Here is a 72,089-nt window from a genome sequence, read left to right as displayed (position 1 = left end):
TTAATCTCGTCGGTCATTTCTCCATCAATTTCTTCGGACTGTCCTGGAAGTCAGTTGTAGATGCCGATCTTCATTTCCGTTCCATCTGTTCCTAGAATTTTGACCCATATAGACTAACTTATTTTTCATGTTCTCTCCGGTAGACTCAATTCCCTCTTTGACGTATAGGGCAATGCTCACACCTTTATGGACCACTCTGTCTCTGCGCTATAGTTTATATTCCATTAGCACAGTGTCCCAGACGTTTTCCTCATTCCACCATGTTTCCGTGATGCCGATGATGTCAAGGTTATCTTTTTGTGCCATAGCTTCTAATTCACCCATCTTATTCTTTAGGCTTCTTGCGTTCATGTACATACACTTGAGTTTGCAGCCTTCCCTCTTGTGTCCCTTTCCATCCAGTGAGTCTTCCCTGCTATCTTTCTGCATGGTATCCTCTGGATATACCAGTTTCCAAACCATCGACTCTCTGTCAACTGTCAGCGTTCCCCTTCTTCTTAGTTTAAAAACTTCTCAATTTCTCTCTTGATGTTACTTGCAAGTAGCCTCGTTCTGTCTCTGCTGAGGTGGAGTCCATCCTTCCTGAATAGCTTGCTCTTCCCCCAGAATGTCGTATAGTTGCGCACGAAGTGAAATCTTTCTTCCTCACACCAGCACTGCATCCACGTGTTGATGGCTTGCAGCTCTGTCTGCCTCTTCTCGTCAGCCCTGGGTGCCAGCAGGATCTCCGAGAATGCTACCCTCTGCGTTCTGGTCTTCAGCTTCCTTCCTAGCATCCGGAACTGGTCCTTCAGTACTTCCTTGTTGTTGTTCCTGTTGCTCACATTGTTTGTCCCCACATGGATCACCACCGCCGTATCTTCCTCTTCCATGCTGTCGAACCTGTCGATGCGGCTCACTATGTCTTCTACCTTGGCTCCCAGTAGATAGGTCACCAGTCGATCCTGTCTTCCTCCCGCTATGTGGCTGTCAACTTGTCTGATGATATAGTCCCCTATGATGATTGCTGTCCTCTCCATCTTCTCTTGCTTCTCTAGCCGCAGGTCCGTGTCCCTGGTGTATGTCCATCTCTCCGGCCGAAGGTCCGTGTCCTCTGTGCACTTCCATCTTCCCTCATCCTGGCGTTGGCTTGCACCAGACTGATTTTCTTGTGGGTTCCTTCCTCTGTTTCCAGATCTCACTACTGTATTTCCCATTTCTTCCTTGTGGTCATTCTCCAGATGGTCCTCACTCTCTGTAGGTGTATCTCGGCAGTCCACTGTTGCTGGTGATTTTCCACGGCCTCCCTGTAATCCTCCTCGATGAACTTCTCTAACTCCCGGACTTCTTCCTCAGTGGTTTCCTCTGCCTTGATGTTCTCTGCATCCCTGTCCTCCTCCTCCACTGTTCGAAGTGCTTCCAGTTCCAGTATTCTGCCCTCCAGGATTCTGACTTGTTTCTTCAGGCTCTCCAGTTCCCCGCATCGAGTGTATACATGAGACAGCCTCCCAGAGGTAGTCGTACATATGGCAGATGGTGCAGAAAACTGGGTAGCTCAACTTCCTGCTTCTGTCTGCTGCTTCCATTGCTGCCCGCTTGCCGGTCTGCTGTGGCTGGCATCTGTGACTGCCCTTTGTTCTCCTCAAGGCCTTTCGCAAAGGCGCTCTTGCTAAGACTCTCGCTATCACTCACCTTTGACGCGCGCCGAACGGCTAAGCACTGTTGGCCCCTCCCCGTTTAAGGGGAGCTCTGGTGGATGACGGGGTGGGCAGAGCTAACTCTCGCCGCTTGCCCCTTGCTATTTCCTGCCTTCTCTCCCCTGCTGTTTCTCTCCTTCCTTCTCTGTCCTACTGTTTCTCTCCTCTGTCTCTCCCCTGCTGTTTCTCTCCTCTGTCTCCTCTCCTGGCTTGTCTTAACTACACATGCTGCTTTACAGGGGAAAAAACCTGCAGAAAGTGTAGGTGTTCATCATTGTTTTAAGCACTAGAGAAATTTTCCTAAATAGATGAAAAAGCAGGTTTTATTCTATAAAATATAGTTACAGCATGCACTATTCAAACATTAAGTACTTTAGATTCATACAATATATTGAGAGAAAGTAAATTAAATAACGGAGAAATAACAGAAGCACTTTGATGCAATTAACAGGTCAACAATATTGTTGAAAATAGTGGTGTACAAATACAATAGCCTCAATAGCATAGCACTCATGGTTAATTAAGTTATAAATAATAACTTTCATTTGCAATAAACATTTTCCAAACATTTTGATCATTTTTCTCTAACCATACTGTAATTTACTATTAAATGCTATTTAAATGTTCCTGTTTCTTGGCAATTTTGTATTTTTAGGGATTTTAAGTGGTTACTACAGCAAAATTTACCACATGCTAGTTGTAAAGTTTAATGCACAATAATTGCAAAGTCTGTGTGATAACTGCTGTGGGTATTGCCAGCATCTGCCTTTGCAGTTATCGAATAGTAATTTTGTTTCGTGCTTTGTAAGTACATTGCCAGCAATGTGGAGGCAGCTGCTCTAGTGGCAATGCAATTACTACAGGTAGTTCAGATTTCCAAATTCTCCTCAGACTGCACAAACCCTCCCATTCCCCCTCTTTCCCCCTCCCCCCCCCCCCTCCCCACAACTACTGGGACAGCTGAAACAACTCCCTTACACACAAACCCCAGCACTCCCATGATATCTAAAAGAAAACCTTCTAACTCCCTGCAGCCCTCAGACATCTGAAGGAGCTCTTCATGGTTCCCAATAGCTAAGGGGAGATATGCCAACTAACTGCTCACTAACTGCAAGGCATTGTACATGGCTTTAACATGCCCCTTACATAGCAAGCAGTTACTATGTGAATTAGTATATGATATGTGAAACAGTCACATATGTCTGTGTGCCAGCAGTTATTGCATGCTATGTCATGCTCTACATAGTAAACAGACTTGAATTCAAGGATATACCGTAACAATAAAATTATAACAATAAAAAAACATGGGAGTGGCATAATTTTAAAAAAAAACCAAAAACGTCTAAGTACCCTTTTGGCCTAAGGCCCTAAACCCTGAAAGTAGCAGCAGGGAAAATGTTCATTCTCAAAAAAAATATGTCAAAAATGAGGGGTTTTTTTGAGAATGGCCTACCTCTACGTTCAGCAGTTCAATCGCCCAGACCACCACTACATCTAACCTTAGAACACATTATCAACCAAAAAATTGCCCAAGTCCCTAAACGCCCGACACAAGACCTTTTAGGCAAAGGAGGGACCAGTCCTTTGCCTAAAAGCTGGATTCTGTAACCGGCGTCTGTCAAAAACAACACCAGTTTGCGGCAGTTCAGGGGGGATCGCGATCATGGCAGGAGAGATTAGGCATCTCTCCTGCCGCGATCATTGTGGTGGGGGGTGGGCAGGTTGCCAGGGTTGCTGAGCTGATCGCGGCTGTTGCGATAAATTCAGCAGCCCCTATTCGGAACTTATACCTCTTTTGACTTGGTCTAAGTTCCAACTGGGCAGCCTTGTAAAGTTTTGATTATACTTGCTGTACGACTAAGTCTAGGTCGGCCTACCTCCCGCCCACCTCCTGCCCTTTGCCTCCTTTAAAAATGCCTCTTTTCACTCTAGGCGTTTAGAGGCAGGGTAAAGGCCTAAGCTGGGTTTAGATATATCTAAAACCTGCTTTGATTATCGGTACTTGGCGATTTGACTTTTTAGGCACTTTTTGAACATTTGGGGTTTTTTAATTATTATTATGAGCCCCATATTGTATCAATAAAATATAAGATAGGGTGCCAAGCAGTGGTGCTGGTCAAGAGTACTGAGGACTACTGGGATACAGAAAAGTCCATGGTTTGACTAGGTCCAGGCTTGGAAAGTCTGTTCATGCATGCATTCTTACTCAAGCCTGGCAGTACTCCCTGACTCTTCTTGACTTAAGGGTGAATTTTTGCACACACACATACACAAATTAAACTAGGCTGATGTGCTTAAGTGTTTAACTGGGATATAGGGGCAGAGTGGGAGGTTTGGTAAGTGTAACAGTGCAAGTGGGGTTTAGGTTTAGGCCTGTGCCCACACAGCCAGACCCAGATGCAAGCAATAATGAAAAACTTTTTATTGATTAAAGCCTTCTTTACGAAGCCGCATTAGCGGTTTAACGTGCGTAATAACGCGAACTAAGCTGCCTGCCTTACTAGCCGCTACCACCTCCTCTTGAGCAGGTGGTAGTTTTTCGGCTAGCGCGGGAGTTAGCGCATGATAAAAAGTCGCATGCGATAAAGCCGCTAAAAGGAGCCCTAAATGAAAGAAAATCCTACACCCTGCTACTTCATAAGACGGGTATATACATAGCAGTATCTTTGTCCAAGAAGTAAACGTCCTGGTATTTCTTAGGATTTGTGACTGCCACACCCCAAACACAGTCTGTAATGGTCCTTCTTGAGACAGGTAAGATGTGCTGGACACAGCCAGATCTGAGAATGAGGTTCATAGGCAGCTTGGCGAAGGAAAAGGTTAGCTTACTTCAGCCAAGCACAGCATCTAGGGTTTATAGTGAAGGTGCATATAAGAATCATCCCATCCTTCTTCCTCGGGTCTCTCTAACCTAGTTCTGGCCCTGCCTCTTAAACTTCCTGGTAGCTGCTTTCCTAACTCCTCCTTCCCATGTCACTTCCCCCTAAGAAGGAGCTACCTATGTTAACGTGGCTCTGACATTGTGAGGGAGCATCCAGCAGGGGGAGTGGTACTGTCTTTTAGACTCCCTTAGTAAGGTATGTGATGGAACCCAGTGGAAAACTAATCCTGGAGAGGGAGTACAGCACTTGAGAACAAAGCATGCACAAGCAAGTGATGGTATATATGTGGGGTTATAATAAAGAAGATCTGTTACGCAAACTCATTAAAATAGAGAGTGCATGGTAAAGGGTGACTTTGGGGTCCTGAAAAGGTATAGGTGTGATGCATGGTGTGCCTGTTTCGAGACATCTTTCTGTATGCAGCAGTGCAGGAATGGAGCTGTTGTTGCATGCAAAAGCACTGATGGGAAAGGCATGAGCACTGTAGAACTGTTTGTTGGGCAGCTGCAGTAAGGCAGGGAGGAGAGAATGATTGAAGAAGATAGTATGGTAGAAATGAACTCTGCTCAGGAAAGGGGGGCTTTTAATTGAAAGGTCCATGTTGGATATTGTACAGGTGTGTTTAACATGAAATGTGAGTCTTATGAATGTGAAAGAGTAAAGTAGTAAAAATAATAAAGGAAAACAGAAAATTATAATTGAGTCTAATGGTACAGGATTTGGACATTATTAGGCATATAGGTGGCTAAAAGAAAACCCACTTTAAAGGAAAAAAATGGAAGAATTTTATGTTGCTAAACATTTTGAGGAAAGCAGAGTGAATTGTCGGAGAGAGTGTTTAATGTATGTGTTTCTGTGTAAGTTTTATTTTAACAAACATCAGACTACATTTTTGTGGGAAAGAAAGATATATCTTGTAGCCGGCACGCTCCAGGCAGAGGGCCTGGGAATACTGGCCACAATCAAACTCTTGTGAGTTGCTGCATGTCTCACAAGGATAACTTGTTTCCACGTTCAGTAAAAGGGACACCATCCAAACAATAGTTCAATGTTGAATAACGAATTGTATTTAATTGTTCAAAACCAAAAAAAAACACAATAACTTGCTTGTCAGGATTACAAAAAACTTTCATACCAGTCAAGCACAAAGTTCAAAACAGTCTCTGGTTGAGAAACCCAAAAAGAGTCCAACTTAAACCAAACTCTCATTTAAATCATAGTCCAGGTGGAGTTCATAACCAAAAGGAAAGGAAAAACTTTTCCACCAAAATCAAAGTTACAAGACAGTATAAAAGTACTGGCTTCTTCAGCACCTCAAGGCTGGAAGGACAGTGTGCTCCGTGTGGTCTTATTTTGCCCGAAATTAGGCCCACTATCCCACCACGTAACACGGGGCTAACCCCACTGTCTTAGCACATCAAGCATGCTTCATTTCAAAAAGAAAAACACCATTTAGCTTTCAAGAATGGAAAAAACCAAAATTTCAAAATAAAAGTCCTTGCTTAATTTAGCATATTACAAATCCACTCTTTAACTTGAGTTAAATTAATTCAGTCTACAAAACCAAAATAAACTCGCAATAAACTCCAGCAATATTCAGATAATACTTGCTTTTGTGATGCAAACTTCCATAGGAGCATAATTACATTACATTACATTACATTACATTAGGGATTTCTATTCCGCCATTACCTTGCGGTTCAAGGCGGATTACAAAAGGTTAATTTAGAAATAAAGTTACAATGATTAGCTCGAGAGGTAAGTTGTAGATCATTTAAACATTTAGCGGGTTGTTGAGGGTGAGGTGGTTTGTAAAAGAGTTAATAGGTGGTCATAGTGGGGTTCATTTGTTATTATTAGTGCAGTAATGGGTAGATCAAATGTCAGTTTTAGAGTTACTTAGAGGTCATGATGTTATTGCTGCTTCAGGAATTTCTTGAAAAGCGTGGTTTTTATTTCTTTTCTGAACGTCCTATAGTCTGGGGTGGTCATCAGAAGGTTGGAGATCTGGTTGTCCAGCCTTGCGGCTTGAGTGGCTAGGAGGCCGTTGTGTAGTTTTGTTCTTTTTACTTCCTTGATTGGGGGGGTATGAATGGGGAGTGTGTTTTTCTGTGTCTGGTAGTGGGTGTTTGGATGAGGCGATTGTTCAAGTATGATGGGCTGTTTCCGTGTAGGGTTTTAAATAATATGCAGTAGAATTTGAATTGGATTCTTTCTTGGATTGGGAGCCAATGTGAGTTGATGAAGGCTTCAGTGATGTGGTCATGTTTTTTCAATGAGTAGATGAGTCTCAAAGCTGTATTTTGGATTGTTTGGAGTTGTTTAATCATGGTTGCAGGGCAAGGAAGGAAGAGGATGTTGCAGTAGTCCAATATACCTAGTATTAGGGATTGTACTATAAGTTGGAATTGTGTTCTTTCAAAGAATTTTCGAACTTGCCTCAGATTTCTCATGATTGCGAATGATTTCTGAATTGTTTTATTTATTTGCGGTTGCATAGTGCAGCATCTGTCTATGGTCATGCCAAGTAGTTTTATGGTGGTTTGGATGGGATATTTGATTGCGTTTATATCTAAGTTGGTTGTGGTTTGGACCTTGTCATTTTCGAGAAGGATGAATTTGGTTTTGTCTTGGTTGAGTTTAAGTTTGTGATTTTTCATCCAGGTTGTGACTGTTTCAAGTGTTTGGTGAAGTTTGTCTGTCATGGTAGGTTTAGACTGATCGTATGGGATGAGGATGGTGATGTCATCCGCATAACTATAGGTGGTTATGCCCAGATTGTCCAGATGCGTTCCTAGAGAAGCAGTGTAGAGATTGAAGAGGGTAGGGGATAGTGGAGATCCTTGTGGTACGCCGCAGGGGTTTGACCAAGATTCTGACTTTTCTTTGTTTGATTTTACACTGTAGGTTCTGAGTTTTAGGAATCCTTCAAACCAGGAGTATACTTTGTCTGAGATGCCTATTGCGTCTAAGATCTGTAGTAGGATGTTGTGATCCACTAAGTCGAATGCCGCAGTTAGGTCCAGTTGTATGAGGAGCATTTTTCTTCCTGTACTTAGGTGTTGTCTGATGGTATCCATAAGGGAGCTTAGTAGTGTCTCTGTACTGAAGTTTGTTCTGAAGCCTGATTGCATGGGGTGGAGTAGGTTGTGGTCATCTATGTAATTGGAGAGGAGTTTGGCTACTAGGCCTTCTATAATTTTGACATATAGCGGAATTGAGGCTATAGGTCTAAAGTTAGATGGGTGGTTTTGTGGTGCTTTTGGGTCTTTTTGGATTGGGGTGATGACGATTTCGCTGAGGTCAGCAGGGAATGTGCCTTCTGTGAGCGTGAATTGAATCCATTGTAGAATTATGGTGCGGAATTTTACACTAGAGGTGGTAAGGAGATATGAGGGGCAATGGTTGAGTTCACAGGAGGCATGGCTGTATTTTTTGTAGAATTTGTTGAATTCTGACCATTGTATGTTGGGGAATTGAGTCCAAATTCTGTCTGCTGCAGTTGCCTCTTTTCCTGAAGGGTGGATTGTGATTGGGTTTTTATGGGATGGGTTAAGGATGAGAGAAGCTCTGGTGTTGGTAATTTTGTTCTTGAAGTGTTCTGCTAGGAGGGTGGGTGATGGTGGAGGGGTGTTCGTGGTGGTTGTGTATGGTTTGGTGTCTGTTAATTCTTTCAGGATTTGGAATATTTTTTTGGAATCTTGGGTTTCCGTGCCTATGAGATTAGTATAGTAGCTTTTCCTCTTAACCCTTAGTAGATTTTTGTATTGTTTGTTGGTTTTTTTCCAGTCGGTTTTTGTTTGATCTTGGTTCTTTTTTCTCCATTTTCTTTCTAATCTTCTACACTGTCTTTTGAGTTGGAGTAATTCATTATCAAACCATTGGTCTGATTTCCTGCTGGTTCTGGTTTTGGTTTGTAGGAGTCAGCTCAATACTGGCTTCAGGGCTTGTTTCTAACTCCATGGCCAACGGTTCCTCAGTCAGACTGGCAGGTGATTCTCCTCCAGCCTCAGTAAACTCCATGTCCTCTGGAGCTGGACTGCCATCAGGAGCTCTCAGCCCTGAGCCTTGCGACCTTCCCTGCTGCTGTTCCTCTCTGTTCTGTTTCTCTAGGAGCCTAGCCTTCAGAGAAAACAGCTTGCAGCCCCGCCCCCAACCCTCAGGTGAAAAGGATTTCTTGTGATTCACCTTGTGATCCAGAGGGGGATGGGAACCCAGCCCAGCTGCTTTCTTGCTCCCTCTACAGGCCCTAGAAGGAAATTCAGACTGAGTGGCAGAAAATGGGGAAAAAGGCAGATTATGGACCGTCTCAGGATTTAACCTAGAATCTGAGCTAGGGACACTCCTAGCAGGCATAGTTCGCTTATCACAATCTATCATACTTAAAATACAGGTGGCAGAGAATACCACCACTAAATATGTGGCATTTGCACATGGAAGTGCTATTCAGCTAGCGTGCTGACATTAATCACACACTAATCCCCTCTTTTACAAAGGTGTGCTAAGCTTTTTAGCATGCTAAATATTAGCACGCACTAAATGTTAACGCATGTATGTTATCCTATAGACGCATTAGCGGTTAGTGCATGCGTTGATTTAACGTGTGCTAAATCCGCGCTAAAACGCATGAGTGCGCTTTTGTAAAAGAGGGCTTAAATGGTTAGCGCACTGATAACACGGGAGCCCTTAGTGCCTCCTAAAAAGGAGGCAGGAAGTGCTCCAATATTAGGCCTCCTTTTATCAAGTCATTTTAGGGTTGTTTTTTTTATCGCCGTAAAAAAAACTCCGATGTTCATAGAATCTATATGAGCGTTGGAGCTTTTACCACAATGGCTGGCAATAAAAAAAATCCTAATGCAGCTTGATAAAAAGGGGCCTTAATTATTTAAAATGGCTGCACACTTATGCAAACATTAGTGTATAGCCAGAAATTCAACAAATAGTAAAATAACTATTTTATGGCTATATAAGAAATAGGGTTAGGAGTCCTTTTATTAAGATGTGTTAACCGATTTAGCGCACGTTAAATGCTTATGCGCCCATAGAATATAATAGATACGTTAGCATTTAGACCACCTTAATAAAAGGACCCTTTAATGCACAGGAAAGTCATTTAGGGTATGCTATGCCCATTTACTAGTGTAGTTTAGTTAAAGTAAAAGGGTCCCTAACTTACCCTCCCCCCTTTTACAAAACTGCAGAAGTGATTTTTAGCTCAGGCTGGCATGCTGAATGCTCTGCGCTGTTCATAGAGCTCCTATGAGCATTGGGAGCAGCACCGTGCATTTAGCGTGCCGGCCTGCGCTGTAAAACGCTTCTACGGTTTTGGAAAAGGGGAAGTCATTTACCCAGGGCAACCTACTTGTCAGAGGATTACCGTATTTTCACGCATATAACACGCGCGTTATACACGATTTTACAAACCATGCATAACCTTGCGCGTTATACGCGTGAGCGCGCTATATAAATTTTTTTTTACATAGTTCCCACCCCACCCGACGCGCGATTCATCATCCGGAAGGACTGCTCGCACCCCCACCGCTCGCACTCCCACCCCGATGGACCGCTCGCACTCCCACCCGAAGAACCGCTCGCACCCCCACAGCCTCCCCCCCTCCCCCATGGAGAAGCTGTCTACCTTGTTTCCAGATGCCAGTGAGCCCAGCTGCTTCCTCTGCCGGCGGTCCTGTCCCTTCTCTGAGCTCTGCTGCGCTGCTTCCTCTTCTGGCAGTCCCGCCCTTTCTCTGACATCAGAGAAAGGGCGGGACCGGCGGAAGAGGAAGCAGCGTAGCGCAGGGCTCAGAGAACATAAGAACATAAGAAGTTGCCTGGGGATGTACAGGGGCGGGACCGCCGGCAGAGGAAGCAGCTGGGCTCACTGGCATCCGGAAACAAGGTAGACAGCTTCTCCATGGGGGAGGGGGGAGGCTGTGGGGGTGCGAGTGGTTCTTCGGGTGGGAGTGCGAGCGGTCCATCGGGGTGGGAGTGCGAGTGGTGGTGGTGCGAGCGGTCCTTTCGGATGATGAATCAGGCGTCGGGGGGGGCATCAGGCTTTCAGGATGGGGACAGGACTTCAAGGGGGGACAGGCAGACCTTCAAGGGGGGACAGGACTTCAAGGGGGTGCAGCCAGAGGAGAGTCGGGGCAGCGAACGGAGAGTCGGGGCAGCGAACGGAAAGTCGGGGCGGGTGAAAGGAGAGTCAGGGCAGCCAGAGGAGAGTCGGGGCGGCATGCGCGGTATACCCGTAAGCGCGGTATATAAAAATTTATTTACATAAATTTGTGTTTCCCGCGCGCTATACCCGTGTGTGCGTTTTACATGGGTGCGCGTTATCTACGTGAAAATACGGTATTTAGTAATTGGTAGTGCAGTTTTGTAAAAGGAGTTCTGGTGGGCGAACTTATGTTCCAGTTACAATTATGAAAGAATAAACGCTGAATTTTTGGGATATAGTAATGCATTTAAAATGGTGTGGAGCCCATTGACATCATTTATTGCGTCACATTAGCTGTCATGTATCTTGTCTTTTTAGTTGATTTCCTTACGCTTCCGGGGTGGGAGGGAGGGAGGGGGGGAAAGCATTATTATTTATTGAAATTATATAGGTGTTTCTATTTTTATTGGTGAAAGGGAGGGGGGAGAAAATGATTGTTTTCAAAATGTTTGCATATTTAAAGTGCTTTTCCTGATTTGTTTTATGTTTAAATTCTTTGTAATGCACTGTTAATATTTGAAAAATAATAAAGATTTTTTTTTAAAAAAAGGAGTTCTTTTTCCAGACATTCAGTGGCATTTATTCAGAGCAGCCTGCTCTGGAGAGCATTTGAGTCCATCCTTCATTAGGCCATTTTTCCTGCAACGTGTGCATTAATGCTTAATGCAGCTTAGTAAAAGGGCCTCTTAATTAAAAATATTGATCATATCACAGTAATTTGAGAAAAGAACAAAGACCCTCCCTTCTAAATTCTTAAAATTCCAGTCTTGAAAAGTTAAGATTAGAAAAGAAAGGGGAGCAGCATATTTTTATTTCAGGCTGATGTGATGTGTTGTATTCCAGAGACTTGCAAGAAGTGTAGAACTGTAGGCTTGTTTAGAGAATTATTCAATGCTATTTAATTATGAAACTTTCAGAGAATTTCAGCTAAAGTTTACAGTAGGCTTAGCAATAACAATTGTATTGTTTTTTTTATTTTTAGTGTGTCTGTGTGAGAAGGGGAAAGTTTGCTGACTAAGATTTAAAGACTGAAGATAAACGTATCTTTTAGTGAGCCACCTTTAATTAAAGTAATGAGTATAAAATAAGGTTGTCAGGAAAGGAACAAAAGATAGGGCAAATCAATTATCTTTTCGTTTGAATTAGCTAGACACAGTATAAAAAAAGATATCCTGATCATCCAGAACACAGCCGTTAGACTAATCTACAAATTAAAGAAATTTGATTCAATCACAACCTTCATCAGCCAACTACATTGGCTCCAAATAACATCTTAAATAATTTTCAAATCGTCATGTATCCTACACCAGATTCTATATGGAAACTCAGCAGCCCGTTTCATCTAACTATTCTCTACTGTTTGGTCAACATCAAAAAGAATCCTTAACAGAATCCAACTGAACCTGCCATCCACAGAATACCTTCACTACAAGCGAATTTTCCACTCTATGCTAACTTATCTGGGTGTAAAAACCTGGAATGACCTACCTGAAGCTATCAGGAAAGAGACAAACTACATCACATTCAGAAAAAACCTGAAGACTCACCTCTTTGACAATTAACTGTCTTAGTTTTTGCATAGCACCCCAAGTCTAGGACAAATGTCCGGAAGTTCTGCTTCACGCAGTGAGTGGTAGACGCCTGGAATGCTCTTCCAAAGGAGGTTATTAAGGAATCCACTGTGCTAGGATTCAAAGGCAAATTAGATGCACATCTCCTTACGAGAGGCATAGAGGGATATGGGTGACTAAAACTACATCAGGTGTATACCTGACTGGGCCTCCGCGTGTGCGGATCGCCGGACTCGATGGACCATGGGTCTGATCTGGAGATGGCAATTCTTATGTTCTTATGTTCTTATACTTCTAAGTCCCTCCTCTTGCTTCTCCATGCCCCTTTCCTCTACTACTTTCCCCTTCCTCTTTGATGTCGCCTTGGGCCTGTATAGGTATGTGCGACTCACAAATGGAAGATTAGATTATAATAGGCGCACAACAAGAGTCAGGATGTACACAAGAAATTTGAGTCAGAGTAGTAGGCTCCTCAAGAAGAAAAAAAAGGAGGGGGAATTCTGGCAGGGGTGGGGAGAAAAGGAACAGGGGAAAACATTTCTGGACTACAGACAATAGAGCTACTAAGGTGTACAATGTAAAAGAGGTACTTGAATTAAATATAACACTCCCTCCTTTTACAAAAAAGTATGGCATGGTTTTTAGTGCCAGCCGCATCAGTAACAGCTCCTACGCTCATAGGAATTCTATGAACGTCAGAGCTGTTACCACCATGGCCGGCGCTAAATACTCTATGCTTTTGTAGAAGGGAGGATGTTGCACTTAGATAATGAGACAATTAAACTTGTCAACATATACAGTATACTAAAGAAAGAAAGAGAAATAAAATGAATCGTACTTATCTGAATTTCTTGGGAAGGAAACTTGTAAAAATTAAGGAAAGAATCAATTCTTGTGGATAAAAATAATTGTTAAATACAGTATTTAAAATCCAATTTATAGAGTAAAAAGAAAAATAATGTTTACCTGATATTGTTCTGTGATTTGGAAGTTGAAATCCTAAAAAGGGAAACATTTATCATAGGGTAATAACCTGAATTGAACTGAATTGTCTGTAACAACAAATATTTAACTACTAGTGTTTAAGCCCATTAGATTAACGGGTGCTAGAATAGATGTGTAGACTTAACAGATCACAAAATTTAAAGAAAACTTACCATGTGAGCTGTCTGTCTTTTTTTCTTTCTCTCTCTCTCCTTGGCCGCTGTCTGTCTGTTTTGGGGTTTTTTTCTTTTCTCTCTCTCTCTCCTTGGCCGCTGTCTATCTGTCTTTTTTTTCTTTGTCTCTCTCTCCTTGGCCGGTAGCTGTCTGCCTATCTTTTTTTCTTTCTCTCTCCTTGACCACTGGCTGTCTGTCTGTCTCTCTTGCCCCCTATCTGTCTGTCATTCTTTCTGTTTGTCTCTCTCCCTGGCCCCCTGTCTGTCTGTCTTGCTTTCTGTCTCTCTCCGTGGCCCTTGCCTGCCTGCCTGCCTGTCCCTCTCTCTGGTGCCATGCCTCTCTCTGTGACGCCATGCCTCTCTCTGTGGCACCATGCCTTCCTGCCTTTCTTTCTGTCTCTCTCCATGGCCCCCTTCTGTCCCCCCCCAGAACAAACCAAGATTGCTGCCTGCCCCCAGCACACCCTACCCCCAAAAGCATAGCAAGTTTGCTCCCTTGCCCCCTTTCCCTCTCCCCTCCCCCACTTCCTTGTGCAACAGCAGCATTTCCCTCCCATCCTTCCCTGTGCAGCAGCACTCCTTGCCTGCTCCCCCTGTCCTGCAGTAGCCCTTCTCCCTTCCTTTTACCTCCCCCCCTGTCCAGCAGCACCCCTTCCCTGCTCCTCCTGTCCAGTAGTAGACTAGCCATCAGTAGCGTTTCTAATCCCCCCTCCCCTCTCCTCCCGGGTCTCACACAGCCGTCAGCAGTACAGCATTCACAATTCGCTGCTCCTGCTTGCTTCGGTCCTTCATTGCTGCCGGTTCCCACCTACTTTCTTTTTGCGCGAAGGCAGTAGCAGGACCCGGCAGCAAGGAAGGCCCGAAGCAATCAGGAGCAGCGAGTTGAAGCCTCCCTCCCTGCCCTAGGCTGGAAGCGACATCGGCAATGGCAATGCTCCTCTTACCGCCGCAAATGAAACCGCCAAAGGCTCCACCGCCACGCATGCACTGCAAATGGAACACGGCATGGAAGCACAAATCACGGCAGCAGGGATCACGCCATTTCAACTACACATGTGCGCATAAGGGTTTTATTATATTAGATTTATTCACTAGTTACTTTCAGATTTAGGCAACATGCTCCTTTTACAAAGCCATGATAGCGATTCCCAGTGTAGCAAATGCAACAAAGTCCATAGGAATTGAATGGGCTTCATTGCATTTGCTGCGTGGGAATCAGTACTGCATCTTGGAGCTCTAAATATCTTATGTTTGAAGGCATAAGATCATCTTGAGGGCAATTTTCAAAACTCCAAAGGGGTAAATTCTGTAAAGAACGTCTACATTTAGGCATCATTTAGACGTCCAGCTGAACGCGATTCTATAATGCATAGACACACTATAGAGAATTGCGCTGCTCAGTGAGTCTAGTTGTGTCTAAATAGGCGTCCTTTATAGAATTGGATCTAGATAATTAGATGTCCTTTACAGAATCTGGCCCAAAATGTCTAAAAAAACTCAAATAAATTGACACTTGGATGTTTTTCTCACTAAAAAGTCCCAAGTACCAATAATCAAAACGTAAGCCACTCTAATCACTACATTCATGGCAGAAGGTGAGAGGTTACCAAAACCTACCAAAACTATATAATAATGCCATATAGGTACCACCTGCAGCCATAAGGGCTATTGGGGTGGTAGACAGATAGATATAGCAGCTTTTGGGGGAGTTCTGGAAGACTCACCATAAATTATAAGGAGTTTATGATGAGATGTACATGTGGCACTCTTTATGTGAAGTTCAAAGCAGTGCCCTCTAAGGTGCCCCACTGCTCCATTTACATGTCTATAAGGCTAGTTCATCAGAATGCTGGTCCTTCCCATGTCTAAATGGTTTGCAATTGGATGTTTCTAAGTTGGACGTTTCTGTGATTGAAAATGGGGTATAAGGTTTGACGTTCTGGTGGCCTAAATATCCCGGTAGGGGGGGGGAATGTCTAATGGTGCTGCATTTGAAAATGTGATTTTCTCTGCCCCTGATTTTGAACATTTTGCGGGAAACGTCTAAATTGGGCTTTGACTTTTTCCATATGTCTTTTTAGACCTTTCTACGAGTTATATTGATAAATAAAATCATCTCTCTCTTACTTCTTTTTTTTAATAAAAAAAGAATATAACCCTCTTTTAAAAAACCGCGCAAGAGGTTTTTAGTGCCAGCTGGCGCACTGAATGCTTCGTGCTGCTCTGACGGTCATAGAGTTCCTATGAGCGTCGGAGAAGCACAGAGCATTCAGCATGCCGGACGGTGCTAAAAACCTCTTGAGCGGTTTTGTAAAAGGGGGGGAAGGGTTATATTTGATTTTTTTTTTATTCTTTATTTATATTTTAAAACAAATTATCAAGAATAAACTTCTTGTACAGAATATGATTAAGTCAACATAATAGCTAACAAAAGAAATAACATTTAATATAACTAGATTACTATTTACTCAATCAAATTAAAGTCCCAAAATTGAGGATCCAAGGTGCTTCCTGAGTGAGTAAACTATTTAAAAGAAAAAAGAGAAATTCAAATTACAAATTAGGCGGTTAGTTGAGAGTGGAACAAGAGTAAATTTATACATTTAGTTTTTCTTTCTCCCCTTCAAGGCGCTTCCTAGAGAGAAATCCTGTCAACTGAGAGGGTTCAAACAAAATATAGTTGCAAGACTTATACTTTACAATACATTTGCAAGGATATTGTAAAAGAAACGATGCCCCCATTGCAGTGACCTCAGGCTTAAGAAGCAAGAATTCTTTCCTTCGTTTCTGAGATTCCCTTGTCACATCCGGAAATATTTGAACTTTATGTCCAAGATATTTGATTTTTTAAAATAAGTATAATAGATATGATAGTTTTTTTTCATACAAATGACTTCTTAGGGATACTTTTACAAAGCTACGCTAAGGACCCCTTTTAGAAAGCCGTGGTAGTGATTCTGCTGCGACAAATGCACTGAAACCCTTAGGAACTGAATGGACTTTGGTGCATTTGTCAAAGAGGCCCTAAGAAATGGGCTTAGTACATACTTATGTGGGCCTTTCCATTTCTAGTGTAGCTATCAAAAAGCACTTTTTTTCTATTTGTTTCATTAAAGGCCATGTGCTGTTAGCATTAGCAGATGGCCATTTAAAAACAAAATACTAACTCTGCTTTACATTACATTACATTACATGACATTAGTGACTTATATTCCGCCTTTACCTTGCAGTTCTAAGCGGATTACAGTGTAAGACAGCTGGACATATCTAGGAAGTTACAATTCAGGGGATGTATACAGATCAGGCGTAGAATAGAGGGGGATAGCTGGGGTTTTCAAGAAGTTATAATTGGATGAAGCTTACATAATCCTTTACTGTTGGAAAGGATTAAAAGCACAGAGAGACCGAATAATAATCTATCTGCAACGGTAGCAGGTGGAGAAAAAAGCCTAGGAATAAAGTGACAGTGGGACTTGTGCTCAGGGTTGGTAGATTTCCCTTGAAACAGTTGGCTTGACCGGTGAAGCACGATTTCTTGTTGGATTTTCATTGGAACTGATTCTTGGGCAGCGTTTGAAAGCTATAATAGCTGTGAGAAGAAGCCCAGATTCATAGGCCCGTACTAGATAAGTGACCTCTATTGCACCTTTAACCCAGCTGTGAGTGTTTCAACTGTTCTGCAAGGTTTGGTTATACAGGTTGGAGGGATTTCTTTTATGTCAATGACTGATTTCATGACAGCACTATGACTGCTTATGACTGTCACTTTATTCTGAGGCTTTTTTCTCCACTTGCTACCGTTGCAGATAGATTGTTATTCACTCTCTCTGTGGTGTTAATCCTTTTCAACGGTAAAATAGAGGTAGCGTTGTTATTCTGTTGAAATCTTTATTATTTGCAGCTTTGCATTAAAAAAAACCCAAACTTGAGCCCATACTGCCTCCTATTTAAATGGTGTTAAGGGATCCTGCTTCCCTGCTCCAGACTCACTCCTCCCTAAAAAAAATGCTGCATGATTACGACAAAAGTAATATGGAATGCTTTAGCATGTCTTGTGTCAGGTTATTTTTTGCGTGTATTAGCACTTAATGTCGCCTAGTCAAAGAACTCCTTAATTACTAGGATATAGTGTATTTGTTAATCTCTGCCTGTGAAGAATAATTTCATCTGAAGAAATTCCTGGCAATATGACTACAATTACTAAGGGTAAAAGTAAATTATAATTCTTCTCCGAAGCTGCAGAGATTACATTTTTAAAGAGTACACAACTGATTTGCATTTACCCAGTCCACTCCACACATAACACTGGGACTCATATATCAGCCATAACCTTAATCCCCAATTCATACTAAATAACTCCAGAATACTTTATGATTATTGGCCTAAATATTGGCCACTGCTTTATTTAACCACATTAAAATCATAACCAGTAAAATAATGTGTGGTCTTCATGATAAGGCGTATGGGGACAAACTTAAAGATCTCAATCTGTCTACTTTGGAGGAAAGGTGGGAGAGGGGAAATATGATACAGATGTGTAAATACCTTCGTAATATAAATATGCATGAGTCGAGTCTCTTTCATTTGAAAGGAAATTCTGCAATGAGAAGGCATAGGATGAAGTTAAGAGGTGATAGGCTCCGGAGTAATCTGAGGAAATACTTTTTACCGAAAGAGTGGTAGATGCGTGGAACAATCTCCCAGAAGAGGTTGTGGAGACAGAAACTGTGTCTGAATAGGTGGGCCATTTGGCCTTTTCCTGCTGTCATGTTTCTATGTTTCTACTTTTAATAATTGAGGACAAACTTTTAATTATGCATCAAAATACAAACTTGCAAAAATATTGGATACATACTGGAACTATTCGGTAACAAAAATAGCTCCAGTATCCACCATACTACTTTTATAACATTTGGTGACTTATGGTGTCGTCAAGCCACCTTAACTCATGGCGGTGCTACCAATGTCCATATTTAAATGTCTCACATATCAAGTCTCCACTTCACCCCTTCCAATATAAATGTTCTTACCTATGCCCCATAAAACCTAATAAGTAGCGACCGACCTCTTACAGCCCCCCTCATCTCCCATCCCCCCAACCCTAAAACAGTAGCAGCAGGAAGGGCGGGAGGGAAACTCTGCTCCTTGCTCTCCCAAACCTCCCTCTTCCCTTGCTCTCATGAAACTCCTATTTCTGCCTGCCAAATTCTCTTCAGCCTTAACCCTCCCACCCCCCTCCCCTTCCTAACATCCATAACTCCACCTCATTTCTTCCATCCTTCCAATCAATTATTCCCTTTACCTCTAAACTACAGAGATGAGTTTAGAGATGAAAGATGATATCTTCAGTCTTACAGGGCCCTCGATAACCAGAGGACACTCGCTGAAAATCAGGGGAGGGAAATTTCAGGGTGATGCTAGAAAATACTTCTTCACCGAAAGGGTGGTCGATCATTGGAACGAGCTGCCTCAGCAGGTGATTGAGGCCAACAGCATGTCAGATTTTAAGAGAAAATGGGATATTCACATGGGATCAATAGGGGAGTAAAAGTCAGGGAGTGGGTCATTGGTACGGGCAGACTCGATGGGCTATAGCCCTTTTCTGCCGTCAATTTCTATGTTTCTATGTTTCTACTCCCCACCCTATCCCTCCTCAAATCCTATCTCTCTCTACCTCAGCCCTCACTTTATTCTTTCCCTTCTGGCTGGTTGCTTCGCCCATTGTTATCTGCCACTCATTTAAACTTGTGTGGCTCCCAGATTTTATAGACCTCTATCATACCTCTCTCCCCCCAACCATCTTGTCTCCAAGCTAAAGATCCCTACCCTCTTTATCATTTCCTCATATGAGAAGCATTCTAATCCTTTAAATCATTTTGGTTGCCCTTCTTTGTATATTTTCTAAGAGCCCCTTTTACAAAGCTGTGGTAGCAATTCTTGCTTGGCAACTGCAATGCAGCCCTTTCAATTATTGAGTTGTGTTGCATTTTCTGCACTGGGACTTGCTACCATGGCTTTGTAAAAGGGGCCCTAATTCTACTATATTTTTTTGAGCTGTGACATCAAGAACTACACAAAATGTTCAAGGTGAGGTCATGCCATATAGCAATACAGAGACATTATTCTTTCACCAGATTATGTGGAACTTTATTACTACATTTTCCACAAATTAGAGGAATACGTTATAAATGACAGCTCAGTTCCTCTTTTGCTTACGCTGCCATTACAATTTGAAATAATCTGTTTACATTAGGAATTATATCAATTACTTAAGGTTTTATAAAAATTTGAAATAGAATCATGTGCCTGGTCTTTATTTGTTCTTATTGTGAAAATCTTTCTTGGCAACAAGAAGACAGACAACTACACACAATTAGTAGAGGATTAGTAGAGGCTTGGCTGTAATATGAGTGTTTAAAGCCCATTATCTGCAGTTACTTAGATCACTTTCCAGAGAACCTTGGTGACTTAAGCGAAAAGCAAGATGAAAGGTTTCACCAAGGCATAAAAACAATGGAAGCCAGATACCAAGGAAGATGGGATGCACACATAATGGTAGACTATTATTGGAATCTTATGTGGTATTGTCCTGGCAGATCCCATTCTCAGAAGTCTTACAAAAGGACTTGTATGTCAAATGACTAGAAAGTTTGTATCATAAACTTGTGTTTTTGGAATGAAATAAGTAGATTTTCATGTATACTTTTCTTTTAATTTTTAATATGTTTCCTTCGTGCTTCCTGATTTTTTATTGGGCGAGCAGAGTGAAGAGTGGTATATGGCACATTTTCTGTATCTCAAAAACTAGAGCTGATAGGAGAAAACTGGAGCCATTTTTTTTTTAATTAGCAGGTCAAATGCACCCAGAAACAGGTCTAACATTTGAGGCACCAAAATGAGTGTTGGCCAGTTGGAATGACTGGATTGTTTTTCAATCAAACTTACCCTCTTTGCTAGTCAAATCTTTTATCTGAGCTTTATCTGAGCCTTTCAGCAATAAATATAGTGATTGCCATTTACCCCCGGGACTCCGTTTTGCCTTTTTGGAGGTCGTTTATTTCATTACAATTATGTCTGTTCTTATGAATCACTAATATATCCTAAACAGGAGCTCAATGCAATTTACAGCAACTAGAGAAAGCTGGTCATGATCAGCGCATGAACCCCTCCTGCCTCCTATTTTACAGGTGGTAAGGGTCCCTGTTCTAACCCCACATTAATCAATTAGCACACAGCAATGCTCCAGTCACTAACAAATTCACACAGTCATGCCTACTTCCTGCCTTCAGACATGCCTCCTTTCACAAAAATAAGATTTAACTTTTTTTTTTTTTTGCATGTGCAAAGTGTACATTTTACCATGAGAAGCCAGAGTATATCCCACTAGTGCTTACTACAGCTTGGTAAATGTGTGTAAGTACAGGCAAATACATCAGGCACACAATCAGCCATTTTGCAGAGCTAGTGTAAATTTGTGTGAGAGAATTTGTATATGTACTACTAGGGCTTTTTTTAGATGCCTATTTTATCAATATACACTGGGCCTATGTTGTTTTTAATTGGTTTAACGTACAAGATATCCAAAAATAGATTCCATGAGGACAAAAATCACAAATATAAACAAAAAAACTTTTGAAAACACTACAGGAATGAACAAACCAATATGTCACCCTGTAACATTAATAAAAGTGGAGGAAAAAAAAGCCTCAGAAATAATAGCAGCAATACAACAATTTGAAAGCCAGTTCATCAAAAGCTGCTTAAATGAAGTCATAGTGAGGTAGAAAGCAAGAACGAGGAATTTTAAATTTGTTGTATGCTATGCAATTTTATAACAATAATAATAATAATAATAACAGTCTATATACCGCAGGACCGTGAAGTTCTATGCTGTTTACAATGGTTAAAAGATGTTACAAATTAATTAGAATTAGCAAGGTTAGCAGTTAGTTATTAATAGCGCTAGAGATCAGTTATTGTGAAGTAGGATTGTACAGATTAGTTGCCTAAATACTTCAGGAACAGATATGTTTTTAGGTGTTTCCTAAATTCCCCATAAGTAGTAGGCGTGAGCACGACCAATCCCAATCCAACATCCAACACTCTCTGTACCCTTAATACTCTCTAATACTCTTCTATTTACCAAACGTTCTCTAAAACCCCTTAATTCACCCTATTCCTATCTCTTAAAAACTTCTACTTCCCGTTGATAACTTTTTTTTACCCGACATTTTTATTACCTTAAAAATTTTATGTCATCGCTTATTCTATTCCTTCAAATTTTGAATGTAATTCTTGTTTTAGTTTGGATGTAATCCGCCTTGAACCGCAAGGTAATGGCGAAATAGAAATCACTAATGTAATGTAATGTTCCAGATCTTTGCCCCATAATGCCGCTTGATGTGAGAGAAGATGTTGCTGGTGTTTTTTAAATTTACATCCTTTAACCGGTGGGGAAACAAAATTCGAGTGTGAGCTTCTCTTATGTCTGTTGTTTGAGAAAGAGAAGACAAAGGGGTATAAGATGAGTACAAGAAAATGAAACATGGAAAATGAAGAAACTGGAAGCTGACAGAGCATTTCAAATGGAGACTCAATTTTTTAAAAAAATTCTAATGTACGCGCTTCAAGAAAGCCTCTCAATCAACAAATATTTCACTTATGTGGTCACTAGGCACTTGTATGTTTATGTATAGAATTTAACCAGAAGAGAATCCAAAGTGCAGTTTAAAATGTTTAGTATTGATTACAAATATGAGCAAATTGATTTCTTTGAAAGAGAAATAATTAAACTATCTAAATAAGGGCAAACACTGTGGGGAGTTTTTACTCAAAGATCTATACCAATAATAATAGCAACATGATGCTTGCAATTTTCTTTTGATTGGTAATGCACAAAGCAGCGGCAGAGATGTGTGCCTGCTTTTTCTGTGTGTACTTCCTCCTCTTTTACAGATTAGGGCAGGGGTGTCAAACTCAATCGCATAAGAAGCCAAAATCTAAAACATAGGCCAAGTTGAGGGCCAAATTTTTAATTAAGATACTTAGGGGTCCTTTAATTAGGGTACGCTAACCAATTTTGCATGCGTTAAATGTGCCCCTTAATTGTCTTACTAAGACTTCTACTAAGAGAAGTATAGGGTTACCCCAATCCAAAATTAAAAACATGGACAAAATTGTGGGCCAATATTTATATTTATTTAAAAAATTACCATAAATATATGTGAAATCCAGACAGCAGCAGTAGAGCGATGTGTATGCATTTCAGTGCTACAGAAATTATAAATAATAATAGGATTTAAAAAAAAACTTATTTGCAAGTCCCTACCCCACCATACAGTATTAACGCCCCCCCAAAAAAGTGTAACCCAATCAAACAACCCCCCTCAAAAAAAAAAGAACATAATCAAACAAAAACCTCATTTCAAAGTCCTTTCTCAAACATACAGCATTGCAATGGGGATAAAAAAAATGAAACCATTGAAACAAACGCCTGCTGGGAGGACGGAAGCCAGGTAAGTGCAGGTAGGCGGGAGGACTGGGCAGCCGCGAACATCAACGTGAAGAAAACAGTTTTAAAGACAACCCCCTCCCCCCCACCAGGAATGCCACAGCAAGAATGGAGACCATTATCATGGTATTCCCATGGTAATGTGGAGACGTTTCAGACCACCTCTTTTCTTGTTGACAATGCTGTAATCCTCTATAGCCAATGTCCCTGAGTAGCGAGGCAAGCATGCCCTGCTTGTGGGTTGGCTCTAAGACTTCTAAGCCAATGGTAGGCAAACTCAGTCAAAAGAGCCAAAGATCAGCAGTATAATGATTAAGATTTATTTTGAGAGCCAAATTTCTTTTCAAGAACCATGTTTTTAGGAGTCGGTTTAAACTAGCAACAAACATTAAATAAAACCAGAAATCATAATAATAATAATTTTATTTATTGACAATATTGAAAATATTTTTCTACCTTTTATCGTTTCTGCTTTAATCATCTTGTCTTCACTCACTTCTTTCTAGCCAGCATCTGTCCTCTCTCTGTCTTCCATGCAGCATCAGCTGCTTCCATGTCTTCCCTCTCTCTCTGCCCCTGCCATCCACTCTCTGCCCTCTCCCCGTTCCATATGACATCTTTTTTCTTTCTATGATCCTTCCATAAACTGTCTATCTTGTGCCCCTTCTCTCCTTTGTACATGATTCATTTCAGCTCTGCCACCTCTCAATTTTTCCCTTGGTCTGGCATACCTTCCTCCTTCCCTCCATGTCTTAACATATCTCCCTCCCTCTCTTCCCCCATACACTGGCACCTCTTCCTCCCTCTCTTTCTTCCCTCCATGCCCTGGCATCTCTTCCCTCCAAGCCCTGGCATCTCCTTTCATTCCTTCCTTTCCCTCCAGTTGGGTGCAGCAATTTCTCCCCCTCTGCTCCCTTTCCTTCTTTTGTCACCCCGTCTCCAGTCAGCAATGCAGCTCCTAAGCGAGTGCTCCAAGACCTGGCGTCATGAACTTCTTCAGGCAGCAGCAGCATTCACAATTTGCTGCTGTTGCCGGCTTTGAGCCTTCTTCTTTGCTGAGTCCTGCCTTCATGGAAACAGGAAGTACGTAGGACTCAGCAGAGAGGAAGGCCTGAAGCCGGCAACAGCAGCTAATTGTAAATGCTGCAGCTGCTTGAAGAAGTTAAAGATGCCAGGCCTTGGAACACCCAAGGCAGACCACTTCTCTCCCTGTAGCCAGGGCCCCTCTGAAAAGGAACATTTAGCGCTCCCTCCAATGTGAACCCCGCTGACCCACCCCGAGACGACCGACAAACCTCCTTCCAGCACTCGTTGGCAGCCGCAGCACTGTAAATAGGCTGCTTTGCAGTTTGTGGCCTTCTGCAAGTGATTCACTCTGCCGCGTCACTGATGATGTCATCAGTGACGCTGCAGAGGGAATCACCAGCAGTGAGAGGGTGGGAGGGTCGACGGGGAAGGCCCAGGACGATGATGCTGGGACGGAGGGCCAGGGATGATGATGCTAGGGGGGGGAAGGAGGGCAGGGAAATGACTCTGCTGCGAATCCAGCGAAGGTGAGGAAGATGCCCAATGGCCCTAAAGCATTGCACCAGCGGGTCCCCCTGACCATTTTCGGCCCTATCCTTTAATCTGGCTCTGATGGAGCCATTCTCACAAACTGCTGGCAGCTGCCCCAATGCTTTCCCTCTGCGGCGATCTGCCCTGTCAGAAACGGGAAGTTGTGGCAGAGGGAAAACTTCGGGGCAGCCATCAGCAGCTTGTGAGAACAGCTGCTGTGTTAGGGCCCTTCTGTGCAGGACAATTTTGGCTACTGGTAGAGCCACACTCAAGTGGCTAAAGAGCCGCATGTGGCTCGTGAGCCACAGTTTGCCGACCACTGTTCTAAGCCACTAGGAAGGACTCCTGAAAGGCAGCTGTACTCTATGTACCCATGATCTGGAGGCAGAGCAGTGGGAGGCAGCCAATGAGAAGGCAGTGCATAGGGTGATTGAGACTGTGATTGGCTGCGAGGATTAAATGCAGGGAGAGCAGCATCACACAGTATGGCTGTGGTGGCCACAGCCGTGAGATGCGTAAATCTTTATCTGATGACTTCTGGCGGGCCAGTTTTATCGTAAGTTGGTAATTGTCTCGCGGGCCAAATTATATGACCACGCGGGCCAGAGTTTGAAACATCTGGTTTAGGGGGTGAAGAACTTATGTGGACGACAGAAGAGCGGGACTTGGGTGTGGTTGTATGTGATGACCTTAAGGTGGCCAAACAGGTTGAAAAGGTGATGGTGAAAGAGGTATTGATGACTCTGTATAAGACTCTGGTGAGACCTCATTTAGAATATTGTGTACAATTCTGGAGGCCGCACTTTCAAAAAGGTATAAAAAGGATAGAATTGGTCCACAGGGAGGATACTAAAATGGTATGTAGTCTTCATCATAAGGCATATGGGGACAGACTTAAAGATCTCAATCTTTATACTTTGGAGGAAAGGCGGGAGAGGGGAGATATGATAAAGATGTTTAAATACCTATGTAATATAAATGTGCATGAAGTGACAGGTTCCGGAATACTCTGAGGAAATACTTTTTTACAGAAAGGGTGGTAGATGCGTGAAACAGTCTCCCGGAAGAGGTGGTGGAAACAGAGACTGTCTGAATTCAAGAGGGCCTGGGATAGGCAGATGGGATCTCTCAGAGAGAGAAAGAGATAATGGTTACTATGGATGGGCAGACTAGATGGGCCATTTGGCCTTTATCTGCCGTCATGTTTCTATGTTTACGAACGCATAGCATGGGTTTTAGCACCGGCAGTGGCGGTCACTGCTCCAACACTCACAGAATTCCTATGAGCATCGGAGCAGTTACTGCCGCTGCCGGCGCTAAAACCCACACTACTTGTATTGATGCGTCAACCAATTAACTGTGACTTTGGTTATGCTTCTGCAGTATGCATGGAGAGTGGTTAATTATAAAAAAAAGCTAATTTCTGTGAGTAAAACCATGTGGCACATATTCAGCACATGGGGATAATTCTATAAGGCACCAAACAAAAACTTGAAAAGGAGGAAATGGGGGTATAGTCAATCTAATTCAAAATCTCCCCAAAAGAGAATTGAACACCCATCAACAAGCATTGAACTCTAATACCATATGAAAGCCAACGAAAGAAAAAGTCTCAGTTATACAGGAGGTGGGGAAAAAAAAAACACCCAACCATCCATCCATCCTAGGCAGAAAAAATTTTTGTGGCTACTATATATATCTAGAGAAGTGCAAAAAAGAAAAAATGTGAGAACCAATCATGTTTCTAATTCCACTGTGCAAAAAACATGCTAGCAGCAACTACAAACTTAAACTGCAAGTTCAGGAAAAACTATTCCCCTCTTCACATTAATCATTAATGCGGCCATAGACTAACATGCACGCGTTAGCGTTTAGCGCACGTTAAATCAATTAGCGCGTGCTAATCGGGTAGCGCACCTTAGTAAAAGAGGGCCTATGTGCAGCCAGCCTACGATTGTTTTGTGGCTGAAATGCCACTTGTTCAGGGCAGCAAAGGCACACATGGCAGGAAACTGGCATGCTAATCCTCTGCTAGCACAGTTTTGCACAGCTGAATTTAAAATATGATTGAACAAACATTTAAAGACAATGCATGCGCATTTAAATTGAATTCTGAAACAAACAGGAAGCCGAGGAAGTTTTTCAAGCAAAGGGAAATATGTGATCGAACTTCCGTTTCCTGAAAATCAATTTGGCCGCCGTATTCTGTATCAATTGCAATCTCTGCAAAGTACTTTTAGTTATTCCCAAATAAATTGCATTGCAATAGTCCAATCGGGCTAATAGGATAGATTGTACCAAGACTGTGAAATGGTGATGATGAAAAAAACGCTTTAACCCTCTTTAGCATACGCAGACTGAAAAAAACACTTCTTGACCAGAGAATTTATTCTCAGCCCAAGAGTGTTATTTTAATGTATTTTGTTAGAATCTGCAAATTGGCACTTTGCAAAACTAAAATAACATGCTTTTCAGCTATACAGTAGTAGCAAAATAACATCAGATTTAGGAAGTTGTTTAGGCTGAGAACTTTTCATCACCCTTTTGTACTCTAGTCAAATAAAGATATCGCACTTTCTCAATCCTGGCATATGTGCAGTTAACTTAATTAAACAATATTACATCAGGCCTGCTAAAGTTTAAACTCATCTTTGCCATGCCTCTGTCTCCTTCCTATTTTAAACAGATAACATTTGGATGGAGTAAGAGATGTATCTTGTCAATAGTTATTTATTTAGCAGCCTAAATTTCAAATGTTTCTCCCAAGAACTGTGTAAATGCTTCTGGATATCTACACTTTAGTAAATCAGGCCATAATGTAGCCTAAGAATAAATCAGTTCCTTATCTATCCTAAGAACCCCATAGCCAGTTGAGTTTCAAGGTATCACAATGAATATGTATCAATTAAATTTGTATATATTGGTGTTTTGCATATATTGACAGGTTGTGGGGTGTCCGTCCTTTAAACTACAAATACAGTACAATAAAAAAAAAGAAAGAGAATGTGCATATTGCTTGTAAATACTACAGAAATAGGAACAGAGAACCAGATTGTCCAAGTAAAGTATAAAACAACTGTGAGTGAAAGCTGGCTCCTCAGATAAAAGCTCACCTCCTGCGGAGAGTGTTTGTGCATAAGGTGTAATTAATGTTCATGTCCTAATGACTTCTGGCAAACCACAATTAGCATTATCTACTTTAGTTTTTCTTAAGGAAATAGAGTACAGTAGAGTTGCTGTGCTAAATATTGCTTTTTCAAGTAAATACTTTATAGGCCCTCTTATTAATATAATTATATCCTTGCTACTGACTTTCCATCACCTAAAACCTTACATTAACGATTCAATTGTACCAGTACAATTGAATATTTAGTTCTCCACAGCAGTAGGTTCCCTAGAGATACACAAAATGAGCCAGTGGTGGATAGAGAACACTGGAGAGAAAGAAGAACACCAGATTCATCTGGAGTGATATAACATTAGCTGAGCTGAGGTCACCTGCTGGTAATATTTATTGGATGGTGGTATGGGTGAAATGGGGGTGGGAAGAGGGTGAAAGGAATATATGGCATGATGTCAAGGGCCTGTGGAATAAGGATTTATTTATTTATTTAAAACATTTCTAATCGGCCTTTATCCTGGCACTTCACAATATCACATACACAATTAAAACGTAAACATCTAAAAAAAAAAAAAATAAAATCACATGCATCAATAAAAATCATAAAGTTAGACCATCTTAACATATAGATGACATCTCAGCCGTTCATCTACCAACATTACTCTACAATAGAGCAAAACAATTCTGGTAACCCACAGAGAAAGATGACATTCAGAAAGATAGGATATTTGCTTAGGAAAGCCTGAGCAAACAAATGGGTCTTGAGCAACTATCTAAATAGCAATAGATTTCTGCAGAATAGTAAGGCTCCAGACAACGCATTCCATATGAATGGTCCAGCTATAGAGAAGCATGCATTTTTGGTCCGTACATATCGTAAATCATTCCCCTTTTTTTTGTATCTAACAACCAACGATTGAGCAGTTTATAAGAGGAGGTAAGAAAGGATTAATAGACAGAACTTATAAGAAAGAAAAAGGATTGGGGAGGTTTTTGAGTTGATTGGGGTGGAGCAGTCACAGAATTGGTTGGATGTTTGCAGCAGATTGGAGGGAGTTCTGTGAGTAAAGGGGAAGAGTAGAGTAGTCTCTTCCGGAAAAAAATCATCCCTCCCTCCCATTTGTGCTGGTGGTATACTTTGTGTCAGTGTTGGTGGGGAGGGTGGGATACAGATTTTATGTAGACTTGGGTGGATTTGGTTGAGCTTTTGGGGTTGGGGAGGCAGTCGCAGCTTTGGGCAGGGCGGAAAATGGGGCTTGGCCCAGTTGGAGCTGGGATGAACAGTTAAATAAAATAAATGCAACACTTGTAGGTGAGATCGCTGTGAGGGGAAGCATGGCCTGGAGTCACTATAGGTCATGTGTGAGGGAAGTGGAAGCATTGCCTGGCATCACTCTGGGTCATGTATGGGGAGAATGTTATAAGTTTAAAGACTTAACGGGAACTAGTTTCAATACTGAATAGTTCCCTGGTGGTATGTGAAATATGCATTGCGGGTTTGTTGGTTTTGGACATGGATTGTATTGTAAGTGGAGATAATTATATGATATATAATAAAGCTGTGGTCAAATATTTATTCCAATAAAATTGAGTTGTGTAATTATTGATTGATGGTGTTTAGCTTTCAGTTGCAGGTGGCAGAGTGCAAATGCCAATGCTAAGGGATATAAGAAGAAGAAAATTAAATATATTGTGATTGTTGTTTTCCTGGTCTCGTTGCATCTGGGTATTATGCTGGACTTTGGAGACATTATTTAAATGTCAAGAAAGTTCAGGAGAATTTACTACTGTATATATTTATGTTTATTAAAATATTTAGTATATCACCTCAGTATTCAATATCTGATGGTTTATAATCTACAAATTATTCTTTATTGAATCACAGCTCTATTATTGTATTTAAGTTCTTAGCAGGTTTACATTTAAAAAGCAGACCCTTATCCACTATCAAAAGTAGATTCAGTTTCATAAAACGCTGCAACAAGTCACGTGTTTAGATGGAAAAACACATTATCTTCTGCAATTTCCAACCATTTACAGCATAAATGGCAAAACATCAGTAAAAGTCTATAGCAGCGTTAATAGGTTGTGCAATTGGTGCAAAGTAGTGCAAAAACATTTTTTTGAAAGTGCTGAGGTGCTATTAAAGTGCAATTTAAGGTGCCATGTGCGTTTTACTTCAATGCCTGGCCCCCCGACCCAGGTTTCGTATTTTTCGTCAGGAGGGGTCTAAGTAAAAAGCACACTAGTATTAAAAACAAGACTAGAGATAAAACAAACTTTACTCAATATTATAACCGAATCTAACCTTTCTTAAATCAAATGTTTAACTTCTCTCTTAACAATGTAAAGTTACTCAACGTACCTTCTCAGGCGAGCTAAATCGGGGACTGACACCGGAAGAGGAACTGGCCTCAGGCGAGCTAAATCGGGGACTTTGAGGTACGTTGAGTAACTTTACATTGTTAAGAGAGAAGTTAAACATTTGATTTAAGAAAGGTTAGATTCGGTTATAATATTGAGTAAAGTTTGTTTTATCTCTAGTCTTGTTTTTAATACTAGTGTGCTTTTTACTTAGACCCCTCCTGACGAAAAATACGAAACCTGGGTCGGGGGGCCAGGCATTGAAGTAAAACGCACATGGCACCTTAAATTGCACTTTAATAGCACCTCAGCACTTTCAAAAAAATGTTTTTGCACTACTTTGCACCAATTGCACAACCTATTAACGCTGCTATAGACTTTTACTGATGTTTTGCCATTTATGCTGTAAATGGTTGGAAATTGCAGAAGATAATGTGTTTTTCCATCTAAACACGTGACTTGTTGCAGCGTTTTATGAAACTGAATCTACTTTTGATAGTGGATAAGGGTCTGCTTTTTAAATGTAAACCTGCTAAGAACTTAAATACAATAATAGAGCTGTGATTCAATAAAGAATAATATTATTTTTCATCACAGAATACTAGTGATTTTCTCCCTATCAGTAGAAGTATTATAATCTACAAATACATTAATTCATGGATAATAATTATATTTCACAGATAGGACAGTGGTAACAGTGGCTTTTACTAAACTGCAGTAGAGGTTTCTACTGCAGGCTGATGAGGTAATGTATTTTTTGCTCCATAAGATGCACTTCTTTTCCCCCCAAAAGTGGGTAGAAATAAGGGTGCATCTTATGAAGCGAATACCCCCACCCCCAGCACCTTTTTTTAATTGTCGGCGGTCTAGCACTCCTGCCCCTCCTCACTGGACGGCTGCCTCCGAATCCTCTTCTCTTGCGAGTGGCAGAGCAGCGCACAAGGCAGGCCAGCTGTTCGCACGCCTGACTGATGCTGCACCACTCCATGAATGGCTGCCGTCAGTTCTCGCATAGGTGCATCTTATGGTCAGGTGCGTCTTATAGAGCAAAAAATACGGTAAATGCTCTGACCCTCATAGAATTCCTATGAGCATCAGAGTATTTACCTTGCTGATCCGCGGTAGTAACCTCTACTGTGGTTTAGTAATAGGAACCCAAAAATTACATATGCATATTTTTGCTAGCTGGGGGTCCGCTAACACAACAGTGGCAACACCCCGCTAGGCAGCACAAACTTTCCTTGTGTGCTTCCCAAAAAGGGGATAGCCCCACAGGAGGTGCTAGCCCTACTAGAAGCCACACCACTTCCTATCCCAGCACATGGTACCAAAAAAGCTCAAGGTCAGAACAGCTTTGGTTTAAGTAGAATGCTTTTATTGCTCAAGCCCCAAAAGAGGTAAGTATTGGTTTTCAAAAATAAGGAAGAAGAGAACATGTGCAAAAAGGAAACATCAAAATGGGTTTTGAAACTCAGCAGCAGTGCTCTTGGTCTTTTACTGTCTTCAATGGCTTTTACAGAGCAGGACAATTGCTCCACCTTAGTCCCAGGTAGAGCCACAGCTTTCCAGCAGATTCTTTCAAATAAAAGAAAAAGAAACAGGTTTGCAATTCAATTCAAGCTCAAGAAGTAAGCATTAGTCTCATCACAGTTCCTTTGATTGTACTTTGTAGTCCAATACAAACTCGTTCCCAGTTTCAAAAAGAATAAAGCAAAAAATAACTTCTGAGAAAAAAAAAATCCCTTAAACAGTCAAACCACTTTTAACCAGTCATTATCACCACAGCCCTATGGTTATCTGCACAGTTTCTTAGCCAGCCTTGGATTCAGAAGGAAAAGCAGAAATTCAAAAGTAAACTTAAACCCAGCACCTGTGGGCTTTCCTTGTTAGTTCAAAGATACTCTTTTGTCTTAGCCTCTGTAAGCAGTTACGTCTTCTCTAGCACAGTGTTCCTCAACCTTTTGACACCTATGCACCGGCAGAAATACAATAATTATTTTGTGGACCAGCACCGGTCCGCGGACCAGCAGTTGAATAATACCGGGCTAGGTCGTGAGCCAGACCCCGCTCATCTTCACCCAATCTCCTCCCCATACCCCGCCCCCATAATAGTACTAATTGTAACACCATTTTTTTCCATTCATTTTTCATATATGCACACATACACAATATAATCGTATTAATAATACATAATGGTTAACCACAAAATTAAACTACACAAAGCACACTGTATGCTTCTCAATATTCATTCCTACCAGAACACAGATAACCCCATGCAAATACGGAACCAAAAACTAAAAGTACTAATATATACAAACAAACCAGTGGCATACCAAGGGGGGGGGGGTAGAGGGAGCGGACTGCCCCGGGTGCATGCCCTAAGGGGGGTGCATAGCCGGCTAAGTCCGGGTCACCTTGCCCTACTGTGCAACAGGACCTGCACCTCGGAGGGGGTGGACCCAGCAGACACAGTCATCGCGGCACCTTGCCGCAACTCCTTGTGTCTGCCAGGTCTACCCCCTCAGATGTAACTTACTTCTTCCAGAGCAAACATCAAAACTACCAAAATCACAGATGTTAGATACACTGGGGAATCCCTCTGGGTGAACCTGGCCAGAGGAAATGAAAAATGCCTATACCTTGGTGTGGTATATAGACCTCCAAGACAACAGGAAGACAAAGATATAGAACTGATCGAAAATATAGAGAATATCACCTTGCGTGGGGACACAGTTCTGCTAGGTGTCTTCAACATGCTCGATGCAGATTGGAACACACTCTCCGCGACTACCTATGGCAGCAGAAGAATATTAACCTCCATAAAGGGTGCACGACTCAAACAAATGGTATTGGAGCCCACCAGGGACCACGCAATACTGGACCTGGTACTCACCAACGGAGACAGCGTTTCGGAGGTTTCAGTAGGAGATAAGCTGGCCTCCAGCGACCATAACATGGTATGGCTCAACCTAAAGAAAGGCTTCTCTAGATCAAACACAGCGACGAGGGTCCTCAACTTTAGAGGCACAGATTTCAACCTCATGGGAGATTTTGTCCATCGGGAGCTGTATAACCAAGCAGAAACTGACAATGTGGAGACTATGTGGTCAACTCTGAAAGTCACCTTACACGAAGCTACAAACCGCTACATAAAAACAGTTAGCAAGCGCCGGAGAAACAAAAGACCCCAGTGGTTCAGCTCTGAAATTTCAAACCTCATTAAAGAGAAAAAAGAAGCATTTATTGCCTACAAACATTTCGGAAAGCGGGCGAAAGAAGACCATCTGGTCAGATCTAGAGCAGTCAAAAAGGCAGTCAGAGAGGCCAAACTTCGAACAGAAGAAGATCTAGCACGGAACATTAAGAAAGGGGATAAATCCTTCTTCAGGTATATTAGTGAGAGGAAAAGAAACAAAGATGGGATAGAACACCTTAGGAAATCGGACGGAAACTATGCAGAATCGGATTCTGCCAAGGCAGAACTACTAAACGAATACTTCTGCTCAGTCTTCACCTGTGAAGCGCCGGGAGCCGGTCCGCAGTTACGGACAAGAGACAACCAGAAAGACCTGTTTCAAGATTTCAAGTTTACGCCCAACAGCGTCTACTACGAACTTTCAAGACTCCAAGTAAACAAAGCCATGGGACCAGACAACATACACCCCAGGGTCCTCAGAGAGTTGAGCCAAGTCCTGGAAGAACCATTAGCCGTACTCTTCAATCTTTCCCTATGTACCGGAAAAGTTCCCTTGGACTGGAAAACAGCCAACGTTATTCCACTTCACAAAAAAGGCTGCAGGACAGAGACGGCAAATTACAGACCAGTGAGTTTCACATCCATAGTGAGCAAGCTTATGGAAACACTGATCAAGCAGAAACTTGACACAATTCTGGACGAAGAAAACCTACGTGATCCCCACCAACACGGATTTACCAAGGGCAGGTCCTGCCAATCTAATCTGATTGGCTTCTTTGACTGGGTAACTAGACAACTGGATGCCGGGGAGTCTCTGGACGTGATATATTTGAACTTCAGCAAAGCTTTTGATAGCGTCCCACACCGCAGGTTATTGAACAAGCTGAAATCGCTGGGATTAGGGGACACACTAACTGCATGGGTTATGGACTGACTACACGGTAGACTTCAAAAGGTAGTGGTTAACGATACCCCCTCCAAAACGTCAGACGTGACCAGTGGAGTACCACAAGGCTCGGTCTTGGGCCCGATTCTATTCAACTTATTCATAGGTGATATGACCCAAGGGCTTAGAGGAAAAGTATCTTTGTTTGCCGACGACGCCAAACTATGCAACATAGTAGGCAAAAGCATTTTGCCTGACAGTATGATGCAGGACCTACTACTACTGGAACAGTGGTCATCGACTTGGCAGCTATGCTTTAATGCTAAAAAGTGTAAAGTAATGCACCTGGATAAGGGAAATCCATGCAGAACTTACACACTAAATGGTGAGACCTTGGCTAGGACCACGGCAGAATGTGATTTAGGGGTGATCATTAGTGATGACATGAAGGCTGCCAATCAAGTGGAGAAGGCTTCCTCCAAGGCAAGGCAAATGATGGGTTGTATCCGTAGGGGTTTTGTCAGCAGGAGACCTGAAGTGATAATGCCACTGTACAGATCCATGGTGAGACCTCATTTGGAGTATTGTGTTCAATTCTGGAGGCCACACTACCGGAAAGATGTGCAGCGAATTGAGTCGGTTCAGCAAATGGCCACCAGGATGGTCTCGGGGCTCAGGGATCTCACGTATGAAGAAAGGCTAAATAAATTGCAGCTGTACTCACTAGAGGAATGAAGAGAGGGGGGGACATGATTGAGACGTTCAAATATGTCACGGGCCGTATCGAGGTGGAAGATGATATTTCTGTCCTATAGGTCTTTCGACCACCCGAGGGCATCCACTGAAAATCAGGGGAGGGAAATTTCAAGGTGATTCCAGGAAATACTTCTTCACAGAAAGGGTGGTCGATCATTGGAACAGTTTACCTCTGCAGGTGATTGAGGCCAGCAGCGTGTCAGATTTTAAGAGAAAATGGGACATTCACGTGGGATCTCTAAGGGAGTAAAATCAGGGGGGTGGGTCATTAGAGTGGGCAGACTTGATGGGCTATAGCCCTTTTCTGCCGTCATATTCTATGTTTCTATGTTTCTATGTCATCGTCGGCTGCCGACTCTGCTCTAGAGCAAGTACGTCGGAGTGGGTTGGACTGACAGCCAGCAGCTACAGTCATCGCGGGACCTTGCTGCATGAAGGGAGAGAGGGGAGCAGGACTGCTGGTATGGAAGAGTGATGGAGGAAGAGAAAGGGGGCAGGGTGGTATGGAAGGGTGGTGCTGATGGTATTGGTGTGCAGGGAAAGGGGAGAGAGACATAAGGGGAAGGATACTGGAAGGAATTGGATTGGAGGGAAAGAAAGGGGGCAGATGCTGATGGAAGTGGGGGGAAGGGAGAGACAAGGGGTAGATGCTAATTGAAGCGGGGTGGATGGAGAGAGAAAGGGCAGACATTGGATGGTAGTGGGGAGGGTAGAGGGGAGCCTATGCTGGATGGAAGTATGGATGGGAGGGATAAGGGAGCAGATGCAGGAAGGAAATGGGGAGGAGAGAAAGAGGGGAGCAGACGCTGGATGAAAGTGGACAGAGAGAGGAGAAGGTACTATATGGAAGGGATAGAGAAAGAGGGCCCATGATGGAAGGAGGGATAAATAAAAGGGCACATGATGGAGGGGGAAAGGACAGAGTTAGTGAAATACTGGAGGGGGTGTGGGAAAGAGATGGCAAGCTGTAGGTAGACAGTAAGAAATGAAATTGATGACAGAGTAGTAAGAATATAGTAAGAATATAATCTAGACATGCAGAAAATAAATTGAAAAGGAAAATGAGGGGAAAAAGGGAAAGGGATTGCAGAGGAGAGGAAAGAGATGCCAGACCAATGGGGGTGAAAGGAGAGATGGAAGGGGGAGGCATACAGTTTCTGGAAGGGGCATAGAAGGTGAGATGCCATATAGGGGCCGAGAGACGGCAGACAGTGGATGGAAGGAAGAGAGTAACAAGAAGATGAGGAAGCAGAAACCAGAGAAGACAAAGGTAGAAATTTTTTTTTCTATTTATTTATTGCTTTAGGAGACATATGTCACTGTTTCTGTGGTGTTGCATTGTATGCAGAGTCCAACTTCTTGCTGGTTCTTTGTCTATGTATTTCTATTTTATCCCCCCCTTTACAAAACTGTGGAGCGTTTTATAGTGCCGGCCATGGTGGTAGCAGCTCTGATGCTCAGAATTCTATGAGCATCAGAGCTGTTACCACCATAGCTAAAAACCACACTACAGTTTTGTAAAAGAGGGAGGGGTTGGTTTGTGATTACATATTCCATACTAGGCGAAGGTGTTTTCTGTGTTCTGTGTGTTCGAAAGACATGGTTTTTTGCTAGGATTGATTGCAGGATTGACCTGTACTAGTCTGGGTTGTTTAGTTTTACAATGGGTGTATTGATGTTGTACTACTCACTGAAGATGGGGGGGTGTCAAAAAATGATGGGCCCCGGGTATCACATATGCTAGGTACGCCACTGAAATAAACCCTAAGTTGCAAGACTCTGCATGCAGTACAACCCCAGAGGAAAAGAAACAAAAGCATTTCTTCCTGAACAGACAGCAGATGTAAATCAATCACTAAATTAAAAAATAAAATAATTTCTCCTACCTTTGTTGTCTCCCTCTATCCAAGCTGTGCCTTGCCCCCAGTGTTATCTTCGGGCCAGCTCCCTCTTCCTCCGTGCTGCAGTGAACAAAGCCGTGGGCAGTGGCTTCTCAAGTGTCCTGCGCCTCATCTGGAAGCCTTCCCTCTGACGTTGCAATGTCAGAGAGAAGGCTTCATGTTCAGGCACAGGACGCGCGTAGGAGCTGCTGCCTGCGGCTTTGTGCACTGCAGCACTGAGGAAAAGGGAGCTGGCCCGAAGACAATGCTGCATCGATCGCACCGTGGACCGGCGGCTGAAGAGCACTGTCTGGGGCCCGATGCATGTGCCGGCCCTGCGGTCTAGCGGTTGAAGAACACTGCTCTAGCACACATCAAAATTTCAGGGAAGAAAAAAACACTGAAATAGCCTTTGCTTGATTAGCAGGTATCCACAAGCTCTGCTGGCTCACCTTCAGGTGTCGGCTCTTTTGAAACCTCCAAACACTCAACTGAGCTGGGGAGTTCTGCATCTGGATCCTGTGTAACTTCTTACAGCTCTAGCATCTCAAAGACCTCCTTTGGCTCTGACTGGACTTTGCTCCAAGACAGATCCTCCTATTTGACTGGGTCTCCCTCAAGTGACTGATCTTCCTGCCTTCTCCCCCTCTGTTCAGTGAGGAGCTCATTTTTATACCTAGGAAACCCCTGCCCAAACCTACGTAGCTCAGGCATGGGCCAAGGCTCTCTATGACTCCTCTACTGGCCAGCCTGAAAACTGCCATTAGTTCTGTATAAAGGGGAACAAGCCTGTGCTTTCCCTGGCAGTTTTATGTGCTGTTAATTCCTAGCTCAACACCATTAGCAAAGAAGACATGCTGTATCTACTGAAAAAAGTCAAAGCCAAAAGTCATAACATGGGATTTGAACTGAACATAAACAAAATGAAGGTCATGAACAAGGAAAATGATAAAAATTATGAGCTTGAAGGCAATAGAATAGAAGTTGTAAAGGATTTCAATCTCCTGGGCTCTTTTGTAAACAAAGAAGCAACTTGCAGGGAGGAAATGCTCCACAGAATAGCTCTTGATCGCTCTTCAATGATGCCTCTTGACAAAGTATTCAAAGGCAAGGAGGTAACACTCCAAACAAAGATCAGATTTGTCCACACACTCAATGGTCATTTATGGATGCGAAAGCTGGACACTATGCAAAAAAGACAGAAAGAAGATTGAGCTTTGGTGCTGGAGAAGGATTTTAGGCATGCTGTGGACCACCAGAAGAACTAACAAATTGATTCTGGAAGAGATCAAACCGGCTATGTCACTTGAAGCCCAATTGATGAAGTTATGACTGTCTTATTTTGATCGCACCATCAGAAGAGAGAGATCACTGAAGAAGGACATCATGTTTGGGAAGATCGAAGGAACCAGGCGAAGAAGGGTTACCTGCAATCAAATGGTTGGACATGTTGAAAACAACCATGGGGATGATGCTGGAGGACCTTTCCAGACTAGCACAAAACTGATTTATTTTTTAGATCTGCAATCATCAAGTTGCTAGGACTCGAACACGAGTCGATGGCACCTAACACAGTGAAACAGAAAGAGGCACTAGGAGATTTCAAAAACCAATGTCACCTTCCTCAGGGGAAAAATAAGCTGGTGGCGTACCACGATCGGTATGTTGAAACATGTCGGCCTGAGGAATGCAACCTCTGTCGCCGAAACTTGGATCTGAGTTGGGATCTTGTTTGTATAAATTTTTATACATCTCAAGTATCAATAATGGTTTTTGTAACATATGTTGGTTTTTGACATCTCCTAGTGCCTCGTTTTGTTTTTTTGGTTCTATTGTATTTCGAGGTTTGGACTCTTCTTTTCTTCCCCCTCCTCCCCCCCCCCCCCCCCCCCCCCCACTAACACAGTGAGGCTTTTCTTATCTTGCTTAACTGAGAAAATAAATGTTCATACTCAAAAGAAAAGCATGAGAAACTTAAGGGACATAAAAGCAATATCTTTGTCCCAATAAATCTTAATTTATAATAATTATACAAGTCTACAATTCTGTACAAGTTTCAACCAAAAGTAATCTAAACTCCAGAAGAAGAAAAAAAAAAAAAGAGAAGCAGAAAACCCATGTTAAATCACACATAGCCAAAACAGAACTAGCAAAATGCAATATATGTACTCATATACTGCCTGTTGGATAGTTTGTCCATGCACAATGCAGCGCTCAGCCTTTAGTCGTGGGGCGCTATGAGGTGAGAAAAATGGATGCTCCATTACAAGCTTGAACCATCGAAGAACAATGTGAAGTAGTGTGCTTTTTTTGGGCAGAGGGAGTAAAATTCACCATTGGATATTGGCTAAGTATGGACATAGCACCATGAATCAATGAAAGGTTTATGAGTGGGTAAAAAGGTTTAAAGCAGGAAGAACAGGTGTAACCAATGAAGGTTATACCATGCACACAAGGTTAGATCATTCACACAAGAGCACATTGACAGGACGGATGCCTTGATTATAGAAGATCAACAGATAACGTTGTCTCAATTGGCTGTAAATTTGGATATCAGCTATGGATCTGCATTTGCCATAATGCATGATGACTTGGAATATAGGAACTTCTGTGTACGATGGGTTTCCAAACAGCTTACAGATCTGCACAAGCAAAAGGGTGTGGAGGTTGCAAACCAGTCTCTGAGACGTTATAAATAAGATCCAAATATTCTGGAGAGAATTGTCACTGGGGATGAGACATGGGTGCATCACTAAGACCCAGAGAACAAAAGACAAAGCATGGAGTGGTGATATCCATCTTTTCTAGCAAAGAAGAAATTCAAATATCAGCCTCCTTCAAGAAAATCATGTTAACCTTCTTATGGGACATTAAGGAGCATTTCCAAGTGCATGGGCAAATAGGGAAAAGTAAAAATTATTGTGCATTGCTGCAAAATAAACTTAAACCTGCAATTTTCAGCAAAAGAAGAGGAATGTTGTCTAAAATATCCTTGCTGCACCATGACAATGCACATCCTCATACATCAGCAGCGATAGAAGAGACATTGCAACAGCTTGGGTTTGAACGTCTTCCACATCCTTTTACAGCTCGGATCTAGCGCCTAGCGATTGTCACATCTTCAGTCCACTGAAGGAGATGCTGTGAGGTCACAGATTCATCTCTGATGATAATGTGAAGGAAGCAGTGCTCACCTGGCTACGGGAGAAGCTGGAAAACTTCTCCTCCGCAGAAACGCAGAAGCTAGTCGAATGATACAACAAGTGTGTCATCTTGCATGAGGATCAGTTGGAAAAGTGATATGGTCAGTTGCTCACAGTTACTTCTATTGACATTAACCCTCTCTTTTACAAAGGTGTGCTAAGCTTTTTAGTGTGCACTAAGCAAGCGCTAAATGCTAATGTGTTTATGTTATCCTATGGACACGTTAGCGATTAGCGCACATGTTGATTTAGCGCATGCTAAATCTGTGCTAAAACGCTTAGTGCGCCTTTGTAAAAGAGGGCCTAAATGTATTTACCCTCATACGATATCCTCATTTCCTTTTGCATTGCTGATATTCATTTATTTGTGCTATTTATTTATTTATTGAATTTTGTTTCATTCTTCACTTTTATATTTAGCTGTATTTATTGCCATATTTGTTTTATTTCATTCTTCTCACATTTTGACTGTTTTTACTTTTATTTTTCTAGATCAAGGGCCTGCAAATCAGTCCTCGAGGTCCACAGCCTGGTTTTCAGGATTTCCACAATAAATGTGTTTGAGATCTACAGAATTTGCATTAAACCGGCCTAAGTTGTGGACCTGGAGGACTAGATCTGAGGATTCTTTTTCTGGAAGTTAATCATGTGTTTACATAGTAGATGATGAAGAACAAACAAACCAAAAAAACTGCAGACCTTGTACACGATGCAGGCAGACTTTATTATGACAAGTAAATCTTTGATTAAAAACCTTTTACCAGGTAAGGGACCCAACACGGTCCGTGTTTCGGACTAACCTTCGTCAGGGGCGGTTTTTTCAGCGTGTCACCCATCGCTATTTATCCAAGGCATTTTTCTTTTGATAATTTTCCCCTTTATCAAAAGTGGACCCCTGACGAAGGTTAGTCCGAAACACGGACCGTGTTGGGTCCCTTACCTGGTAAAAGGTTTTTAATCAAAGATTTACTTGTCATAATAAAGTCTGCCTGCATCGTGTACAAGGTCTGCAGTTTTTTTGGTTTGTTTGTTCTGGATTGTTTTACACTGCAGACAGTTGAACCTTGGTCTCCTCCTTGGTTTTGGTTTGTTGCTTTACATAGTAGATGATGGCAGATAACAACCCGAATGGTCCATCCTTTTCGTCTTCTCAGCCAACAGACACAAGAGAAGCTCACATTTCAACTTCGTTTCCCCTCCAGTGAGAGGTTGTAAACTGAAAAAACACCATGAACATCTTCTCTCGCACCAAGCAGCATCATGGGGTAAAGACCTAGAACAATTGCTTTCGCCCACTACTTATGAGGAATTTAGGAAACGTCTGAAAACACACCTGTTCCTAAAGTATCTAGACAACTGATCCTCTCTTCTCTCTCCCCTCTAAAGCGATTAACTTGTTCTATTGATCACTCTCTCCTCAAAAATGGATTTCCTGTCCTATTAACCCTCTTTCTTCCTCCCCTCTTAAAGTCAATCAATTTGTACCTTTGCTTAATCTTTGTAAACCGCATAGAACTTCACGGTATTGCGGTATATAAGCTGTTATTATTATTATTATTATTATCCAGTCTGCCCAACCTGATTCAATTTAAATTTTTAAATTTTTTTCTTCTTAGCTATTTCTGGGCAAGAATCCAAAGCTCTACCCGGTACTGTGCTTGGGTTCCAATTGCCAAAGTCTCAGTTAAAACCTATTCCAGTCCATCTACACCCTCCAAGCCACTGAAGCCCTCCCCAGCCCATCCTCCCCCATATACAGACACAGACTGCCCAGTACTGGCCTTAGTTCAATATTTAATATTATTTTCTGATTCTAAATCCTCTGTGTTCATCCCACGCTTCTTTGAACTCAGTCACAGTTTTACTCTCCACCACCTCTCTCGGCAGCGCATTCCAGGCATCTACCAGCCTCTCCGTAAAGTAGAATTTCCTAACATTGCCTTTGAATCTATCACCCCTCAACCTCTAATTATGTCCTCTGGTTTTACCATTTTCCTTTCTCTGGAAAAGATTTTGTTCTACATTAATACCCCTCAAGTATTTGCATCCTTTGTCTTGTATTCATGCTGCAGAAAGTCTGTCAAATTGAGTAGCCTACCTTTATTTAGTCACATTTACTATGAGGGGCCACTGAAAAGTTCTCAGCCCAACCAAGAAGAGAAGGATGTGGAGCCGTAAAACTTATAGCTTATTCCACACTTTTCTTGATACTTTTTGTTTCAATTCATATCATTGAAACAAAAAGTGTCAAGAAAAGTGGTGGACTTCCTTGTTCCCAATCAGGTCAGTGAACCCACTATTTAGAAAGTCACACTGCAGACTTCAGAGTAGAGAGTTGCGCGGGGACAGAAATCCCACCCATCCCCGCTCGTCCCCGCCAGGATCCTCTCTGTCCCCACCCGTCCCTGCCAGGATCCTCTCCGTCCCCACCCGTCCCCATCAGGATCCTCTCCATCCCCACCCATCCCCGCAAGGAATTACCTCCATCCCCGCCCGTCCCCATAAAAAAGCAGCAATTACTTCTGACAGGATCATCAGTTCCACAGTTTCTTTTGTGTTTGCGCTGCAGTTTTCCTTGTGGAATCTCTTTGGTGGAATCCTTTTTTTGTTTTCTGTTCAGGTAATTAACTTATAAACCCCCTCTTTTACTAAGGCTGATGTATCCATTATATTATATGGACGAACCCTGCTTCCAAAGCCTTCCATCCCCTTGGGAGTCCCGTTGGCTAGAGGGGGGTCTCTGTGGGCCAGAGGGGGGTCCCCGTGGGAGTCCCGTGGGTTGGGGGGATTCCTGCGGGACTCCCGCGGGACCCGCAGGATTCCCGTGATCCCCGTTCCCATGCAGACCTCTACTTCAGAGCATACCCTGAAGAAAGCCACAGCATGGTGGCTGAAACGTCGGTTTCTACCTGACAAAGACGCAGCAAGACCCGGAATCCTGCAACAAGCACATTGCCAGCTATGAAAACCCTGAGATAACAATAATAAGAAAGTTTCATGGCTCCACATCATTCTTTTCTTGGTTGGGATGAGAACCTTTCAGCAGCCCCTTGCCTACCATTTTCCCGATCAAAAGATCATTCAGAGAGGTTTACATCGTACATCTATATATATAAAATCGGATGTATGTATGTATGTGCCGCGATCACGCAAAAACGGCTTGACCGATTTGAACGAAACTTGGTATGCAGATCCCTCACTACCCGGGATGATATGTTCTGGGGGTCTCGTGGCCCACCTGCACACGTGGGCGGAGCTACAAACAGATAATCAGATTTCACCCATTCATGTCAATGGAAAAAATGTAAAGAGCTGCCAACGCAAAAACGGCTTGCCCGATTTGAACGAAACTTGGTATGCCGATCCCTCACTACCTGGGGTGATATGTTCTGGGGGTCTCACGGCCCACCTGCACATGTGGGCGGAGCTACAAACATAAAATCAGATTTCACCCATTCATGTCAATGGAAAAAATGTAAAACAGCTGCCAACGCAAAAACGGCTTGCCCGATTTGAACGAAACTTGGTATGCAGATCCCTCACTACCTGGGGTGATATGTTCTGGGGGTATCGCGGCCAACCTGCACACCTGGGCGGAGCTACAAACAGAAAATCAGATTTCACCCATTCATGTCAATGGAAAAAATGTAAAAACTGCCTCCGCAAAACCGGCTTGCCCGATTTGAACGAAACTTGGTATGCGGATCCCTCACTACCCGGGATGATATGTTCTGGGGGTCTCGCGGCCCAACTGCACACGTGGGCAGAGCTACAAACAGAACTTCAGATTTCACCCATTCAAGTCAATGGGAAAAATGTAAAAAGCTGTGGGACCGATTTGAACTAAACTTGGTATGCTGATCCCTCACTACCTGGGGTGATATGTTCTGGGGGTCTCGCGGCCCACCTGCACACATGGGCGGAGCTACAAACAGAAAATCAGATTTCACCCATTCATGTCAATGGAAAAAATGTAAAAAGCTGCCTTTCTCACAGTAATTCAAAAACGGCTTGACCAATTTGAACGAAACTTGGTATGCAGATCCCTCACTACCTGGGGTGCTATGTTCTGGGGGTCTCACGGCCCTCCTGCACACGTGGCCGGAGCTACAAACAGAAAATCAGATTTCACCCATTCATGTCAATGGAAAAAATGTAAGAAGCTGCCATTCTCACTGTAATTCAAAATCGGCTTGACCGATTTGGACGAAACTTGGTATGCAGATCCCTCACTACCTGGGGTGATATGTTCTGGGGGTCTCGCGGCCCACCTGCACACGTGGGCGGAGCTATAAACAGAAAATCAGATTTCACCCATTCATGTCAATGGAACAAATGTAAAAAGCTGCCATTCTCACAGTAATTCACAAACGGCTTCACCGATTTGAACGAAACTCGGTATGCAGATCCCTCACTACCTGGGGTGATATGTTCTGGGGGTCTCACAGCCCTCCTGCACACGTGGGCGGAGCTACAAACTGAAAATCAGATTTCACCCATTCATGTCAATGGAAAAAATGTAAAAAGCTGCCATTCTCACTGTAATTCAAAAACGGCTTGTCCGATTTGGACGAAACTTGGTATGCAGATCCCTCACTACCTGGGGTGATATTTTCTGGGGGTCTCGCGGCCCACAACTCTATGTAAAAAGCTGCCATTCTCACAGTAATTCAAAAACGGCTTGACCGATTTGAATGAAACTTGGTATGCAGATCCCTCACTACCTGGGCTGATATGTTCTGGGGGTCTCGCGGCCCACCTGCACACATGGGCGGAGCTGCAAACAGAAAATCAGATTTCACCCATTCATGTCAATGGAAAAAATGTAAAAAGTTGCCATTCTCATAGTAATTCAAAAACGGCTTGACCGATTTGAACGAAACTTGGTATGCAGATCCCTCACTAACTGGGGTGATATGTTCTGGGGGTCTCGCGGCCCACCTGCACACGTGGCCGGAGCTACAAACAGAAAATCAGATTTCACCCATTCATGTCAATGGAAAAAATGTAAAAAGCTGCCATTCTCACAGTAATTCAAAAACGGCTTGACCGATTTGAACGAAACTTGGTATGCAGATCCCTCACTACCTGGGGTGATATGTTCTGGGGGTCTCGCGGCCCACAACTCTATGTTGCTTGCTCAAGGGTGGGTTCACCCAAGAATTTATATGTTCTTGCTCCTGGAGGTGAAACTAAAATTGTTGTTTATAATCAAGTTTTGCGTTAGTTGTATTGTATTCATTTTGTCAAATATTTCACATTATAATTTGAATATATGTGTGTGTGTGTATGTATGTATGTTCCAGCATAACTCTTCAATGCATGGACAGATTTCAACCAAACTTGACATACACATTACTTACTATCTGAGGACAAACACTGTGGGGGTGGGAAGGGGGGGATATGTAAAAATGATTGAAAATGACAGATTTTAGTATCTACCCCATAGTGTTTTCGGGCTCACACATGAATACTCAGCATAATTCTGAAACGCATGGAGAGATTTCAACCAAACTTGGTACACATATGACTTACTATCTGGGGGAAAATATTGTGCAGGTGGGACGGGGTAAAATACTGTGGGGGTGGGAAGGGGGTGATATGTTAAAATTATCAAAAGCGACAGATATTAATGTCCAACCCATAGTTTTCGGGCTCGCAGAGATGAATACCGACACTCCCGATGCCGTTTAAGTCTAAGTTCAGCCCCATAGAGAGGGACATTCCTTTGGGACATGTGGAGGGTAGGGGGTTGGGACATGGGGGTGGGGCATATGGGACATGTGGGGAGGGGTAACGTGGGGGGTGGGACATGTGGGACATAGGGGGGTGGGACATGTAGGGGGTTGGACATTTTGGGATAAATAAATATCCGGGCAACGCCGGGTAATCAGCTAGTAAAACAATAAAAGGCAGAAACAAGAAGTATAATAATAAAAGTCAGGATTAAAACAGCAAAATAACAATATAAGAATATGAAACTTATGCGTACTTAGGACCTCTTTTACAAAGGCGCGCTAAGCGTTTTAGCGCGGATTTCGTGTATGCTAAATCAATGCGTGCGCTAACCGCTAATGCATCCATAGGATAGCATGCATGCATTAGCGTTTAGTGTGTGTTTAGCGTGCGCTAAAAAGCTTAGCGCACCTTTGTAAAAGAGGGGGTTAATATCCCACATAATTAAATAAGATTAATGGGGAAACATTAGTTTGACAACCACCACATTTTGTTGAAGATACCATTTCAATTTTTGCCAGTACAAAATTAATTTCTAAAGTATTATTTATGGAAAGAAGAATGAGTCTTCAGTAACAGAACAAAATTAGTTTAACTGTCTGCTTCACCTGGTGGGGAGCCACAGGCAAGCCCTGAGGAAAGCCAAAGAATATCCAAATGATTTGGATTAGGCTGTCTGGAGGTAGCCACAGGCATGCTCTCAGGTGCCCCATTACTCAATAGCCTGCAGTGTATTTCATTAACAAGCCAATGAAGTCTGATCATTGTACTTTGGGTGTTACATATGAAAGCAGAGATAACTAGAGGGAAAGATGTCTAGCATGAGTAAAAATGTACTTTGATAGTGACAAAAGCTCTTAGCGATTGTATCAAAAAATTCCTAGACCATTGGAATTTTTTAAAGAGGAAAATAGATATAAAGAAATATTTAGCTATAAATGCTTAACAAAGTATGGAAGGAATCACAAAAATTCTTATACATGTTACTTCCCCCTCACCCACCACCCAATTATTGATTGCTACAGTCAGCACTGACTTAAAATGATTGCAGGATTTAAATTTGTACCTGGATATTTAGCACTGATACCAGTGCTGAATTTCTGGATTTAATGCAACCCTTGAAGTTATTTGGGTGCAACATATATTTAGTGCTGGTACCCAGATAACGATCCAGATAAGTAGAATCGCCCCACTTCCAGATCACTCCAGCACTATCTGGATAATGCCACGGCAGTCGTTAAAGATTCTCAGTCTAAACTTAGGGAGATCTCCTTAACATAGCCGAGCCTTCCCTTTCCCCTTCTAAATCTATTCAGCTATTGGGTGGAGGTAGGGGTGGGGATCGGAAAGGGGTTGAGGAGGTTTTGCTTTGTAAGCGGGAATTCAGGAAGAAAAGGAGCAGGTACTGGCTTACTGGGACAACTTCACAGATGGGAACACAAGCTCAGACAAAGCACTGTGAGAAAGCTAAGCTGAATCATATCACTGATTTACTGGCAGAGCCAACCCAGCTTATAGATCAGGTGATAAAGAACCTCAGGGCACTATACTAGAGAATGACACAGTGGTTGTTATCTGCGGCTAGCCGCGAGTAACCCACCGAAACGGTGACAAAAAAAAGGTCACCGCGAGTACGGGGACAAGGCCATTCACTGCCCCGTGGAGCAGTGAATGGTCTTGTCTCCACAGTTAAAGGAGTGAGCATGTGCAGTGAACGAGCACACGGTCCGGCAACCCCCTCTCTCCTGCCGTCCATCCAGCCGTGCATCTCCCTCCATCCCTTTCCCTTACCTTCTCTTCGTGGTGATTTCTATAAGGCTATGTGTTGTATTGCAGCCAGAGCCTTGAAGTCATGTCGCGTGTGGCTACTGGAAAAGTCTCCTATGAAGCAACTTCCTATTTTCGGTTGCATTGGAGGAGACTTTTCCAGAAGCCAACGCGGCGTGACTTCAAGGCTCCGACTGCAATACAACGCATAGTCTTTTAAAAATCGCCATGAAGAGAAGGTAAGGGGAAGGGAGGGAGGGAGATGCACACTGGCCGGCGGGAGGGAGCTGCTGGACCGCACGAAGGGTGCTAGGGGGGATGGAGAGGAGAAGACACTGAAGCAGCCTAAAGGGAACTGGGGAAGAAAGAGAGGGGAGAAGACGCTGAGAAATGGGGAAGAGAGAGTGGGGAGAAGACGCTGAGAAATGGGGAAGAGAAAGTGGGGAGAAGATGCTGGGAAATGGGGAAGAGGCAGTGGGGAGAAGACACTGGGAAATGGGGAAGAGAGAGTAGGGAGAAGACGCTGGGAAATGGCGAAGAGAAAGTGGGAGAGAAGACGCTGGGGAAGAGAGAGTAGTAAGAAGACGCTGGGAAAGAGGATAGATTAAGAATATTTGAATCGCAATCACCTTTTGACTCTTCCCTATCAATCTCCCCTGCTTTTTCCCCTTACCTCCCCACCTCCCATCCCCAATTCCATCCACTTTGGTTAACTCCCAGGGATGGGACGGTGATGGGGGGCGAGCTCACAGGGACGGGGCAGAGACGGGGACAAATTTTTCCCCCGTGTCATTCTCTACACTATACGCCATATTTACCATACTATGTTTGCCATGCTATGTCTTCCATGCTACCACTCCATTTCTTCTATGCCAAGTCTTCTATGCCATGTTTAACCCTCCATTTCTTCTATGCTATGTTTTGTCATGCACACTGACCTTACCATTTTTGCCAAGCTATGTCATACTATGTTAGCCATGCTGTGTAATATTATGTTTGTTGTTCTAGGTTTTGCTGTACTATGCTCTGTCTCACCATATCATATGTTGTCATATAATGTTTTACCATTATCATATAATGTTTTAACTATTTTGTCCTCTCCTTCAAACAATGTTTGCCATACTATGTTCTACCATGCTATGTCTGAGAGTGTGGTGGAGGTGATAGAGCTACAGCCTCAGTACCCTGAGGTTGAGGGTTCAAACCCATGCTGTTATCTGTGACCCTAGGCAAGACTCTTGATCTCCCCATTACCCCCAGGTTCATTAGCTAGATTGTGTACCCACCAGGACAGACAGGGGGAAATGATTGTACCTGAATAAATTCATGTAAACTGTTCTGAACTCCCCTGGGATAATGGTGAAGAAAATTGAATAAATATATAAAAAAGTCCAAGTGCCATTTTTTTGGATGTCGTAGGGCCTCTTTTGCAAAGGCGTGCTAAGCGTTTTAGCGCAGATTTAGCACAGGCTAAATCAATGCGTGCACCAAGCGCTAACACATCCATAGGATAACATGCATGTGTTAGTGTTTAGTGCGTGTTTAGCTTAGCGCACCTTTGTAAAATAGGGAGCTAGTGTTTTGAAAATGTCCCTAATAGTAACTTACCCCCTCTTTTACAAAGGTGCACCAAGCTTTTATATCGCACGCTAAATATTATCGCACGCTAAACGCTAATGCATGCATGTTATCCTATGGATGCGTTAGCGGCTAGCGCACGCGTTGATTTAGCATGTGCTAAATCCACGCTAAAATGCTTTGTGCGCCTTTGTAAAAAAGGGCCTTAGTAGATGATGATAGATGAAGACCTATATGGGCCATTCAATCTGCCCAAGATAAACCAATAGCATAAGCTATGATGTGATACTACATGCTTGATCTTGATTTGTCCTTGTCATTTTCAGGTCATAGACCGTATATTTTATTTATTTATTTTAAAAACTTATTATTCACAATCATCCTACAATTCTGAGCGAGTTGCAATAAAACATACATAATCATCAAATAACAATAATAGCGTAGCATAAAATAGCTTCACAGAAAACAAATCATAAAAACTGCTGAACAAAAAAAGTATGAACTGACTTCACATTAAAATAGTAACCTATCTATGGTGTGATCAAGATTTTTCAAGTTACTCAGAGGCATGAAACTCTACAAGGAAGGGATATACCCTCCCAAGAATGATACAGAGTTTACCTTCCAATCATTGTAACTGTTTCAATAAAGATCACACTTCAAGTTAGGATACAAAAAGTAATAAATAAAGAATGTATCACAGTCTTTCAAACGCTTCAATGTATCGTGATTTTCTTTTCTTCTTTCTTACACATCACCAATTCTAATATTATTCAAAGTTTTAAAGGACTTTTACTAAATTTATGATTGGGTCTCCTGAGGAAGAAAGCGAAACGGGGCCACGTTGGGACCCCAAACCTTTCATAAAGCTAAGTTATTATTTTATAACTCATCCAGCTTCAGTGATGTTAATTTGATAGAGTTTATGAAGAAAAGAAAACCACGATACATTGAAGCATTTGAAAGGCTGTGATACATTCTTTATTTATTACTTTTTGTATCCTAACTTGAAGTGTGATCTTTATTGAAAGTTTCCAAGTTTATTAATTTTTTAATATCCCGACCATCAAATGAATATCTGGCCGGTTTACAAAATATAGTAAAAGTAAATAATAGTTAAATACAATGAAGTGAACGAAAATGACATTAACTAGACTAACTGGAAAGTGAGGATAGGAGGGGAAGGAAGGGAGAAGTTACATATAATAGTTAAGATAAGAAGGGTGGGGGAAGGGTTGAACAAGTGGGGTATGGTAGCATTGTTGGAGCGATTACTTACTCATATTAAAAAGCGAAGTAAAAAAAAGAGAGAAAGGGATCTAGGGGCGGTCATAAGCGTCTTGGAATAGGAAGGTCTTTAAGCCAGTCTTGAAATTATTTAGATTTTGTTCATCCCGAAGGTATTGTGGAAGAGAGTTCCATAGTGTAGGAGCGGTTACTGCAAAATTAGTTTTTCGGGTGTAGTAGGAATCTTTAAGAGAAGGAATGAAAAGGAGTTTTTGGTCAGTAGATCTAAGTGTGCGAGGGGAACATTGTGGAATCAGTAATTTATCGAGGAATAGTGGTTGATGGGAATGTTTAATTTTAAATGAGAGTAGAATGATTTTGTAGGTTATGCGGTGAGTGATAGGGAGCCAGTGGGCCTCTTTGAGTAGAGGAGTAACATGTTCAAATTTTCCTTTTTTGTATATTAGTTTTATAGCAGCGTTTTGTATTAATTGAAGACGTCGGAGCTCTTTTTGAGGAAGTCCGTTTAGAAGAGAATTGCAGTAGTCTAGGTGGGAAATGACTAGGGAATGTATCAGTATGTTAATTGAGTCAGTGTCTAGTAAAGGGCATAATGATCTAATGGTACGGAGTTTAAAAAAACAAGTTTTTACGACCGAACTTATATGGTCATGGAAAGTAAGTTCACTGTCAAGTATGACACCAAGGAGTTTTATTTTGTTTTCCATTTGGAGAGGTCGAGATTTGATTGATATTGTTCCTAAAAGTGATTCGGATCTTTTTATTGGTAGAAGAAGCCCGCAGGATTTTTCGACATTAAGTGAGAGTTTATTTGAATATAGCCAGTCACTTATAGTATTTAATTTATTATTTATTTGATTTATGTCTGAGATGTTGGAGGTATTGATAGGGTGAAGGAGCTGTATATCATCGGCATAGGCATATATTGTAAATCCTATAGACTGTGCCAAAGTAAGAAAAGGAGATAGAAATATGTTGAAAAGTAAGGGAGATAAAATAGAACCTTGTGGAATTCCAAATGTTTGTGGTGTGGTTGGAGCGGTTTCGTTTTTTACTTGGACTTTGAAGAAGCGTTCATGAAAATAGGATGAAAACCAGGAAAGGGCACTGCCTGTGATACCACAGTCTTTTAATCTGGACAGAAGAAGAGGAGGGTCAATCGTATCAAAGGCTGAAGATAAGTCTAGAGAAATTAAAAGAACAGATTGAAACAGTTACAATGATTGGAAGGTAAACTCTGTATCATTCTTGGGAGGGTATATCCCTTCCTTGTAGAGTTTCATGCCTCTGAGTAACTAAGTCAGTTCACATTTTTGACTAAAGCATTTTCTGACTTATTCTAGTCTTTACTAGTATTACCCCCGTGATTTCAGAAGGAACAAAAAAAGTAAGCAACTTCATCATTCAAGGAAAACATTTCTTAAATAACATGCTTTTAACCAATTTCCTGAATTGAAGTAAACTGGATGCACTTTTTATTTCCTCAGGCAAGATGTTCCACAAAAGCGCCCCCCCCCCCCCTGCACAGTGAGCATTGATTGACAATTACTTGTCAGTTTCACATATTTCAAGGAAGGAATTATCAAACAACTCTTATTTTCAGACCGTAGAGATCGAGAGGGATGATACATATGCTTGACTCGAGCCTTGTTCTCTAAAAATTTAAGCTGTCATTGAAGCCCCACACCAGGCATTCCAAATCTCTCCAGCCATGATCAGGGCACAAACCATAGAAGTCTTCCAGACAGTGGCTTTGTTCTCCAACAACTAAAGCTGAATCCATCCATCCATGATCAGGGCACAAACCATAGAAGCCTTCCAGACAATGGTTTTGTTCTCCATCAACTGAAGCTGAATCTATCCAGCCATGATCAGGGCAAAGACCATAGAAGTCTTCCAGACAATGGCTTTGTTCTCCAACAACTGAAGCTGAATCTATCCAGCCATGGTCAGGGCACAGACCATAGAAGCCTTCCAGACAATGGTTTTGTTCTCCATCAACTGAAGCTGAATCTATCCAGCCATGATCAGGGCACAGACCATCAAAGTCTTCCAGACAGTGGCTTTGTTCTCCAACAACTGAAGCTGAATCTATCCTGCCATGATCAGGGCAAAGACCATAGAAGTCTTCCAGACAATGGCTTTGTTCTCCAACAACTGAAGCTGAATCTATCCAGCCATGGTCAGGGCACAGACCATAGAATTCTACCCAGCACTCACTTTACCTTTCAATTACTGACCTTTCCATCTAACCCCTGCTAAACTTGTTTGGTTCTATGCAGTTCTTAATGGATTTCTTTATGTTTATCCCACACATTTTTTAATTCCATTACCATTTTCATCTCCACCACTTCTTATGGGAGGGCATTGCAGGCATTAACTATCCTCTCTGTGAAAAAGTACTTCCTGATTTTATTCCTGAGTCAGCCTGCCTGCAATCTAATTTCATGTCCTCTAGTTCTACCAACTTCAACCCTCTGTATAAAGATTGTGTTGTATAATAATACATACCTTTCAAATATTAGGCTTGTTTTTGCTGGTTTTCTTTGAACTGTTTTAAGTGTTTTTGTACCCTTAGCAAGATACAGCCTTCAAAACTGAACACAATACTCCAAGTGAGGCTTCACTAACGACTTATACAGGGGCATTAATGCTTCTGCTGATTATACTCCTCTCTATGCAGCCTTTCACATTGTTTTGACACCTTGAGATCCTCAGACATCATCACCCCAAGGTCCCTCTCCTGTGCTTATCAATCTCTCTCCAACCATCTAGTACAGGGGTAGGCAATTCTGGTCCTCAAGAGCCACAGGCAGGTCAGGTTTTCAAGATATCCACAATAAATATGCATGAGATAGATTTGCATCTCAAGGAGGCAGTGCATGCAAATCTCTCTCATACATATCATTGTGGATATCATGAAAACCTGACTTACCTGTGGCTCTCAAGGACCGGAACTGACTACCCCTAATCTAGTACATATGCTTTGGATTTCTGCACCCCAAGTGCATCAATCTGCATTTCTTCACATTGAAATTTAACTGCCAGACCTATGACCATTCTTCTAAATTTGGAGATCTCTTCTTCTGGTTTCTACTCCATTTGGGGTATCCATTCTATTGGCTGTCTTCATGTCATCCACAAAAAGACTGTTTGAACTGCTGCATCTGCACCCAAAGGTAGTGAGATGAAATCCCGGTGCTGCTCCTTGTGACCCTGGGCGAGTCATTTAATCCTCCAGTGCCCACTGCCTTGAATGTCAGCTCTGAAATGCCAGAGCGACAAAAAGGCGGTATACAAGTCCCCATTCCCTTTCCCTTCTAACCCTTCAGCAATGTTTCTCACAAGCGTGCCAACCCTTGAGGCACTCCACTACTCACTTTCCTTTCTTCAGAGTGAATTCTCTTTACCACTACCCTCTGTCACCTCTCAACCAGTTTTCAATCCAGTTCACCTCTTTGGGTCCTAAGTTCAGTCCACACAGCTTATTCAAGGGTCTTCTGTGAGGAGCCGTATCAAAGGCTTTGCTGAATTTCAAGTAGATTACATTTAGTAAGCACAGAAATACTGCATTCAAAGTAAAAATCCAAAACTGTTCTCTGTGCTGAAGGGTCTAATGTCTATTCCTCCATCGAGTCCACCTTAGGTCCTCAAACAAGAGAAAATGCAAAACAATGTTGAACCAATGGTGCTTCCAAGTGTTCCCTTTGAAGGGAACTATGGCGCTCATTCATCTGTACTTTAAATCTTTTTGAAGTCTGTCCAACATACAGTTTCCCACAGGGATGGTGTTGGACAGACTTCAATATGATTTAAAGTGCAAATGAATGAACACTGTAGTTCTCGTCGGAATGAATGCAGGAAAGCATTGGTGGTTCAACATTGTTTGACATTTTTGTGTGTGTTTGAGGACCTAAGATGTTTTGTAATTGATCATATTTTACCAGAGACCCGAGAGGGAAATAGGTGATTGACCCTTCAGTGCACAGAACAAATTTGGATGTTTTACTTTGAATGTAGTGCTGGAATTGACTGGTTATACTTTTACTGAGGTGTGTCCATCCCACTAGGTGTTTGATTGATTCCTGACTATGACTGCTGGTTTCTACCACTCAGTTGGAAAGTATTTCTTCCTGATTAGTTTGGGTGGTAATAAGAATACCGAGACACCATGTTTGTTTGTTCAACAGTGAAAGAAGCAGTTTTGCTTAGTAATAAGAACATAAGCAGTGCCTCCGCCGGGTCAGACCATAGGTCCATCCTGCCCGGCAGTCCGCTCCCGCGGCGGCCCAAACAGGTCTGAATCACCAGAAGGGGCTCCCTTGCCACCTTGGTTTCTCATTGAAGTCCTATCTTCCCATCGAAGTCCTAACCCTCCGGTCTTGCACATGCACGACCTGGTTGGGTTTCTATACTTATTACCTGGTTAGCTTTCTATACTTGTGTTACATCCCAGCTCCTCCCTCAGTATCCCACGATCCCTTTATCCCTCAGGAATCCATCCAATCCCTGTTTGAATCCCTGTACCGTACTCTGCCTGATCACTTCCTCCGGTAGCGCATTCCAAGTGTCCACGACCCTTTGGGTGAAAAAAAACTTCCTTGCATTTGTTTTGAACCTATCTCCCTTCAGTTTCTCCGGATGCCCCCTCGTACTTGTTGTCCCCTTCAGTCTGAAGAATCTGTCCCTATCCACCCTCTCTATGCCCCTCATGATCTTGAAGGTCTCTATCATATCTCCCCTGAGCCTCCTTTTTTCCAGAGAGAAGAGCCCCAGCCTATCCAACCTCTCGGCATATGGGCAGTGTTCCAGCTCTTTTACCAGTTTCGTTGCTCTCCTTTGGACTCTCTCAAGTACCGCCATGTCCTTCTTGAGGTGTGGCGACCAATACCGAACGCAGTATTCCAGATGTGGACGCACCATCGCTCGATACAATGGCATGATGACTTCCCGTGTCCTGGTTGTTATGCCCCTCTTTATGATGCCCAGCATCCTGTTGGCTTTTTTTGAGGCTGCTGCGCACTGTGCAGATGGCTTCAGTGATGCATCCACCAGCACACCCAAGTCTCTCTCAAGTCTGCTGTCTCCCAACAATGCCCCCCCCCCAATTTGTAGTTGAACAACGGGTTCTTTTTCCCTATATGCATGACCTTGCATTTTTCCACGTTAAAGCGCATTTGCCATTTGTTTGCCCAGTCTTCCAGCTTGTCCAGGTCCCTTTGCAGGTCCTCACACTCCTCCCTGGACCTAACTCTGCCGCACAGTTTGGTATCGTCTGCAAATTTTATAACCTCGCACTTTGCCTCCTTTTCCAGGTCATTGATAAATATGTTGAAGAGTAACGGCCCCAGCACCGATCCCTGTGGCACACCGCTTGTGACTCCCCGCCAGTCAGAATATTGACCCTTCACTCCGACCCTCTGCAGTCTACCCGACAACCAGTGCTTGATCCATCTGTGCACATCCCCTCCCACCCCGTGGTTCTTTTTAGCTGTTCTTTTGTTTTTGAAGGTGTGTACAATTGTGACAACTGATATTTGTTTCTTTTCTATTTGAGCTTGGGTCCTTATTCCCTAAGGAAGTGACAAAATAACCACAAAATGATGGCCTTTGTCAAGGGACCTGAATAATATTTGAGACATGCAATTTTACTATTTCCTTGTGTTTGTCTGTGGACTAACTAACCAGTTAGCTCTCATGTTTTTGATGATTGCAGAGGATTTTTGTGCCTCTGATGGATTGAGTTTGAGATGCAATACAATATATGATCTGAAGCTTTTCCTCCTTGCATTTATCACAATACAAGCGCTAACTAGCAGCATGAATTCCGTGGAGTGTTTCTATATTTAGGGGAGTGTGTGGTTCAGTGCTTGAGAACCTGAATAAACTCATGTAAATCGTTCTGAGCTCTCCTGGGAGAACGGTATAGAAAATTGAATAAATAAATACAGCCTCAGCACTCTAAGGTTGTAGGTTCAAATCCCATGCTGCTCCTCGTGACCCTGGGCAAGTCACTTAATCCCCCATTGCTCCAGGTACATTAGATAGAGTGTGAGCCCACCAGGACAGATAGGGAAAAGTGCTTAAGTACCTGAATGTAAACTACTTAGGCTATTAGTAGTATATAAATATTTCAGATTCTGATGAGTCATTGTCCAAACAGAGTATGAATGGAATGTCATCACAGAGCATAAGGTCTATACTTTGACACCAATTTATAGAATTTTTCCCTAAACCCTTATTAAAAACAAGACATTGCACTTATTGTTTGCCCTGGTCTAATTTATTTATGCATGTTTTAGTAGTCTGACCCCCCCCCCTCTTTTTACTAAACCACGATAGCAGTTTTTAGCACAGGGAGCCACGCTGAATGATCCTATCAGCAATGCAGAGTAGTGCTGCCCGATTCACACCGATTCACTTTGGGTGAATCGATTCGAACCGATTCGTTTTTACAAAAAAAAAAAAACGAACTCACTGATTCAAGTAGCCCCCTTGCTTTCCCTCTGCCGCTGGAGTCCGTCTATCTAATGTACAAAACCGGAAGTTACATCAGAAGCATGGACTTTGCAAAGGGAGGCTAAAAAGTAGTAGTAAGTTTAAAAAATAGCAATAATGAAAGGGGTCCAGAGAAGCGTGCGTTTCGTTTCAGGCGTTCTGGCCATTTTCCATCCCGGTTTGATTTCTGATCACGCCCCCCACCCCTCCTTTGCGGAAAAAGCGGATTGTGGGGAAAGGGGAGAGCGTGCTTGCCCCCCCCCATCAAAAGCCTGAGAACCATGCCAGCCAATCGTCCTCCACCTGCAGCAGCTGCTCCCAGCCAAAGTGAGAGCAAGGACCCGGGGAGGGGGGCAGCTGAAACCCCACCAGATGCGCGAGGATCTCGCACGTGGCAAGTGCTGAGCCAACATGTTGCGAATGGCTCTGATGTCGGCCTGGGCTTCCCCCAGCAGAACCTGGCCCGTGTGGTGGTGTGGGAGTGGTTCTACGAGCACGGCCACTGGCAACCTTACTCGGTCACCGTGTGGCACCACATCAAGAACGTGCTGAAGGAGGATGTCCGAGGCAGCATGGTGCTGGGCAAGGTGGACCTGCAGCTGGTGTCCTATGTCATCAACCTGCAGTCCATGTATCAGTTCCGCCAGGATATGAGTGAGTGGCCGAGGGGGCTGCACTGACGGGCATTTTGTCTGAAGGGGTGAAGGATGCTTTCCCTGGCATTGCTGACCAGCAGGTATCGATGGCATCCTTGCCTCAGTCTTGTACTCCCATTATCCTTCTTGCTGGCTCCTCTCCATGCACCCAGCAGTGAAGTTTCTCCTCATCATTCTCCCTCCCATAGCCAGTTTGCAGCTTCTCCCCTTCCCCAATCCCCACTTCTGTCCTAAATTCCTCAGTCCGAAATCCAAGATCTTGCTCTCTCTTCCCCCCTACATCTCTCTTCACATGCAGCATTTCCCTTCTCTCACCCCCTCCCCTCCATAGTCCAACATCTTAATGAGCCATAGGTATAGAGTACCTTCAGTGACTTTATGACGATCCCCCTCCATAGCATATTTTAAAAATATATATACAGTAAGCCAGAACAGGGCTCAGGAGAGGAAGATGCCAAGGGTTGGTAGGGAAGGAGGGAGAGATGCAGGATGAAAGGGTAGTTAAGAAAAGGAGATGGTGAATCTGGGGATGGTGGGGTCCATCGCTGCAGCTTCGGGGATGGAGACAAAAAAGAAAAGATGCCAAACCTCCAGGGGAGGAAAGGAAAACAGAAAGGGAGGACAGAGATGGAAGATGGATGGTTAGCACGGAGAAAGGAGACCCTGGCAAGCACATTATCAGAAGACAACCAGAGCATGGGACCAACCTGATTTAAATAATGACCAGACAACAAAAGGTAGAAAAAATAATTTTACTTTCTGTTTTGAGATTACAATATGTCAGATTTTAAAATGCCAGAGCTGGTGTTAGACTGCAAATGTGACTTAGGATTTAACAGAGAAAGGAAAATTATTTTTTGTTTACACCACAGCGCCAGTGTGGGTAGGAGAGGGAAAGGGGGTGAAGAGGCTATAAAAGGGGTGAAGAGGCTATAAAATAAACCCACTAGGATGTTTAAAAAAAAAACACCCAATTGGGCAGGAAAATCAAATCGAATCAAATCGAAAAATTGATTCAGTAGGATGAATCGAATCGAATCGAAATATTTTTTCCTGAATTGGGCAGCACTAGTGCAGAGCATTTAGCATGGCTCCCTGCACTAATAACTGCTATCACAATTTAGTAAAGGGGGGAGGAGGTAAGTTTAGGAACAGGGAACATAAGAAGTGCCGCTGCTGGGTCAGACCAATGGTCCATCGTGCCCAGCAGTCTGCTCACGCGGCGGCCCCCAGGTCAAAGACCAGTGCTCTAAATGAGTCCAGCCTCACCTGCATATGTCCTGTTTAGCAGGAACTTGTCCAACTTTGTCTGGAATCCCTGGAGAGTGTTTTCCCCTATAACAGCCTCTGGAAAAGCATTCCAGTTTTCTACCACTCTCTGGGTGAAGAACAACTTCCTTACTATCCCCTTTCAACTTTAGAGAGTGCCCTCTCATTCTCCCTAACTTGGAGAGGTTGAACAATCTGTCTTTATCTGCTAAGTCTATTCCCTTCAGTATTTTGAATGTTTTGATCATGTCTCCTCTCAGTCTCCTCTTTTCGAGGAAGATGAGGCCCAGTTTCTCCAATCTCTCACTGTACGGCAACTCCTCCAGCCCCTTAACCATTTTAGTCGCTCTTCTCTGGACCCTTTCGAGTAGTACCGTGTCCTTCTTCATGTATGGCGACCAGTGCTGGACGTAGGACTCCAGGTGAGAGTGCACCATGGCCCAGTACAGCGGCATGATAACCTTCTCCGAACTGTTCGTGATCCCCTTCTTTATCATTAACATTCTGTTTGCCCTTTTCGGCGCCACCGTGCATTGTGCGGATGGCTTCATCAACTTGTCGATCAGAACTCGCAAGTCTCTTTCCTGGGAGGTCTCTCCAAGTACCGCCCCAGACATCCTGTATTCGTGCATGAGATTTTTGTTACTGACATGCATCACTTTACACTTATCCACGTTGAACCTCATTTGCCATGTCGATGCCCATTTCTTGAGCTTGATTATGTCACGTTGCAGATCTTCGCAATCCCCCTGTATCTTCACTACTCTGAATAACTTCGTATCATCCACCAATTTAATCACCTCACTCGTCGTACCAATGTCCAGATTGTTTATAAAATGTTGAAGAGCTTGGGTCCAAGCACCGAGCCCGGCACAGTGGTTCAAGTCCCACTCTGCGCTTTGTGATCTTGGGCACGTCACTGAACTGTCTATTGCTTTGGATACAAGCTTAGATTATAAACCCTCTGGGGAAAGGGAACTATATTCTGTACCTGAATGTAACTCAACTCGAGTTTCTACTGAAAAGATGTTAAAAAAAATTAATTTCTGGCTATTTTTATAACTATAGTTCTCAAAGTTACTGCTCTTCTTTCACTTAAAGGGATTTAAGATGCTAGTGCAGAGATTGCTCAGTTTGACATGAATGTGAATAGACTTTATATTGAATGTGTTTCTGGAACTGCAATGCTAATTGGTAGTAACTGAATGTCAAATATTTTTTGATGTGCTATTAAAATTATACAACAGCTTCAGGCTGGGGGGAAAAAAGCAGAACTGAGAAAGATTGCTTTATGATTTTTAGATAAGAAGATTCAAAATGAAAGTTGATCCAAGAATTACTGGATAAAAAGCATTAAATGAAGTCTTAAAAGTAGCACGACTATACAGGTATAAATTCAAAAGCTCAGTAAACAAAATTATGAGGTGAGAGAATGCTATTTAGGGAAAAGATTGGGATACTTGTCCACCCAGGGATGAATCTTAGTTCTAATTTAAATACCTGTTGTAATTTAAATACCTGTTTATGGTATAATTTTGCACATTGTACTTTCTAACTGCATTCTCTGTGAAACCTTTTCTTTTGATATAGTAAAACTTCTCCAACTATTCATCTACATGTAAAGCAATTGTTGTTTTATGTTAGACTGAAGGATGCTGCCAATGACAAAATTAAAGCATGAACAGAAAAACCTTCATAGGTTAGCATTGCAAAGTGTGACTGAAATAAGCATTATTCCATGATACAGATGTATAGAAAAGAGTAAAAGACTACAATGGGTTGAGAGCCAAAGACACCAGAGTTCAAATTATGGCATGGCAGGAGTGAGGTCATTGCCTATCAGGCTCATAATAAAAAAACATAGATATTTAAAAAGCATCCTAAATCAGCACTCGGATGTTCTAATTGCTAGGACGTCCAAGTGACGATAATCAAAAGAGGGGATGGAGGGCGTGAAAGGAAGGAGAGGAGAAGAGAGAGAGAGATGCAAGAGCATGTGGGAAGGGAGGGATGGAAGGGAAGGGAAGGAGACAGATATAAGGCCTGGAGGGAGGAAAGGAAAGGAGAGAGATGCCAAATTGACCATGGGAGGGGGGGTTGGACAGAGATGCCAGAAAGTGGGATGGGGTTAGGGAAGGATGGTAGAGTTGGAAGGGAAAGAGACAGAGATGCCAGACCATTTGGTGGTAAAGAAGTAAGGAAAGGAGATGAGAGATATGCCAGAGCATGGGGGAGGGGAGGTGGAAATAGTGAAAGAAGAGATAAAAATGGAGAAAAGGATGAAGCTGGAATGAATCATGTAAAAAGGAGATGGAAGGTGCTGGATACTTGTCCACCCAGGGATGAATCTTAGGAGAGAGAACAGACAGTTTATGGAAGGGGCATAGAAAGAAGGCAGATGCTATATTGAAGGGGTAGACAATTGATAAAAGGTAGAGAGAGTACAGACAGTGGAAAGAGGAAGAAAACAGAAATCAGAGACGATGAAGGTAGAAAAAAATACTTTTTTTTCTTTTTGCTTTAGGATAAAGTAGTATTGTAGCTATGTCAATAAATGCATATAGAACAGAAAATAGAAATAAGGTGATCTTTTTATTGGACCATTTTTAATATAATTTTGACTAGCTTTTGGAGACCAAAACCCTCTTCCTCAGGGCAGGATAGGATACCGTAATAGCAGAATACTGTACTGACTTGAAAAAAGAGGTTTTGGCTTCTGAAAGCTAACTGAAAAAAATGTATGCATTTTCTACCTCTTGTATCTTCCACCTCCTGTAACTATTCTTCAATATTTCATTACTCAAATTAATATCTATTCTCAATATTTTCTTGTTCTTGGAGTCTTTAATATTCATGTAGATTCCAATGTATGTAGAATCCATGCCGCTGACTTTAGCAACTTAATCACAGACAATTTCCTTATGCAGCATGTAAAATTTCCAGCTCATAAATCGGGTCATATCCTTGATTTAATCCTTATATCCACCACCACTTCAGATAATATTACACTTCTCCCCTCTATTGATTATTCTTAGAGTGACCATTTGCTCATACAATTTATTCTCAAAAATGCTCATATTGTAGGTCTCTGACTATTAATCTTCCAACTAAAATTATCCATAATTTTTAAAAATCCGATTTCTGAAACATTTTCAACCCATCCATCTGCTTTAAAGGACTTGCATTTCCTGATCTTCCTCTTGAAAATCAAATTCATCTCTGGAATTCAGAATTACAGGAAACCTACAATTTACTAGCTCCAATTATTTTAATACCTGGTTTACAGACCAGGAGCAAAAAGGAACTGTGTCATACGTCTGACCTCGTGCTTCATAAAACTCCGCTTCATCATCAGGAACGCATTTGACATAAAACTAGGGCTACCAGATCTTTCAAATGGAAAATTCAGTCCCCTAGACCCAACTCCAGGCCCGCTCAGTTCTACCCATCCCCACCCCGTTACGTCCCAGTCACGCCCTCAATACCACCCTAGCTCCATCCCAGCTCCGCACTCCACTGTCTGCTCTCTTCATCGCGTGGCATTCACACATGTGTGGATGCCCTCCTGCCCTATGGGGATTTGTTGGAAGCTTTTCAAAACCCGGACAAAGTGCTGGGTTTTGAAAAGCCATCCAGACCCCTAGACAAACATGTCCAGGGAAATCTGGACATCTGATAACCCTACATAAAATTCTCCCCCCCACCCCCCGCCAATCAAGGACTCTAAGCTGATCCTTCTCTCTTATCCAACTATAGGCCAATATCACAATTACTGTTTACTGCCAACTAAAAGAATCTTTACTTTTGCAGAAATTAACTGACTTTCTAGGAAAACCCAATGCTTTACATTCTCATCAAACTCCCTAAATCAGGGGTAGGGAACTCCGGTCCTCGAGAACCATATTCCAGTCGGGTTTTCAGGATTTCCCCAATGAATATGCATTGAAAGCAGTGCATGCAAATAGATCTCATGCATATTCATTGGGGAAATCCTGAAACCCGACTGGAATATGGCTCTCGAGGACCGGAGTTCCCTACTCCTGCTTTAGGGTCTCACATAGCACTGAAACCATACTTTTAGGTCTTAGTAGAACTATTCTGTATGCCATGGATCAAAATATACTCATTATTCTTCTTTCATTAGATCTTTCTGCAGTTCTTGATCTCATTGATCATTCTATTTTAGTTGACTGTCTATCAGAAATAAGCATCACAGAAACAACTTTACAATGGTTTCAAGACTATCTCCAGAACTGATCATATTATGTACAATGAAATGATGCTTCCTCTAATCATCACAATCTGATCTGTGGCGTCCCTCAGAGTTCACTACTTGCCCCAACTCTCTTTAATATCTACTTGGCTCCTTTTCTGACTATTTCTCAATCTCTATGACTGATGTGTATGTTTGTGTGTGGATGTGGATGATATCCTCACTCAGAGGAGCATAATCAAAAATGGTCTAAGTCCCCTTTTGGCCTAAGGCCCTAGGCACCCAAAGTAGGCAGCAGGGAAATGTCCATTCTGAAAAAAAAAAAACATCCAAAATGTGTTGTTGTTGTTTTTAGAATGGTCTACCTGTAAGTTCAAGAGTTTAATAGCCCAGACCACCACTACATCTGCCTTTAAGCCCTATTCTTGAAAAAAAATATGCCCAAGTCCCAAACGCCCAAAACAAGACATTTTAGGCGTGGGAGGGACCAGTTCTTCACCTAAAAGCATGATTTTCTAACTGGTGTCTCTCATAAACACCGGTTAGAGAATTGTGGAACACCCCCTCCCCCGGCAACAATCATGGCAGGATGGTTGCCCAGTCCCTCCTGCACAGCACTCACTGCGACCCCCCCCCCCACACACACACACACACACACACACACAATCTTCCCCAGCAGGAGGGATGCCAGTTACTCCTTCTGCGATCCCCCGGTCCCTTCCGCAATCTTCCCAATCCCTCCTGATGAGATCCCTCATACCTTCCTGCAATCTTCCCCAGCAGGAGGAATGTCAAATACCTCCTGCTGTGATCCCCAGTGAACCCTCCCTCCCACACACACCTTAAGCATCACGGCAGGAGGGATTCCCAGTCCAATCTGCCAACCTGGACCCCAAGGCCACCCCCACCCGGACCGCCATCTCCCACCAGGATCCCCCACTCACACCAACGATCATTATGGGTCGGGGGTACGGGTTGCCACAGTAGCCAATCCAGGTCACAAGTACCTGGCAAAAAACCACCATTTGATTCTGTATACACCATCTAGATCCTTACGTTGTCACAATCCAACCAATTATACAGTATATCCCTTCTCTCTGTCAGATTTCCTATGATTCAACTCGTTACAGTGTTTTTAGCATTATAGGACCCGCATTATAATTTCACTACCTTTTGACATTAGATCAATACCATCATATCTGGAATTTTGTGCAGTTCTTAAAACTTATCTGCTAAGAAATGCATTCTGTAATTAATACATTCCATTTGTTCCCCTCTCGAGATTTGTTCTGATCTCAGCCTGGGGGCCCTGGGTGTTAGCATGCTCTCACTAGCAAGATAATATTTTTTTTTCTTATCTCCCTACTATTCTAAATCAAATGTATTTATATAAAAAAAATTCTAACCCACTTAAAACTAAGTAGATTACAAATATAATTATCAAAAGGAGTTCCACCTTTTAATTATCTTTCTCTGTTCATGAAGTTTAGCTAGTTTTTATCTTAAACGTAAACCGCTTGGATGGCCTTGACCCTGGGAAGGTATATCAATTTTTAATAAAATTTGAAACTTAAAATGTGAAACATCAGTCCAATAAAGTGTTCTCTTTGGTACTCTTTTCCTGAGAGTTGGGAATGGGGCATATCACACAACAGATTATTCACACTTCATTTGCTGTAATCATAACCCTAAGCCAGGGGTCTCAAAGTCCCTCCTTGAGGGCCGCAATCCAGTTGGGTTTTCAGGATTTCTCCAATGAATAAGCATGAGATCTATGTGCATGCACTCTTTCAGTGCATATTCATTGGGGAAATCCTGAAAAACCGACTGGATTGCGGCCCTCAAGGAGGGACTTTGAGATCCCTGCCCTAAGCCAAAGCTGAGCTCTCCATCTACAATCCAACATTTGCTCTAGGGCAGGGGTAGGCAATTCCGGTCCTCGAAAGCCATAGTCAGGACAGGTTTTCAGGTTTTCCACAATAAATATGCATGAGAGATTTGCATCTCAAGGAGGCAGTGCATGCAAATCCATCTCATACATATTCATTGTGGATATCCTGAAAACCTAACCTGCCTGTGACTCTCGAGGACCGGAATTGCCTATATCTGCTCTAGGGGACAGACCAGTAGAAAAACCTATCCTCTCCCTCCTTCCTCCCAACTTGCTGTTTGCAAGGGTACCCGATTTGGTAAGTCCAAAACAAATAAACAGCTGACACTATTCCCAGCCTCACCCTGCTCATTTCCCCCCTCCCCCACAGTCTCAAACCCAGCCCACCCACATTGCCCTGTCCCACCCTTCTCTACCCCTAGTTTCACCTCTACACCACCCATACCACCTGGCCCTGCATCTCTGTATCTAGGGTTACCATACTGTATATTGAGGGGTAAATCCCTGGACATATGGGCCTGCTCCATTAAACCTGCAGTTTACACCCTGTTCTGCCTCCAGTCTTTCCACCACAAAGCCTCTTCTTGTCTTCACCGACGAGCTGCAGCTGCATCTGCAGAACCTGGAGCATGCACAGATGTATGTGACGTTATCTGCATATGCTCAGAGGCCCTCAAGATGCAACCAGAGCTTGTTGGGGCTTTCCAAAACCCAGACAAATTGCTGGGTTTTGGAAAGTCTGTCCAGGAACCCAGACAGTCCTCTAAAAAGAGGACATATCCAAGTTTCCCTGGATGTCTGGTAGCTCTCTTTCCATCTCCAGCCCCCTACCTTGGCCATCTAGGGGTGGGGGGATGATTCTCTCGAGTCTCCCTTGTCCGCACGAGCCTCCTTGTCTTGAGAGTCTCCCTGCCCCCCCCCTCCTCTGGTGCAGCCATTTCCAAACTTTGGGCAGATGGCAACGTTAACATAAGAACATAAGCAGTGCCTCTGCTGGGTCAGACCAGAGGTCCATCACGCCCAACAGTCCGCTCACGCGGCGGCCCATCAGGTCCAGGACCTGTATAGTAATCCTCTATCTTCTACTATTGTCCTGACCCAGCTGCCCAAAGTTTGGAAATGGCAGCACTGGAGGAGGTTATGTGGGGACAGGGGAGACTCACAAGAACCATCCCCAATTCCAAGGTGAGGGCAGGACTGGAGGAGGAAAATGTGCATAGAGTAGGGTTACCAGATATATGGATTTACCTGGACATGTCCTCTTTTTAGAGGACTGATGTTTTCCTGAACTGGAGGGAGTGTGTCCGGTTTTGGACACACTCTTTCTAAGGTGGGAGTTCAGTAAGACATCCAGACAGTCCTCTATAAAAAGGACGTATCCAGGTAAATCCAGACATCTAGCAACCCTACTCTTTGCACATTTCTCTCCTCTGTGCCCAACCCAGGTCCCAAGTACCTTCATCTCCTACATCTAATTTCTGTTTTCCTTCTCCCCCCCCCCTTTCTCATTCATCCATTCCCCCTCACTTGTATCAGAGATAGCTCCTTATGTGGCCTGGGACCACAAAATAGTGATGCTCTCTCTCAATAAAGAGGCCGACCAGGAGTGTAGAGTCAGCCAGAAGAAAGTTAAGCTGTCTTCTGCCAACATCATGCTTCAGCTTCTGTATCCGTGCTGATGACGTCATGCGCACTGATGTCACTAGGCGCTCCCTAGAGCACCTATCTAGGTAATTCACTAAAGTGCGCCCATGATCAGAGCACCTTGAAAATAGCCGCTTAAGCATGCTTATTTGAAATAGGCACTTTGTGATTAGCTCAGTGCCATTCACTACTGGGCGGCCATTTTTCCCTGAATCGGGCTAAGTGTCACCTTTATTGGCGCCTATCTTTTGGGCGCTTCTTTATTAATTTGAGCTTCTGTGCAATGCTCCTCATATTGCCTGGGATTGATGGCAACAGGCTGCTTTCAGGAAGGGCTAGGGGGAGGGAGGGGAATGACTAACTTGGTCCAGGTGGGTTGTGAGCTGGGGTATGTCTGGAGCCTGAGGGCGGCATAGTGGACTTTGCGTAAAGGGAAGTACGGTATACAATAAATAAATCTACTTAGGAATAAAATCATTCCATTGTCATACACCTATATAAAAAATCTCTTTGCCACTTACTTAGGGCTCCTTTTACTGAGGTGCGCTAGCGTTTTTAGCACACGCAGGATATTACCGCATGCTACACCGCACGCTACGCAGCTAGAACTAATGCCAGCTCAATTCTGGCGTTAAGGTCTAGTGCATGCGGCAATTCAGCACGCGCTATTCCGCGCGTTAATGCCCTAACGCAGCTTAGTAAAAGGAGCCCTTAATGTTAAAAAATTATATTAATGAACATTTTTAAAGCACTCATTATTTTAGACCAGGGGTGGGGAACTCTGGTCCTTGAGGGCTGTAATCCAGTCGAGTTTTCAGGATTTCCCCAATAAATATGCATTGAAAGCAGTGTATGCAAATAGATCTCATGCATATTCATTGGGGAAATCCTGAAAACCCGACTGGATTACGGCCCTCGAGGACCGGAGTTCCCTACCCCTGGCCTGGAGGGCTCACAATCTCTCTAATGTACCTGGGGCAGTGGAGGATTAGGTGACTTGCCCAGGGTCACAAGGAGCAGTGTAGGGTTTGAATCCACAACCTCAGTGTACTGAGGCTGTAGCTCTCACCACTGTGCCAAACTCGCCTCACACTTGCCCTGCACTATTGAATTTTTGTACTTCTTCCGCAAACGTCCAAACTTGGATTCGGATGTCATATAGAAAAAGCCCCTCCATCTCACCTTATAGGGGAATGGCCTGTGCCTTTTCTCCCAAAATAAAAATTTGCCTCCTAAATTGAGTGATCCATCAATTTGTTACATATTCTGTTCTCTATGAGATGAACTATTTTTATTTCAATCTCTTAACTCTAACCAAAGAATTTGTCAGACTCATTTATTTTAAATCATGTACAAAGGTGTTCAAAGCTGATTAATGACAATGTAGCTTCTTAATTTACAGAGTACAAAAGAAATATGATTAGCAGAGAAATGATTCATTTTTACAGTAAAAAAAATGAGAAGTTTAACCTCTGACAATGTTATTGTCAATCAATGAATGACACTGCTATTTTCCTCTAAGCTAATACGTCTATCATTCTTGTTTCTTAATGAGTACTAATTTGTGCTGTTTTACTCATTATTATATCACTGCCAGTACTTTTCACCTAATTAACAGTTCACCTTTACATACTCAATTATTTTGTTTTCAGCTATTTTGTGGAAATAAAATGCCCAGAACTGTTATAAGCATCCCACTGGTAAACACAGGAAATCAAGCCTCTTCATGAAGGTTTTGCATATATAATATATTTCTATTGTTCACATCTTGTTTTTGTAAGCTGTCTGCTCTTATAATTTTCTTTAATTTCTAGCCTGCTTGATTCTTTTTTGCCTCTTTATTAGTCTGTATAAGAAAGTAAATGATCAGGGATTTAATATATGGTCTTTGGTACAACTAAAGTACTTTATTATATGTAGATACTTTCTCTGCTTCTAGTAGGCTCATAATCTAATGGGTTCTTTTACTAATATATGCTAATGAATTTAGTATGTGTTAACAAATTACTTTGCATTAAGTACCATGCAGCCCATAAGTACGAAGTGTGTTTAATAATTTATCTACTTGAGTATGAAAGAAAGTAGCAAGCATGTTGAAACAAGTCTGTGTATGTTGTGGCATGTTTCAACGTTACTCATACACAGTTGTATCTCAGTGTGAGTCTATCATTCTAAGAGGCAGGATGTCAGGAGAGTCCTTGTGCAAATCTAAGAAACTGCTAGATTTGGAGCACCATACAGTGATAAAATTTCTCACATAAGAAGGGAAAAGGCCAAAGGAGATCCATGAACGCTTGACTGCAGTTTATAGTGAGTCTGTCCCATCATCCTGCAAAATAAAATTTGGGAGCAAGCAGTTTAAGTGGGGTGGAGAGTCCATTGAAGATGTCACTCACACTGGATGGCCTGTGGAAGCAATTTCCATAGAAATGTATAAGAAAGATGAGGATTTAATTTTGTCAGGTTTCCCCGAATAACTGATGAAATGGGCATTTTGGCAGGTACAGTTTGGGAAATAATTCATGAAAAGTTGGGCATGTCCAAGGTTAGTGCAAGATGAGTTAGAAGAATATTGACACCATGTCAGAAGGCCACGAGGTTCCAGTGCTATCAGGAGAATTTGGAGAAGCTCCATGAAGACCAAGTGAATTTCTTTCATTGTATAGTGACTGGAGATGAGACGTGGGTCTATCACAGAGATCCTGAGTCCAAAATGGAATCACAAGCACCGGAGAAGTGGAAACACAAGTCAATCCCCCCCCCAAAAAAAAAAAAAAAAAGTTCAAGACAGAAACATCTGCAGGTAAAGTCATGGCAACTGTCTCCTGGGATGCTGAGCTACTTTTGCTTCTGGAGTTCATGCCACACAAGACGAACATAACCAAGGAGAATTATGCCAACACAATGATCACTTTGCGGGTGTCAATCATGGAGAAAAGATGAGAAACTCATGGGAGGCGTGCTGCTTCTTCACAACAATGTGCTGGTGCACATGTCATAACAATCACAGGCTGCCATCTAAGAATGTGGGTTTCAGCAGCTGAATTATCCACCCTACAGTTCTGACTTGGCGCCTTCAGATTAATTCCTGTTCCGAATTTTGAAATTACGACTAAAGGTGTCTAGAACCAATGTGTTTTCCTGTATAGGCCCCCGTGAGTTAAATAAGATCCCTCTGTATATACGACAGCAAGAAAACTTAGACAATTTTAAAAGATTATTGAAAAGAAACCTTTTCTGTCAGATGAAGTATGGGGGCCTGAATTTTAGGTTCTATAATTGAGAGCTGATTCGCTTTTTCATATCTTATTGTTTGTGATTGTTTTATAGCGAATGTATTGTTATGATTATAATTATGTATGTATTTGCAGTGCCCCGCTTTGTTCAAAGCAGGCTACAAATAAATAAACCATAAATCTCTCTGTGGACAGTGCTTTTTTAGGTGACAAAGACAACATGGAAGCTATGACATCCTGGTTTGAAGGTCAAATAGAAAAAAAAAATATTTTCAAAAGGGCTAAAGTCATTGTAGGATATGTGGATGAAGCTTATGGAACTATCAGGGGACTATATTGAAAAATAAAACAAAACTTTTTTGAAAACTCTTTTCTTTCCTATATTATTGAGCACTCCTCATATATAATGAGCGGCATGGCATCTACTGCATGCTAATCATTAGTGTATGCTAAATCCATTGATGCATCTTAATAAAAGGACCCCTTTTATTAAGGTTAAGTTGCTTGTACAGAGTCAGAAGGAGCTGCAGTAGGAATCAAGCCCAGGTCCCCTGGTTCTCAGCTTACTATACTAATCATTCTGCTACTCCTCAAAAAAGAACTGACCACTTTAGGTATAATTCAAACCATCTAATGTAATATTCATTTCAAACAGGGAATCATAGCTCCTTTGAGCACAGTGGAATTAGATCACATTAAGAACTGATGGCCCCTTTTGACTGATTGGCCCGTTCATTTTGCCTGACCCGTATTTGGTTCCTGAGGAAGGGGCTTGTGCTTTGAAACCCCACAAGGTTGAACCACAGAAATCTGGACTTTAATCATTGATTTAAGAATTGATTTAAGATTTACAGACTCCCGGTGCTCATAGAATGAGTGGACCTGAATACAGCTAAGTACCCGGAGTGTCTGTTGATTTTTGCTGGTTACCCAAAACTTTTTCGGGTCTGCGGGCTCGGCATTTGGGGCATTGTATGCCATGTGAGCTTGATGGGTTTTTTTGGCATTCCTTATATATTTATGTGAACGCTGTTTTCACCAATTGATTTTTGGGTGCACTAATTTACACACGGGAGCACCCAGATGAAGGCGTGCGGCTGGCCCGCGATGTGTTGCTGGCTTTGCTTCTTGTAAGCACCAGTTGCTCATTTGAGTTACTCTTAAGAGCTTTCAACCTCACTCTCAGGGCGCTCCTTCACAATTTATATTATATTATATTAATTAAATTTAGGGAGCAACTGCTCTCACGTGGCATGCTTTGCTCTTTGGCATGCCCTATCATTAGTGATTGTATCTTTTTTATTTTATTTTTTTAAATTCTTTATTAATTTTTATTACTAACAAAAAGTGCAACACAATGTTCACATCAGTAATAATAAATAAGCACTTAAATACAATCAGTATTAGTACAACAATATATGCCCTCCCCTCACCCCCACACAATTACCTTAAAGATCACCCTAAAGATACATCCCCACCCACCCACCCCCAAGTGACTGTATCTTTTAAGTATCCGAGGATTCTTCTTTTGGGGCTAATTTTTGCTTTATCAGTATAGTAGGCAGATGTTACTTATCTCTAGTACTTACCTTCCAGGGAACCAGATGGCCCCGCTATCAATTTTAAATTCTTCAACCAGTTTTTTGATGTATAGACTACACTATTCACCTCAGATAGTTTACATTAGGAGAGAATCAAGCAGGCTTGCCCACCTTACTTCCCTGAAAAGTTTACTTATTCAACAGGGAGTTGAAATGTTATAATGTTAGGTGACGCTCTGTCATCTTAAATTTGTATTTCAGCAAAAGTATGTTTTTATGATTTTGTACACCCCCTAGAAGGTTGATTGGGCGGTATAAGAAATTTTAAATAAATTTGAGAATACTCTAGATCTGCGGTTCCCAAATCTATTTTGGCACAGCTTCAGTTTTTTCGATTTTTAGGATATCCACGATGAATATGCAAGAAATAGGTTTGCATTTAATGGAGGCAGCGAATGAAATCTATATCTTGTATATCCACTGTGGATATCCTGAAAATCTAACTGCCCCCTAGTCCCCTAGGTCAGGTTTGGGAATCACTGCTCTAGATATAGCAACTTTATCCACCGGAGAACATTTATTGCACACTTTGGCTGAAATACGATTGAATTCAGCCCTAGGGTCTGAAATATAAGGGTCTGATTAGTAAACATGTTATGCTTTAGCATTATTTTCTTGTGATTAGTATCCAATTATGATGTTTTGCCAACTATTGGAGGAGAGTGTGGCGTAGTGGTTAGAGCTACAGACTCAGCACCCTGAGTTTGTGGGTTCAAAGCCCAGGCTGCTCCTTGTGACCCTGGACAAGTCATTTGAGTCTCCACTGCTCAGGTACACT

Source organism: Geotrypetes seraphini, chromosome 3, assembly GCF_902459505.1.
Source record: "Geotrypetes seraphini chromosome 3, aGeoSer1.1, whole genome shotgun sequence".
In the NCBI taxonomy this organism is placed as follows: Eukaryota; Metazoa; Chordata; class Amphibia; order Gymnophiona; family Dermophiidae; genus Geotrypetes; species Geotrypetes seraphini.
The sequence above is the reverse complement of the archived record's forward strand: the minus strand, read 5'-3'. Positions refer to the sequence as shown.